We start from the raw sequence: 53379 nt of genomic DNA on the forward strand, positions 1-53379 counted from the left end.
GTGTGTATATACAATATTGAGTACATTTCTGTTTCTGCTAATCTCAGTTTAATATTTCAGTCTTATTCTGTGTTTTTAAACTCTGAATAAGGCCAGCTTTCTCCTGTTCAACTGTAATCCCAGTTCTCAGATTTCATGAATTCCATTTAGATTCCAGTTGGCATGCTATGTGGCGATTGGACTTTGGACACTTGCGTGTACAGTATCCCATGATGGAGCACCAGGTAAAGTCAAACGTGAGTCAAGCTACAGTACTACTGTATATATGGAAAGATGCCAAAAGTTACATGCTGACACAAAGGTTTCCAAATTAATTAGTTACAGAAACTTAATAGGAAAAGTAAGTCTCCAAAAACATTTGGTTGGTATTTCAAAGGTTTATTGTCATTACAATGAGTTAGGTTGACACATTCTGTGGCACTTTAACTTCAAAATTATTTAGAACTGGAAGACATAGACTAACATATACCTTAGAATAATATGTTTTACAGTTTACAAAAGGCTGAAAACCCCTTGTTAAATGTTTTTGTGAATTCTTGTTCTGGCAAAATTATGATGAGTCTGTTTTAAGTTCTCACACTTTTTCATGTCAAGGCAGACAGAGGACCTCCATCTGAAAATATATTGTGCCAGGGTGTGTGTGTGTGTGTGTGTGTGTGTGTGTGTCTGTTTTATTGATCGAATACTTTATTAACAGCTGCGAATTCTACAGTGGTACTGTACAATTTGATATTACGATGAAGGATGACAAAAAGCCCAAGGGGCTTCCATTGTGGTCCTATGAATTCAATTAATCAAATCAAGATTTATTTATAAGAAGCTACATCTCACATCACATCATGAAGAGTTGTGAGCTTGTAGATCAGCTATTTTCAACTAACCTCGTGGAGTCGTGGTTAACCTGATTTATTTTTATGCTATGTTAATTTGACTGGAATCCGTCAATGTACGAGCTCCACTTTGATAACCACTGATCTAGACTAATTAGGTTTGGGATGGGATATCATATAGGCTACCCATTCCCAATGCCGGTATATGATATTATTGGTATACCTTATTCCATATTGTGGGATTTGTATTGATGTACAGTAGGCCTATTCATCCCAGAATAAGCCCAGTGGTGGAAAGTAACTAAGTATATTTAGGCTACTTTTTTAGGTATTTATACTTTACTTGAGTATTTCCAATACTTTTACTCCACTACATCTCGGATCCAAATATTATACTTTTACTCAACTACTTGAACACTTTAGTTACTAGTTACTTTGCAGATTTGGATTATTATTGCAAAACATGCATTAGCAGCTTCAACCTTGGCTTATATACATGTTGGCCTTTTGAAAATAGCCGATTTACAAGCAGCATAAAGGTATCTATCTAGCTCGAGCTAGTAGATCTGCTATTTTCAAAAGAGTAAAGGCACATTCTGCACAGTGAGTGGCTGCTTTCTACTTTTGGTGCTTTAAGTACACTTTGACACAGATGTTGTACTTTTACTCAAGTACATTTTGAATGCCAGGCTTTTACTTTTAACAGAGTATTTGTTTCTACATTGCAGTTATTGCAGATTTAGTCAAGAATTAAAGAACCTCTGGGAACTCAGATTGGTCAAGAATGTGAGAACTTTCTCCACTGCGCTGTACAAGATTCCGCGCCCACCAATCAGTGACAGGAAGTTATCACTGAGTAGTTGCATGACGTCAGAGGAAACCAGCCGGCAAAAAAAGAGAAAATAAACATAACCTCGAAGAAGCAGCAGCAGAGCAGACATTATAGTGTCAGTAGGTCATCTGGACACGGCGGGGTGGTGGACACTTTACAACTGTCACCTATATGATTATCTGATCAACAAACGTCAACATTAGAACAACGTAGACCTGCGTTCAGGAAGGACTCCGCAACAAAGACAGCGACACTTAGCTAACCTCCAGACATCCCACTACTTACGTAAGGTTTAAGCGGTTATAACGTTATTTATTGTGTGTATTAAGGCATTGTTTTATTAAAGTCAGGCTGAGGCCAGTGCTAACAAATAAACAAAACCAACCATGCTGCTTCGCAAAGTGACCCAGCAGTCTTCCGCGTTATGCGGCAGCATTCTTCGCTCTCCAGTCGGGTAAGTGAGCTAAATTCTTTGATCAAATGGTCGTTTTCTGAAGTCGATGGATATTATTATTCATGTTTTACTTGAATAAAACGTGCTGCTGTCACTGTGTGTGTGTTGAATGAATGCATCCAGGGCTCATCATGGGCGAGCCGTGGTCGCAGCACGTCCTCGTCCTTATGCAAGCCAAGCTACAGAGGTAAACACCCATATTGTTTTATAGTTGCAAATTTAGCAGTGCATTTGTTGTTGAGGAAAGCACGTTGCTGCTATGTTTGTATCATTGTTGCTATATTTGTATAATGTTAATGGCCTCGTATCGTATTGTCGTTGTTTTGAAAAAAAAAAAAAAAGTGTATAGTGTGTGTATAGTTGAAGGTGTCCTTATATATCCACCCTCCACTCCTCCCCCCCCATCCTAGTGGAAAGTGGGGTAAAGTTCATTGCTCGTCACATGGTTTACCACTTTCATAAAAGACAGCTGCAATTAAGAAGGTGGTTGTTTTGCTAATTATTATACATATTAGGCATTATTGTTTGATTGTATAGTGGAAAAAAGACTATACCTAGATTGGTCTGGTTTTATTTAACCCAAATATACCAAGCAGTTGCAGCCATACACTGCCCATTTGTCAGATATGATGTTGTCCATAATATTCTAATAAATAGGTCTACCTTATTCAGTTATGTGTAGGACATATTATCTAACTAAAGAGGGATTCAATCCTTTTTCTCTCTATTAAATAAAAACAAATTGTGTATTAATTTCCCATAAAAGAAAGATTAGCATAAGATAGGGGTGCCACATTTCATCTAACTAATCGATTTAATTGATTATAAAAAATAATCCATAATATCGATAATTAAATAAAATGGTAGATCAAAAATGGTAGAAATATAAAACAACACTTATGTGGTTAATTCATTCTTTGCTATATAAAGAAACTGATTATATATTAGAAAAACAATTATTCGATTAATCAAAAAATGTAATTGAAAGAAATATTGCTAAGAAAGTAATCGATAGTCATCAGTGTCATCCTCAATTCCTCATAGCAATGGGAAGCAAATTTTCTAGACGTCTCATTATTAAAGTACAGTAACTGTGTTGCCCCCAATACTCGTCTGGCAGGCTATGTCCTTGGTTTTACCTTTAACCCATTTGAGATGACTCTTCTTCTTCTGTTGTATTTTGGCTCAGAAGGAGGTTTGAGAACTTGGCTGGCACTGTATGAAAAACATTGTTAAAGATAGTAGCCCCTAGCCACCGAGAACAGTCTGCGTCAGTGTGTCTGTTTGTATCCAACATGGCAAGTGAGGAAGAATTATACTATATTGTTGTTTTGGTTGTATCTAACCGTTATTTTACCATCACTTATTGTACTTCTATAATACATTATGATATGACATGATATTCGGTATAGGGGCCAAGATGTCTCCTCTAGATAGCTATTGTTTTGGTGATAGCCTTTCTGTTATGGTTCAGCTTGTCCTTGTAGCTTAGCTGCTAGTAATGGCAAATGGTGCATTTACATAGTGTCTTTATCCAAAACGCATACAATGATTGTGCATTACATTCACCTATTCGCACATGCATGCATAGTTTGCAAACACAGATGGTGAAGGAAACCATGCAAGGCACCAACTAGGGTTTAATATTTTTGTCCCGTTAAATATATATATATTTAAAAAAGGAAAAAAACTGTGAAAAACTGTCTCCAATGCTTCTCGGCCTGGCGGAGACAAAAAGTGCGCACTAGAAAGATGATCACCGCGTCCTCGGGCGGGGCTCGCTCGCCTCGCTGTCATCAGAACTTCAGTTCAGGACTCGCTGTTGGACCTTTATATCTATATATCAGACATTAGGCTAGAGATCAAATTCACATCATCCACCGACCACACAGCATGGTCTCTGTCTGTGGCTGCGCAATTCACAAAGCAGCAATGGATTGTTCTTATTCGTTTTCCTTCCTCATAGGCTACAGTATCTCTGTGAAAAGATGTTTTCTGTACCCACTTGTATAAAACAAATAGGATTACGACTTATAGCAGAGCGAAGATGATCTTCGTGTTGCAGTGAGCAACATTGAGTCCAGAAAAGCGTTGTCAGATGTATTAATTCTGGTTAAAATATATTGTGTGGAAATGCAAACCAACAGAGTAGACGGGTCCCGCTGCCAGTTCCCGGGCGGGATATTACGTGCACTCTGCGCGGGAAGCCCGGATCCCGGGATCCCGGTATTAAACCCTAGCACCAACCTGTTCATCGGGAGCAATTCAGCGCTGCTCCTAAGGTAGATAACTATGGTCTTTGGTCTGAGCCCTGCCATGTGCTGCCCTGTGCCACCAACATTACTTGTATTGTGCCGGGGGATTGTGATGGCGGTTGTGGCTCAGGAGGTAGAGCAGCTCGTCCAGTGATCCGTTTGTCGGCGGTTCGAATCCCGGCTCCTCCTGTCTGCATGTCGAAGTGTCCTTGGGCATGATACTGAACCCCACATTGCCTCCAATGAGTCAGTCGGTGTTAGTATGCCACCATTGGTATGTGCATGTGGGAAGTGGGGACGCTGGTGTCGACTGTTCGCCGCTTCACCTCCCAATGTATGAATGAATGGACCATTGTAAAGCGATTTGAGTGCTTGGAAAAGCGCTGTACTTATCCCCATGATATTATGTACATTAAAGCATAACCATCATCAGCACCTAGAATGTTGTCTCGATCTCTTGTTGCCTCATCAGTTACTGATTGTTCCAGAATTCCACAACATAAGGAAATATTATCGTCATCCTGTCACATTTGTTTTGACACATAGACCCCAACAGCCACGAAACCTCGATTCCCCATCCAAATTTAAAACTGACCTAAAAACATGGCTGTCAATTGGACCTTTTTTATTATTATTTTATTATTTCAGCTTGTCAGACCTACACAAAGGGATCTTTAAGATGTAGGTGCAGGTGACAGCAGGTCCCACACTCAGGCCCTCATTTATCAAGCATGCGCAGGTCATAAAACAGGCGTACGCCAAGATCACTGCCACTTTCTGGACTTATCAATCTATCGTTGCTTTGCCTTCTTACGTCTGGGCTGACAAGTGCTTTAACAGTCATTCAGATAAGATTGCAGATCTGGCTCAGACCTAGGCTATACAATCGCTTATGCAAGAGCATTTCCAGGAGTCGGGACCGGCTCTGCTGTTATCCTTTCATGGACAGTGAGGTCTCCAAACCTTTATGAAGTAGCTATGTTGTCTGACTTGGGCCACGGGAGAAATTGTCTTATATTATTGTAACAATAATATTCTGTAACAATTCTTCATATTTTTTGTGCACTGGTACAGTAGCGTGCTGCTGTTTTGGAGATATTACTGACTCCTGACCCTTAAAGTATTCGATCAATCAATCCCCTCATCTCTCTCTTTCTCTCTGGTTCTCTCTCACTCTCTCAGGCAGTATTGGAGAAGCCAGTAGCCGTGGGCAGTGATGCTGCCACTACTACTAAGGTGGAGAAGAAGGCAGCCATCATCACAGTATGTTATTTTGTGCACATTATCTCCCTGTTTGTACTCAAGCTGTTGTTGACACATTTGTCAACAGCTTGTCAACAGACATCTGTCTTTGGTCAGCCAGTGGACTGTCATATTTTAAAATGGCATTTGAATGATAGTGACTGTCTAATGCCATCATTTGTGCTAAACCTGACATTGCTGTTGTCAACAGGAATCCAAATCATTTGCTGTCAACATGTTCAAGGGCCAGATCACCACAGCTCAAGTGTTCCCCTACCCCTCAGGTAAACCAAAATACTTTAAATAAGCATATTTTAACGTGATCAATTATCTTTTATCAATATTGTCATTTCACTGAGCAGTGCAATGGCTTAGGGACACCAGGTTGAAAGTTGTTAATGACTATGTTTTTTGTTTTCCTCCCACAGTTATGAATGAAGAACAGGACCAATTCCTTAGAGAGTTGGTGGGGCCTGTCAACAAGTTTTTTGAGGCAAGTGAACAGAAATCTTGAGCCTTCCTTCCATTCTTATATAATGTCCTGGTTCCCTTTTCCTTTCATCATGGTTTATTGTTTGTTGGTGTGCATCGCCTAGTATGTATTTCGTCACTGTCGGGCAGAAACCTCTTATCTCCAAGTTTCAAATGTGTATGTTTTTTGGTAAAGCAATGCCCTGCTTCATACAAGACCGTCGCACAAAACTAGTGAAAACAGCAGATCTACAAGCACACGTGCATCGCAAGGCGTTGTGTGCTTGTAGATCGGCTGTTTTCACTAGTTTAGTACGTTTTTAGATGATACATACAAAATGAACGGTTTTGGACATACAAGGTTTCCACCCGAACAACAACGATTTATTATTTTAGCGTTCATTTCTTTGGTGTAAAGCACTTTGAAACGGTCGTCATTACGCTACTTCTTCCCTTCCCCTCCATCTTTCTGTCCTGTCACCTTATGCAGGAGGTGAACGATGCGGCGAAGAACGATGCCTTGGAGAAGGTGGAGGACCACACCATGGAGGGACTGAAGGAGATGGGGGCCTTTGGCCTGCAGGTGCCTGCTGACCTGGGGGGACTTGGCCTCACCAACACCCAGGTAAAGAATAACCAGAGATTAAAATCATCGATATTCAAAAAGATTTGTAAGATTGTATTGAAGGGATAGCCCGTTGAGATGCAGCATCTCATTTTCAAGAGGGACCCATACAAACATGACATACAAAAGAACATGAACAGCAGACATACATACATACAAGACAGGGATACAGATACATTCTTACACAGATAGCTTGCTCACCCTCACCCGCCACATCATCAGCTGATGAGCAATTTTGTCTGGCCCCACCTGGTTGTGATTGGATATCGCTGCCCCCTAAATTGTGAGGCACCAATCGGGACCCAGTATTCAAATGTAGGGTGGCTTTCACTAGAGGCATATTTTTAAATCAGCCTCTTCGAAATGCAGGTTCCAAACAGAGATTCCAGACTAATATCTACGCAGTGGTATTAGTCTGGCCATGCCAGGCTATATTTTTACAGCATGGCCCCAAAGAGGTCAGTCGTATAGAACAATGTTTGTCTGCATTCCCACCAAAATCTGACCCATTATAGAGTTTTTGTCCAAATATGACATAAATCTTCCCAAATATAGATTTTCACATGGTTCCACACTTGCCTCCAACTACTGACCACATAATTATTAGACTCTGCATGCTATGCTTGGTTTTGGTTATGGAGGATGAATCTTTATCGATTCATCGATACCTTGCCCTAGTTACCTTCCTCTAACACCACACCACATCACGTCCTCTTTTCCTGTCTTGGAACTGTCACACTGTTACATGTTCACTCAGCTAAGAATTAAGCTTTGCTTGTGGAGTGGTGAACCCAGAGCCTTGTATTAGAGAGTTCTGCCAATGCAGGGTCAGAAATGGCGCCGGTCACATGGTTCATGTAACTCGAAATGCCACTATTTCCCCATGGACTCCGATGCATTCTGTAAACTTCCGGTTCAGCGCTATAAATTGTCACTATTCGCCAATAGATGTGTATGTAGAAGACTTGGCCCCATGAATTGAACGGAGGTGGCACAACTCTCCAATAGACGGCTCTGGTTAACACAGATTTGCATAATATTTCATACAAGTATTTATTTATTGTTCTTTGTTGTTCACAGTATGCCAGGTTGGTCGAGATTGTAGGCATGTATGACCTGGGTGTTGGCATCACCCTGGGTGCCCACCAGTCCATTGGCTTCAAGGGAATCCTGCTTTTTGGTAACCCTGCGCAGAAGGAGAAATACCTGCCCAGGCTGGCCACAGGTTAGACTGAAATTTTACCGGAGAGTTGCACCTTTTTATACATACAGTCCCAGCATCATCTATTACAATTAGGCTCCAGTCAACCAACAACAGGGTACATGGTAGAGTAAGTAGTGTCAAGAAAACAATTAGCCAGTAGCTATGCCCCTCCCCTAAAAGCTTTTGTCCAATGCTAGCTTAGCAACCGGCAGCTTGCCAAGGCTGTTGCCAAGGCAAACCTTGGCAAGCAGGAAGTTATTCTAAGCTAACATTGGACAAAAGCTTTTTGGGAGGGGCATAGCTACTGGCTAATTAAGTGCTTCAAAGTAACTTGGATAGCAGGTAGACATGAAACATAAATTAAATAATATGTTACCTAAAACATTGATAGGAAATGGAAAGATCATGCAGGAGACAAAACCTTCCAGAGAAGAGAGAAACTCAGTTTTGTCTATGTTGAGGTTTAGGTGGTGGGAAGAAATAATTAATTAGATTCATTCATGTACTGTATTTATGCATTGGCATTGGAAATATGGGCAAGTAAACATACTGTTCTAGTATGTGTTTCTCCTAACAAACGGATGTATGTTTCCTATTTGTCCAGGAGAGGACATAGCAGCTTTCTGTCTGACCGAGCCTGCCAGTGGCTCGGACGCTGCCTCTATCAAGACCACAGCGGTCGAGTCCCCCTGTGGAAAGTACTTCACTCTTAACGGAGGCAAGATCTGGATCAGGTGAGACCGGCCAGTGGTCAGATGCTAACGGTTAATGTTGTCTCAATTTGATTTAAAGGTGTCCATTTTGGAATTACTGTATGTTTGAGGTTGTGTTTAGCACAAGTTGGAAGTGTGAGGTTTAGATGTTTTTCCATGACCACTACCTAACCTGAGACATGTGTTCCTCTCACCACAAGGGGGAAATGTTGTACAATTAATTCAGTATGTAATGCTACTGTAGTATGACACATGTTTTTTTGTTTTGTTTTTATCCTTTACAATGATAATTGTGTAAACTGTTGAGTTTTAGTTCATTTAGTTTGCTTTGTTAGTTTGGGTGTTAACTGTTTCATAGACCACAATGGAAACACGTTTTGGCTTTTTTTTGTGGCCCATTGATGGCAATAAAACGGGCAGCGTTTGGCGGCCTAGGCAACCGCCTACCTCCTGAGATCTGATCTAGCCTAAATTAAATAAAATAAAAGGGGGGGGGGGGGGGACTGGCATTTTGGCTGGCACTTCGCTGGCATTTCGCCTATATTGACTCTCATTACTGCAATAAAATACTCCATCTATCTATGGCAGCAATGGAGGCCTGGCAGAGATCTTCACAGTGTTTGCCAAGACCCCGATGAAGGATCCTAAGACGGGAGAGATGAAAGACAAGATCACTGCCTTCGTCGTGGAGAGGAGCTTTGGAGGAGTCACTCAGTGAGTTGAGAGATGCTGCTGTACCTGCTTGTTATAACTGTGCAAAGGCAATAGGGTTAAAGCAATTCCAGATACAGTACATTGTAGATCAAAGGCTTAGTGATCCAAAAGGCTTCAATCCTTCCTTCCTTCTCTCTCTTATCCTACCCCATCCCTTTTTCACCACATCACTCCTTTCTCCACTCCACTAATTTATTTTTCCCGAATGAATCCTTACATCCAACGATCGTATGCTTAACCTCTTCCCACCACAGTGGCCCACCCGAGAAGAAAATGGGAATCAAAGCGTCCAACACAGCTGAGGTCTACTTCGAGAATGTGCGCGTGCCGGCTGACTGTGTCCTGGGCGAAGTAGGCGGAGGTTTCAAGGTGGCCATGAACATCTTGAACAACGGGCGCTTCGGCATGGCTGCCGCCCTCTCCGGCACCATGAAGGCAGCCCTCACCCAGGCTGTGAGTACATTTTATTTCTCCAATAGCACCCCTTTTTTGTACTGTTTGCCAGTGAACTTGTGGAAAGGCTATTATTTTATTTAAAATGTCCACCTCGATGTGGGGACGCCAGGTTGAAAGTTGTTAAAGACTGATGGGGAAGTGCGGCGAGCATGTGAAAGTGACAGGTGCTAAAAGCTTACAGATGCTTTCTCAGACAAGCACAGAAACTCTAGGACTCCCTACTGTAGGAATATCCTGATGTGTGCATCAGGACCTGTGTGCACAATAGCAACCAGCAGTCTGTCATTTGAAGTAATAAAGGGCAGCAGTGACTGTCCAAACGCTCATGAAGTCAATGGCAGTCAAAAAACGACATCCAAGCAGATTTAACTGACGTAGTTAAAATTCTTTGTTGTAGCAGGGAAAAGTCTTCATCAGGGTTGTCTGTCTTATTAGTGGCTTTCATATCCTTTGTGTCTGACACTTGTTTCTGATGCAATACCCTCCACCGATTGCAGTTTTTTGTCTGTTTCTGACTTTCTGTGCATCAGATAAGATAGCGCATAGTGGTGGGAAATTCCCATCTTGCATTTTACTTTCTTTGTTTATGCACTGTACTGCAAACTTCTGTTGAGGTTTTCACACGGCTGAAAATCAAATGCCAAATGTGTGTTTGTAGTGATTATTTTCATCTTACCCTGAACACCAGAACACACAATATTTCCAATTTCACACACAATACCTCTCAGATTGCCATTAGTCTTAATGTAATCGTGCCATCCTTAGGTCAAACTTTCCACTTGCACACAAATTATCTAAAAATCTAATGGGCACATTTGATTTGATTTGATAATAAAATAAGTAAACAAAACAAAAGAAACAATAAAAATTGCGATCATTGATCCTCCCCTACTCAAAAAGGATTAGGATGAAGTAAAGACTTTACTCTACCCCCTTAATATATAATATTCATAATCCATATGAACAATTACAATTTCATTCATTGCCATGAAACCTGCTGAATGCATTATTTGTGACCTTTTACAGTAGTGCGGTGCCACCTTTTGGCCAACATTCTCAACATTGGTTGATTATTGTCCACTACTCAGTCATGTTGATGGTTTTGTAAAGCCTAGTTCACACTACAGGAGAATCTGGAAGATTTGGGGTCGGACATTTATGAATTACCCCAAGCATCTTTTTAAGCATTATGTACTAACAATGTTTCTTATAGGTGCATTATATTATGAGACAGCATATAGGCAGATACCAATATGGCTAATATCGCTGATATTATACCGACATTGGACACAACTTCTCTATGGAGAGGTTATGAAAAAGTAATTGAAAACCCTTGAGGAAAAAGTATACTGTTTTGTTGTTGTAACAGCAGTCATAATGCAAGCTCCAAACCCTTAAAGAGCTTTGTGTTATTATTACCCCTCAGGCCAGGAACACATTTCTGTGTTGTTGTTGCTATATACAGTATATAGCAATATAATTGTTAGAAAAGAAGCGGCCTCACGTCTAAATGGGTTAAATGTATGAGAGGAGACATGGAGCTATATTTTTGTCCATGCCTTCCTTATCCCTAATCTTCTTTGCCCTTTTCTTTTTAAATTACATTTATTTTAAATACTTCGAATATGAAAATAGGGCCCACGATTTCTGACACTATCCCCCAACAGGTGGACCATGCAGCCAACAGGATCCAGTTTGGGAGTAAGATCCACACCTATGGAGCCATCCAGGAGAAGATGGCCCGCATGGCCATGCTGCAGTACGTCACTCAGGTCAGTAAAGTCATCACTGAATGTCTTATCCTCTACTACTAATACTTAGCCTCTGGTGCATTCTCAACATGACCGTTTTGCAACTAATTCTGACCCTAAAGTATTATGAAATACAGGTTTAGAGTATTTGGGTACTCTCCTTTATGTTTAGCCTCTTTTAGGGGGGCAAAAAGCAAAACAAATGTAGACTGATTTTGAGGACTGCAGTGGAAATAAGCCGTTAGGCTTTCGACTTTTGTTTTCATCCTCAGCGATGCATTGACTGTATGTCGGAAAGTGCTCTGTGTTAAATCAATCAATCAATCGATCAATCGATTAAGTTCAAGCAAAGTCTGACTCAGAAGTCTAATTATACACTTAGACCCTCCTTATTGGCATATCATGTTATCGATGTATTCATTTCCATAACTTGGGACATGCCTATACTTTGCCACAGCACTGCTCTAAGTCGTTCACTTATATTGATGATTTAGTCTGTCCAGGTCTCAAATGTCCATGTAGATGATCGACCTCTCTCTTTGTGCAGTCAATGGCCTACATGATCAGTGGCAACATGGACAGCGGGGCGAGCGATTTCCAGATAGAGGCGGCCATCAGCAAGATCTTTGCCTCCGTGAGTTTTACGTTTCCTCTGTGTGCTTCATCAATGTCACTGGCTGCAGATCAGGGTGCTGTGTGAGGCCAGGCTGCATGACAGGAAGGGGTACTTGCTGCATGTGTTTCTGGTTATTTATGGAGATCCTCATTCTATAGAAGCCAACTGGAAAACTTAAGAAGTGGCTGAGCAAAAGAATAATAATCTGTGTGTTTGTGTTTGTATGTGTGTGTTGCAGGAGGCTGCGTGGACAGTGACTGACGAGTGTATCCAGATTATGGGTGGCATGGGCTTCATGAAGGTGAGTGATCAATCAGCCCACGTCACGGAGACCTGCTCATGGGGTCATCTGGGTACTTACTGGCTGGTTACACTGCTATTCACAACTGATGCTGCCAGGATAGGCACACTTACGCCACAGATTAGTGAGTCAGGGTGACTCTTCTCAGTAGAAAATACATCATTTTTGTCAAGCCACATGACACACAAGACTTTTTGCCAAATCTGTTGAATGAGCAGTTCTTGGGTGGGGCTTACCAGAAGTGACATGAGACTGATGATGGATAAGAATCTCAAAGCAGAGGATGAGCCTGTTTGTTTGTTGTTGTCTATTTAGAGCCATCTTCCTACAGTATATGTTGAACCACCATAGCTCTATCATACATCCTTTACATTATTTATAGGACGAAATTAGTGGTCGGGCTTGTTTATTTTATAGACACTGACTCATCATACTATACATCTTAATGTGGTTATTTTGTCTAGCCCAAAATGTTTTTGTTTGTTTTGTGCATTGCATCCTCGACAGTTTGTGGAGAAGACATTTATTTATCAATTTACATTTTAATCGCACAATTATGCTTAGCCAACATTGAAATACTATTCAGGTGAGCTTGGTAATATTTTAATGATGGACAATTAATGCCATTGACAAGAAATCCATGTTTATTTTCCATATATGGCCAAAGCTGTGAATAGACAAAAGATATGTATTGACAATGGCATGCCTGGCATTAGTGGCATGGTCCTTTTAAAGTTATTACTGATCTCGACTCAACTTCTACTCATTACATACTAAAGTAGTTGTACATCAGTGATGAAAAGACAGGGACAGGGATAGCTATAGCCATTGTCTGCCCCACAATAAGCCCTTTTGCAAATCCCGCCCCATTCTGCCCTGTTACTATGATAGGACATTTGACCCTGGGCAGATTGTTTTTATAGTGGCAGTGAATGGGATTTTTTTTCCCTTCATAGCCTCATTACAGCTATATAAAGTACCAAAGGAAAAACATCTAGGTGATATTAATAAAAAGGGAAGACAAAGGTACAGTAGTTACATTGCAAAACAGGGGGTTTACCCGAAAATATATGTTTTAATTTGTTTAATCCCAGTGGGACAGAATCCTCTTTGCAGATTCTTTTATAGTGGTAGTGGATGGGATTTTTTTTCCCTTCATAGCCTCATTACAGCTATATAAAGTACCACAAAAAACACATCTACGTGATATTAATAAAAAGGGAAGAAAAAGGTACAGTAATTACATAGCAAAACAGTAGTTTTCCCCCCGAAAATAAATGTTTTAATTAGTTTAATCCTCTGGATCAGAAAGAGAATAGACCGCGCATTGCATCCTGGGTAGGAAGAGGACAGAACTATAATCCTAACCTCACATAATAGGCTGGCTTTTCGTAATTCTGCCCATTTAAAATATATGTACCCAATCGTGACTCTTAGACCATTGATATGGTCCATGTGAACTAGTTTGTTGAAGCTTATTCATTATGATGAGCGAGATCACGGCCGAGATCGCGGCCGTACCGGGCGATCGCCGTGTCGCGCACTGCGGACAGTTTTGAAAGCCACATTTAACATTCTCCACTGCACAAACTCCACCCCCGATAGCAAAAAGTGAATGTTTTTTTCTGGTTGGCCAGTCAGGGAGTCTCAGGGACCAATCAGAAGGCTGACAAACGGTCTATTATCCTGGTGATTAGGGTCTCCGCACCAAAATAGCATAGGCGTGTTTACTGTTTATTTGCGGTTGTCTTCACCAGACATACTGTAGGCACCCTAAAATGTATTTTAATGTTTCTAGATGTTTTTGAAAACCTGTTGTTGCCTTCCAAAATACCCTCGGACCCTAAGACCCTGCAGCATTCCTTTATGAGTGGACGTATAGACAAAGGCTGTAATGACAACAGAGTCACCGAGCTACGATTCGTGTATAGCTTCAGCAGCTATACACACTTAACGCTGCATATGATGAACATAAACACATGTTCATGTCACCACCAAAAACGTGACAGAATAATAGAAACGGAAATGTTGAACATGGAAACACTGAAGTTCACAAAGTTCACAAGAACAGATTTGGTGCAAGCTAGGTGCACCATGTGTGGGTGAGTTGAGGGTGCACGGAAACAGAAAGGGCTAAAAATAGTACACCAAGCAATTTAGGTCACTCTGGTAGAGAGGCATCCCTCCTGTGTTATAGTCCTGATACAATGGAACGTGTACCTTGTGATATTTGATCATGCAGAAAGGGAACAGTGGTGGAAACCTTGCTCTACGTTAGTCACTTGCAATGCAGACAGTAATTTCTTCTAGCCTTCAGGCATTAACCAAGCAAATGTTTGTGTCAAATGTTGACTGGAGAAAACAAAGCATTTGGCACAATTCACTCATATTGGCAAGGATGGGTCATTTTAATTTATTTTAATTTGTAACTACTGTTTGGTCCTGATGCAAAGCAGAAGGCAAATCTACGGTGCCTAGTGACTATATGTTTTCACCTCCGCTATTACACCACTGTCAAGCAGATTTGCATCTGATGTTGCAGACCGAAAATATGAGTCTATGTTTGGTGATCTTTGAAGATTAGCAGCAGCAGCAGCCCTGCCTGTGTGTACATAGCTGTTAGCGGGAGTTCTATTTTACGCTTTCTCATGAGCACAAGTTCAAAGCACTCTTTGTCTCATATACTGTAGTGTAGGATACAGTGCAAAGCATTGTATTTTAGTCATTCAGTAGTCAAGGGGGAAGTACAGTAAAGGGGAAAGAAAGAACCGAAGGATGTCTTCTCCTTGAACATGAACATCCTTTTCCTCCTGGATTGACACCTACATTAATCACCGTTTTCCTTGAATGCAGTTCATGATTATTTTGCTCAAATCAACATGAAATACCAAGTTTAGAATACTGATCAAACTAGCAGTGTACTTGGGTTAGTTAATTGGTGGTTAATTATTCCATCTCTTAATAACACAAAGTCAAAGCTTTTGGTCTAGCTTTTTCAATAAAGTGTAACATCTGTAAAAGGTGTCATCATGGCTGTGTCTCTTGTCTACAGGACTCTGGAATCGAGAGGGTGATGAGAGACCTGAGGATTTTCCGTATCTTTGAGGGAACCAATGACATCCTGAGGCTCTTTGTGGCTCTCAACGGATTCCAGGTAAACTGAACATTGAGTGCGTTGCACTTTAACTCATACCCTGCCAAAAAATCGACTTCTATAATAAAATCGACTTTTTAACTCATTGAGTGCCTATCCCGAACTAGTTCGGCTTTATTATCGCATCCCAGAGTGCCAATCCCGAACTAGTTCGGCTTTTTAATTAAAAAAAAAAAACATTTTGAAAAACATTTTTTTTTTTCAAAAACATTTTTTTTTGTCCTCTGTTTACAGACGACGATATTTGCCGATATTTGCTGATATTTACCATCCACTCCAATGCAATCCAGGATCTTTAGAGCTCATTTTCTCTGTTTTTTCTCCCATGCATGAGGTGTGCAAGGTTTAATCATGGCTAAGTTGACGAAAATCTAAATCTAAAATGCTTGGTAGCCAATAGCTAACTTCATCCTCTTCCTGTACATGCACAAAGGAAAGTGTTCTGGCAAGTCATGGCTCCAGGGCTTGGGCATGCATTACCAGCATATCTCTGTTATTCTCTGGCCACTGGGCGCCCTCTAGTGGTGATAGGCTGGCATTAAATGAGTTAACTATGGCCTTCCCTGCCAATAAACTTTTTTTTTTTTTCATTTTTTTTTCAAAAAACATTTTTGGACCTCCAACAATGTACTAGGCATGATCGCGATCGCGAAATTGCATGTTTAACCCCCATACCAACCCCATCTTTCAAACATGGCAGCCATGTTTGTTTACATTAAAGAAAACATAAGGGCTGCTATGAATGCCTGAACGGATTTCCAAGCGGATTTTTTTGTTTGAAAGCTGTGAAAAGCGTGTACATGCATAGTGCATCATCTGTGCACGAATTCGTACACCAGCGTGCACACTATTTTTTTTTTACCCTTTGGTGGCGAAACGGCAATATAAGAGGTCCCACTTTACATACGGCACCGAAGAAGTTAAGCCTTACATGGACATGTTTTACATTTAAAATGGTTCCTTATTCTACACTTTCATGGATATTTGTTTTGCAGCCAGTGCCAGAACATCGTACATCACACCTCACATACAAAGCATAACGGTAGAAGAGTCATAACAACAGTCTTAAGTGAATTTCTGTGAACTAAAGCACACACTACTGTTGAGTGTCAGAGAATTAGCACACCATATAATGTTCTGTTTTGTATACTGAGCATTTAAAACCTCACTGATCCATGCATTTTACACACACACACACACACACACACACACACACACACACACACACACACACACACACACACACACACACACACACGTTTGACCATGTGATGGTGACAGTAAATACTGTATGTGTGTTTATGTCCAGAATGCAGGAAATCAACTGAAGATCTTACAAAAGGCCTTGAAGAACCCTCTGGGAAATGTTGGGTTGCTGGCAGGAGAGATCAGCATGAGAGCCAAGAGGTTGTTCCTTCACATTTCAGACGGAAAAAAAACATGGCTTCCATCAACCACGATCTGATCTAATACACTCTGGTCTCTTTTAATTTGTCATTATAGGAAGGCAGGTTTGAGCACGGGGATCACACTGCAGGGGACAGTGCACCCAGATCTGGCAGAAAGTGGTCAACTGGTATGCGTTTGTCTGTGTGTATCTGTTGATGTGCGGGTAGGGATGGGACGTTTAATGGTTAACCGTGTTTTAGTCTCGCGTAGCCAGACAACTATTCCACCATCTCCGAATGCTATATGGAGTCTGGAACGGCAGCTCCTGAACGGCGAGTATCGGAAGTAGCCAGTGCTGCACTGAACTGTAGTCCCATTGGAAACATAACAGAAACACAATAGCTCAGACAAAGTCATTCGAGCGGCCTATTCTTGTTATGGGTGTATAGTTTAAGAAAACGTTTGAAAACATCATGGAGGTAACACCAATAACACCAGAGAAAGACGTAATAACACCCCCAGAAATATTGAAAGGAGACATAACGCTTCCAGTAGGACATGTTATTGTTACTGCACCAAGGGAGCGGTTGCGTCACATCCGCTTTATCTCGCACTCATCGTTTCTATTTCCATTTGCCAGACTGTATGCCAGGAGCATTTGCCCAAATCGCGGAGGCAACAGTCTGGCCACGCGAGACTAACCGTGTTTCAACCCATTAAGACCGGGAAGGCATCTGTGTCACTTAAGATTTGAACAACTTTAACCATTATTCTTTTTATATACTTTTGCTATTCAAAAATAGATATACAAGCTCATGCTGTGCTATGAGCTTGTAGATCTACTATTTTTGAAAGATTGTGAACATTTGTGCAAATCTTTGAATATATATTCTCATGTTTAACTCATATTAAATCATATTATATTTGCTTCCCTGGAACAACATATTGGGTCGGCGGCCAAATACATATAATTCTAGGGGTCCTTGACATTAAAAAGTTTGAGAACCACTAATATAGAAATATAGAAAAGTCTGTTAGGATTTAAAACACATTTGTAGAATCGGGTCCTCTGGTTAAAGACCACTGTTCCAGAGCCGCGATATTACCCTTTAACATTATCCTATCCAACATGAGTATGTATCATATATACAATGGTGCTGGCCACCACAAAAACGCTTAACATCCTAACAAACGGCACGTAAAGGGGGTAACGATAGCTTTGTATTCTATAAACCTTGTAGGTTTTGTTTTCGTTTTTAATACCTCTCTGTCTTTGATCTGAAACAGTAGCTCATTAAGAGACATCTAGGTCTAGGAAACCACACGGCGCGGCAGTGGAAAACATTTCCAGGAAGTCTGATGATGACTGTTTAACTTCATTTGGAAGCTGTTCACCTTGTCCTGAGACAGCTTAATTCACTGTAATGAAGCGGCAAGAGCTTCATTCGCTGTACTGCTGACATCAGTTCAGTTGTTACATAGAGTATGATATAACTGTTGTCCATGCTCGTTAAGTGCACTGCAAGGTAAACTTTGTGTAGATATGACACTGGCCTTGTTGGTCTGACCTCGCAACACTCCTATGTGTACATGTTCACAAAAGAAATACCCAAAAGCCCATCCCATACAGCATTGTTTGCGTTTCTAAGTACTGTACACAAATGGTGGCGTTTATGTGTGTTAAGTGATGACTGAATAATGTCCTTTCCATCATCTCTTACAATTTCCCTGCTCTTTGCAGACGGTCGATGCCATTGAACAATTCGGAGGTGTCGTTGAAGAGCTGCTGGTCAAACATGGCAAGAAGATCATTGGTGAGCCTGTGTGTGTTTGTTGGTGGGGAGTTTGCAGTCATTTCACCCAGTTCAGATTATTTTCTTGTTTGTTTTTAGTTTCTCCTCATTACACTGTGCTAGGGTAGCCGATCTAGTCCCATATTTGTTATTTTCCCAGTGTGAAATACCTAATTAAATTGGGATGGGTGCTTTGCTGTGCCATGTTTTGGAATAAGCTTTTTTCATACAGTGCGTTGAACTAAGAGACGAGGAAGTACTGTGTGGGTCTGTAATTATCAGAAACTGAAACTGGTTGAATCAACATTTAAGTTCCTTCCTTTTGTGGTAGGCTGATATCCAAGTGAGAGAATCAGTTGAACTTAAGAAGAATCCAAGGCACTCCATTCAGTAGTGTTAAAAAGCCTTTATTAGGTCTCTTGAAAAAGAGAGCTTGCGCACAATGGGCTTCCCTGAATAAATAAAAGAAAGGAAAAGGTCATGGCTTGGCAAAGTTTAAAAAACGCAGGTGACCAACGCTCAAGGGCCTTCATCAGGGTCCAATGAGCTTTTTTCATAGTTGCCACTCCCCCCCCCCCCCCCCCATGTGCGGTGCGGTGTGAGACGGAGCTGTGGACAGCCTACACCAACTTGAGATTGAGGTCAGCCCCTATCTGGGGAAGTATAGACCACTGGTTCTCAAAGTGGGGCCTGTGGATTCCCAGGGGTGGTTGAGGGGGTCCCCAGCAAAATGAGGGATAGTTCAAACACTTTTTGTGATGAAGAGTTTCACCGGGAGGGAGCAATGCATGCGGAGAAGTATGCAATCCATCCTAGTTAGCCTCCATGCAGGACAGGCACTCTGACCAATCTATTCTCGAGTTGCTAGTGCTAGCTTCTGATCCATGAGAGCCCGGCCAAGCCGGATGCATTGCAGGGGAATCGAACCCCTGTCTTGTCCCCGAAGTGGTGGGCAAGTACTTCACCCCTTTGCCAGACAACTCTTAGGCCATTTTGTGCAATGGAATAGCCCAGTTACAAATTGTAAAAAAAAATAGTGAAGAATGATCAATCCCTGTTCTGTTTTGACCTGTAATGAGCTTGTACTTTAGATGGGCTATGTTCAGCGAATACATTTGGTGCAGAGAGAGTGGAGCAAGTACAGGGCAGAGCAACCCCATCAACTATGTATTAGCATTAACTTGTAGTACAACAGTAAAATTACAAATTAAAATGTACAAATGATTTCATATCTTCCCCAAGCAAGTTATACTTTACTGTATTCTGTTCATTTTCAGCTCATTGCTGTCAGTTGGGCGAAGCTAAGCTACTACAATTGATATAGTCGTAATTTGTTGTTTGTTAACTTGAGTCATCTAGCAGTTTTGCCTGATTTGCTGTTGCAGATGAACAGTTTGTGTTGAAGAGAGTGGCTGACTGCGGCATTGACCTGTATGCCATGGTGGTCGTCCTGTCACGGTAAACAAACCACCTTTTCTCCCTTTCTAAATCTTAAGATAAGCTTTATTGGGAGTAAATACAATGTGTTGCCATATTACATAAACATGTTTGTGAAAAACAAGCTAATGATAAATCCCTTTCACCAACATCATACAAGTTTACTCCCTCCCATCCCCACTCTATACACAGCTTGAACGTACCTGTCACGTAACCACTTTAATCATTATTTTCCATACTTTGGCTGTGAGCTTGTATCTGCTATTTTTGAGAAAAAAAAATTGAAGATTTGTGCAAATCTTTTAATATATATTCTTTTCAAGCGAACATTTTCAACTCAAATCTTTGCTTCAGGGGGTTCCCTGGAACAAAATATGTTGATATTTGAGTGGTAGAAATACCTGCAAAGAAACATATCGTTGTTGTCGGGTGGAAACCTTGTATGTCCAAAACCGTTTGTTTTGTATTTATCATTTTAAAAATGATTTAAACTAGTGAAAACAGACGATCTACAAGCACAGTGTGCTTGTAGATCGGCTGTTTTCACTACTTTTGTGCGACGGCTTTGTATGATGAGACAGGACTTTACTTTGTGAACGTACACATTTGAAACTTGGAGATAGGAGGTTTCCACCCGACAACGACGATATGTTTGTCTTAATGGGTTAATGTCATGTCATCTTCTTTGCTTTGCCACCTTCAGGGCGTCTCGATCTCTGAGTCAAGGCCACCCCTCAGCACAGCACGAGAAGATGCTATGTGACACCTGGTGCATGGAGGTAGGGACATTCTCTCACTTGAATAAGAGAACGGCGAGCACTCGTCAGTTGAATAGTTCACGACGTGTATCGGGTGCACGGTTCTGAGCAGTAACTTTGAAAAGATCACCAGCACTCACTCTGTCATTTTAGGCTGTCTTATTTACTGTGTATCCCCGGGACGTTTTGGTCTCATTCACACTGAGGAAGGCTGTTGGCTGAAATGTCTGTGAGTGAGTGATCGCTGGTGATCTTTACAAAGTTACTTTCTCTCAGAGGGCCTGATGTTTAAAAATAAGAAAAAGTATAATTTAATTGCTTTATTTCATTGTTTTTATTTATAAAAAAAAAAAGAGGAAGGGAAACATTTGTAATTTTCATCAAAACTACTCAACGTGTTGCATTGTCGAAACAATTGCCAACATCTTGAAATGAGTGGAGCACTGTGCCTCGTTTTCCAGACATTTTTGAAACGAGTTAAAATGCATCGAAGCACGGCAAATTCTCTGTGGGGCAAAAGCAACTGATTAAATCAGTAGTTTACGTGCACATTTTTGGCAGCGCAGGCTTGCAAGGGTATGCAGTACCCTTTCCCATGTCATGTGCTCCACAATTAAGCAACCACTTTCACTGATGTGTCAAAAACTAAAATACACCTTTAAAACTGCCTGCAGTGCTACAGACTAATTTGTTATTTATTAGCTTAATTGTGGAATTCTCTGCTGAGAATGTTTTTCCTATTAGTGTGCTTTAGTATAAATTGCTACCTTTTCCAATTAGGACATTCCTTCTTAGCCTACTACTCAAACATACATAGGCAAAGAAATACAATATTTTGTATTTATTTTTCACAAATATTCAATAGGTTTTCCCTCATACAATACATTATTTAGAGAAGACGTACTGAATTTATGTAGATTTAGATGCTTTAGATTGTTTGCTATTAGAAAACATCGATCCAATCTAGGGCTGTCACGATATGACATTTTACATGACGATTAATTGTCACTCAAATAATTGGCGATTAACAATTTAATTGTGTTTTTGTTGTTGATACTTACATCTCTGTTTGGCTTTTAGGCTTTGAAGTTGTACATGGTAGATATGACACATAACCTAAATATACAAAGAAATTACTGACATATTTGACATCTTACTACTTAAAAAATAACTTTGATAGTGGAAATAGCCGATCTACAAGCTCACAACGCGTCGCAATGCGACGCGTTGTGAGCTTGTAGATCTGCTATTAACACAATTTTTGACCTTTTTTAAAATATATGAACATTTTTCAACATGGAAACGATTATGACGATTATGAAAAATAATCACGATTATGTCAAAAAATCACTAATTAGACGATTATGTAATAATTGTGACAGCCCTAATCCAATCCCTAGCCAACCAACTGTACCTAATGTCTCCCCCCGCCCACCCTTCCCAGGCCCATGACAGGATAATGGCGGAGGTCAAGTCCCTGCGCTCCAGTCAGTCCAGACAGATGTTCAAGAACATGAGGGCCATCTCCATGGCTGTGGTGGAGAACGGAGGAGTGGTCGCCCCTCACCCCCTGGGCTACTAAACACTATTCTAAACGCCTTATTTCTCTTGTTATTTTCTCTTTGCCCCACCCTTCTTTCTGTATTAATATCTGGGATGCCAATGTGGAACTGCTATATCCCTCTTTTCCATCCTTACTACACTGTTATTATACACTACACTGTCATTCTCATCTGATGGGTTCAGTGGTACGTTTTTATCTATTAATGAAGCAGCTGGCAGTTGAATGATGGCTGACGTAAGGTGTGAATGTAAACGCCTGAACTTCCATTTTTCTCGTTGAACAGATATCGGTGTTGAACCTCGCTTATTATGATGCCGAACTAGCTTTGTACAAACTGCGACAGCCAGGTGATCAGTTCTCTTTGTAGATATAAGATTATTAGGACAACATCAATGCACAGTGACAGAACGGGACAGCTACCCGAAAGAGCCAAGGACACATTTTTTTAAGCCGTTTAATTTATAAGCAAATGTATTTTAAAGGGATGTACCGTAAATGTCCTCCTTTTTTTAGGTTTATCTATATAACCTAAAGAATTAACACACACGTTTATATTGAATGCAGTGGTGTTTGTGTAAGTACTTTGTGCATTTTAAGCTCTGTGGCATTAATATCAGGAAGTAAGCTGTTGCCTTAGAAACCAATCCAACAGTGCTGTGGAAAGTTCCTTTTGTGTCTTAAATAAAGACAAAACAGGAAGAGAACTCACGCTTGGAAACGGTATAAAAAATGTGCAGGATAACTCATTCTTCTGTAATGACTGTCAATTAAACCTGACCTAAGTGCAAGAATTTCAGCCAAAGTAGCCAGCTACCTTAACTGTAATTGTGATAATTAACACAGTCTGCATACTTCAAGCTTTTCAGGTTATACAACTGAGTGTACTGTACATACCTAATAGTGGCTTTCTTGGCCCTTGTCTATTAACACCTACATTGTCTGAATATCACAAGATTTGCACGTCACACACTTTCCTTTGACCCGTTTCCAAATTGTATTGCAGCACATCTGGTGCCAAGCAATGATTTGCAGATTCTGAACTGATTCTTCCTCATAACCTGTCAGTCATGGCATCATGTCAACCATGTCATTTAACCCGCCTGTATATCAGTGCTCATGTTGATTTCAAAATGAATAAATAATGAAGTTCAGAGCCTGTTGATTTCCTTTTGGTAAAAAATAAAGCCTTGTCATCATGTGGTGCAAATTTACCCTATTGCCCACTTCCTAGTTCTGCTGTTTATCACGTTTAGTGAGGTTTCAGTTCTTTACCGAAAAGCTTTTCCTGGGCAAAGCACAGTTTACTGGAATCTTCTCTGATTGTTGCAGAGATACCGAGACATTTACCCCTTCCTGTCAAAATATACAGCTGAACTTTCTATCAATATGTTTGCTGCTTGTTTCTGTGACAAACGGCTGTGCAAAGCACCAAAATACCCTGTGGTCACAGTTGAGTTTACCTCAGCAGTTTCATCTAACCGTGAGAGCTAGTGCAGTGTTTATAAAATCCAGCCTCTCTTTTTGTCGAAGTGATAACTTATCTTTTTGCTTTAGTTAACGGGTGCCAGGTATAGAGGCGTCTTTACAGGGCTCTAAGAATTAGATTTGCCCCTTGTTTTTGCCAAGTTTCTTTTTATTTATTTAGCATTATGTCTCAATGACTTCTGCATTATTACATCTGAAGGGGAGGTTGTGTAATGACATCTGTTTGTCTGTGGGCAATATTTCTCAATAATGGATGGGTTTCCATGGAATTTGCAGTGCATATTCCTGCTCCCAATATGAAACATATTGATTTTGGGGGGCCCATGACCTTTACTCTAGCACCACCATCACGCCAAACTTCCAATATTCAAAAGAGCAAATCTCTTTATCGCTCATCATGGACACATTTTCCATGTTGATGCTTCCAAGTGGAGGTTTGCACCAGCCATAGCTGACTGTTGAGAGAGGCCGCATGGGAAACAAGGTCCCAGGTTTGATTCCCGGTCCCCGCTATGTGTCGAGGAGTCCATAAGTAAGACACTTAACCACAAACTGCTCCCCCTGATCGCTCATCTGAAGTATCTGAGCAGCCATCAGCATAGTGAAGCTGAACAAAACTCAATTCCCCCCTCAGTATTAACCAGGTCCACCACCCACCATTCTTGAGTGTGTTTGTCTTGCTAGTTGCTTGCTGCTTGCTAGCTACCACCACCACACATCATCTCCTGGACTGGCTACAGGACCTTTAAAGTGCACATTACTGCATTTACATTCAATCTCATAATCCATTAATATAACTATTTTATCTTCCATGAATTGATTATTTTCGAGAACTGCATTTGTAACAACTGCATGGATTTGTGCATTCATGCAATGCTTCTTGCATAAAGAACTGCATTTATAAGACCAGACACAGACACCCATTAGATTGTCATTGTGTCATTTCACATCCACAGTAGGCATAAGTAGCAAAGACAATGTGTTGCCTGTACGTTTATGTCCAGTTCTGGGGCGAGGCTGCATATGTCCGTCATTAAACGGGGCAGAATTCCAGAGAAATTAGATGACTACAGTAATGTACATCCAGAGTGCTTCACTGGGCAGCCATACATGCAAATGTCCATTATGGTGAAATATCCCAGGCCATGAAATCAACCACGCTCATAAAGAACCAAACTGTTACTGTTGGATATGGATAAGTCTTGTACAGAACTTGTTGTGACTGACAGTGGCCTGGTCTCCGCACACAGCTCCTCCACAGGGAGAATGGTCAGGCCCGTCAGTGTTCTCTCACTGGGGGAAAAAAAAAGAGAACAAACAAATTAACTTAAAATAGCAACAACAATAAGTGTTTTTTTTTAGGAAGTCATTTCATGTGGTTGTCTGAATCGATTTTTCCAAAACTTTAAAACAAAATGGAAGTGTATGTTACACCACAAAAACAACTCTTGAGATTTAATTTGGCTATTTTCAAATAGACAACTCTGAAACATGCCTATATACGTTTCTTGGGTCTATGTGCTAATCCAGTCCAGGCTGCTAGATCTCAGTAAAGTGACCACATCCTGTCTGATGTGGTCTTGTCTTAGAATGGAACAAACACTAACATCCTATCCTAACCATTTTCACTAATACACTTAGGTTTGACAAATTTGAAACATGACTACAAGTCTCTGGTGTATCCAGTCCAAATTGTATGAGTCTCGATAGTTTTAAACCCAGACCAGTCTGATGTGGCCTTCAAATGGAAAGAATGTGTGTTTATTTTTTCACAAATAGACAATAAATCTGAAACATGCCCATAATAAATCTATTTCTCTACCCAGACCCTATCTGCGGGTCTTGGAATAGGATGTTTTTAAAATTACCAATAGCTTTCACAAATCTTAAACATGGCCTTAAAACAACATAGTGTCCATATGTCCATTGAACAGGAATTTAGGTTCATTAGAACAAATATCAGAGTTCAATTTGAAAGGCTGAAAGCCAGGAAAATATATTGTGTAGTCTACATTGTATGGTGAAATGCAGATTTTCACAACTTTGATGCCTTTTTACAAATGTCTTAATAGGATGTCATGTCACAACTTTACAAATTCCATATTGTTATAACACAGCCATAGTTTGTTTTAAAAGGATTGAATATGAACAGATGTCAAAAACTATTGCAGAACTGGTATGGCTGCTGGAACACACCAAATTATGTTAATCTTTTTTGTTTGATTCGGAAGATTGCATGTGCAATGTCTGTGCGTTACACTGCTGGGTAAGTAGGCCAATATAAACAGCCTGAGAGCAGGAACAAAGCATTGCGATTATTTAGACTTGACAATTCACTAATTGAAGCTTGAAGCTTAATACGGTATACTGTATATAGACTACTGTACAATACATACTGTGCACCTGTTTTAGATAAATTACTTGAAAAACACTACTTAAGGGTTTGTTACAATTCTCTATGGCTGGCCAATAGTTCAAACACACCCAAAGGATATAAGGAAAGAAAGTTGATTTCCAGGGAAGGCACTTTAGCGCAGTCTATTACTTTAAGAGGTGATAAATACAACAACGCTACCAGTCAGCAAGGTCTATCAAAACTTAATCTATTCTTGGGATGTATAGGAATAAAACAAAATCACAACTAGAATTTGCCATCCCAGGTGGTACTGTAGCTTACCAATGTGTGAAATTTGGGGTCTTACCCCAAGGACAACATGACCAGGGTTCCCACACATCTTTAACAATTAATTTCCAAACCTTTCCAGAATATTTAACCCGATTTCCAGGACTATAATATAGTCCTGGAATTATTGTTCTATTATAACAATAATTCAGCTCAATAACGAGTCGCTTACTCCTATGCGCAATGCCTAAAGACAGGTAGTGAATGCCAGTGGTTCTCAACCTTTTCAGGCCGTGACCCCTGAAATAATCATATTTTAACTGGGGACCCCCCCACCCTGACGAGCACTAAGAGTAGAGGAATTTTGTATAGCACGGTTTTATTGTGAAAATAGCCGATCTACATGTTGTGAGCATGTAGAGCATGTAGATCTGCTATTTTAAAATAGCCGATCTACATGTTGTGAGCATGTAGATCTGCTATTTTCATGTAGATCTGCTATTTTCCAGGACCTTCCAATCAATTCCAAAACTTTTTTTCTAATTTCAAAATATTTCCAGGAAGTTCATGACCGTGGGAACCCTGCATGACATACCGTGGTATTGGGAGAGTGAGCCGCGTGTGGGGCGCGTGCACCGTCCACCCCAGCACGGCCTTCAGGTGTCTGGCACAGCGAGGGAAGCGCTGCAGAAGCTGCTCCACCAGCTCGTCCTTGCGTAGGCCGTAGATGACCGGAGCGATGCACTGCGCCAGGCTGAAGAAGGCGAAGCTGACCACCGCCGACAGGTCCTTTGTTCCCTGCTGCAGGTGTCCTTTCGTCTGGAGCACCGTCAGCACGTAGTTCACAAAGTTAGGCAGGATGTAAACGGCCAGCTGGGCGCCGTGCAAGACGATGGTGTTCCATCCGACCCTGTTGCGCCGGTTCAGCACCCCCAACCTGCAGTGGTGGGAAAAAAGTACTCAAATTAGGGCTGTCACGATTATGACATTTTACATGACGATTCATTGTCACTCAAATAATTGCGATTTAATAGCGATTTAATTGTGTTTTTGCCGTTGACAATTACATTTCTGTTTGGCTTGTAGGCTTTGAAGTTGCACATGGTAGATATGACACATGACCTAACTATACAAAGGAATTATGACATATTTGACAACTTAACACTTAAAAAAGAACATTAATAGTGGAAATAGCCGATCTACAAGCTCACACCGCATCGCGATGCGATGCGTTGTGAGCTTCGCGATGCGATGCGATGCGATGCGTTGTGAGCTTGTAGATCTGCTATTTCACTATTTTTAAATATGGAAACGATTATGGCGATTATGAAAAATAATCACGATTATGTCAAATAATCACGATTAGACGATTATGTAATTATTGAGACAGCCCTAACTCAAATGCTTTACTTAAATAAAAGTATCAATGCTGTGATGTAGGAAATACTCTGTTACAAGTATAGGCTTAAAGTCTGGAATTCTAAATGTACTTGAGTAAAAGTACAAAAGTATTGGCATCAAAATGTACTTAAAGCTCTTGTGACATGCTGTTTTTACCCAACATAAAAGTCTTTGTCCTGGTCCATAAAACGTGTATTAAAACGTTAAAACTGAAAACTCCACTCCAGTGAGCCAAAGCAGGTTTCTTTTCTCTCTGTGTTCTGAGGCCTTTTGTCTTGCAAAGACAATATGCCTAGATTCCTGTAGGTGTCGTAGTTCAGGCACTTTACTGTTAGCTTCGGAAACCCAGGCTTTTTACTTTCCTGTTAATCATCGCCTCTTTTGGAACGCAACAACCAAAGTGGTAAATGGTAAATGGTGCATTGGAACGATACAAACACAGTGGAAAGAAACAGCAAAGGTGATACACCCTCCCCTACAACCACACCTTCCCCTGGACGAAGATGTGTACGTCCAGAGGCCAACGAACTCACTTTTCTGAGCCTAATTATTCAAAAAAATAGAAAAGCCTTAAAAAATGTCATAAGTCCAAAAGTAAAAGTACTCATTATCCCATTTCAAGTTTTTCAAATATACTTAGTTACTGAGCTAACCTGCGTCCCTCCACTAATATCCGCACATAGCTGTACAGTATGACGAGCGTGCACGTCGAGATGAGCAGGATCTTGTGGACGGCGCCTTTCTTCAGCTGCTCCCGTCCGCACTGGCCCTCTGGGCCGCTGGCCGGGCTGCTTTGCTTGGAGAGGAGCAGGGTCAGGGGGATGACCAGGGCCAGGGCCCACGTCAGCAGTCCTATGAGCCACGGCCACCGGCGACCGCAGCAGAGCGCGCTGTACCTCAGAGGGTGGCACACGGCCCCGTACCGATCCAAGGCCATGGCCGTGAGCGTCAGGAGGATGTTCGAGGCGCTGGTGATCATGACGGTCACGATGACCTGGCGGAAGGGATGGGACGATAATCGTTATAATCGTTTATCGTGATGAAAACAAAATACAAAAAAACAACACTCACGAAAATCGTATTGTGGAGATTTAAAGTTATACCATGTAACTTTTTTTATAAAACAAATCTTAAAATTGTCCTAACTGTTAAATCGCTAAAGTTTTAGAACCCCCACTCCGTTATTTTCAGCTTCTGAAGCCTTCTCTTTATATGTTTTCTACTTAGCCGTGACAGGGGCGGGATTTCCCGGCAAAATTACGTCATCACACTACCGGCCAATCACAGCGAGGGTTATACACTGCCGGCCAATCACAGCGCATCTTGAAGTGGGGTCGCTATGGCGGCCATATTTGTAGTCGCCCGTGTGTCTCTACTCAAAAGGTAATCTCGCCTACCAGGCAGGGTGAAGGAGTCCGTTTCTCCGGAATGCCTGAACGCACAGGAACCAGGGACCCCTCTAAAGATAGCTCTCGGCGAGGTGGAGGCAGACGCGGGGGTGTGAAGGTACGAAAAACGGCCGAAAGACGCGGACGCGACCGCGGTTTGCTATAGGGCTACTGACCACTAGTTGAGCATCTTACACTGTCTTTAAATGTATCGTGAACCTGTCCTCCGTCATGCACTGGGATCAATTCACATTGTATTTGCTGAGCTGCATTAAAAGCCTTTATAGGCCTACTGGTAAAACGGACCTGGAAATAAAGTAGGCTACTTGATACAGTCTTTATTCTCTACCAAATCTCTTTGCCAAAAAACAGCCGTTCTACAAGCTCACAACGCATTGCTTTGCGGCGCGTTGTGAGCTTGTAGAATGTAGATCTACTGTTTTTGGGGCAAATGTTTTACCCCACGATAATGGATGTAGGGGATATTTTGATTTGATCACAATAATATAGTAAATCTCTCTTTTTTTCCTTTGTCACAATAACCGTGACATGAAATTTACTGATCCATCTAAAAAAGATTTAAACTTTCATATATTCTAGATTCATTCTGCATGCAGTGAAATATTCAAAACCTTTTTTTTTGTTTTAATTTAGATTTTTATTTTATTTATTATGGCATACAGCTCATGAAAATCAAAAATCCATATCCAAATGTATGCACTCACTCTCAGTACTTGGTCTGGAATACTTTTGAACAAATGTCTTCATCAAGTGGCATGAAGGTGGTCAGCCTGTGGTACTGCTAGCCCAGGTTTGCTTTGATAGAGGCGTAAAGGGATATTTCACTTTCAAAAGAAGTCATTTTATCGCCTAATCAGGGTTTTGTGAACACCCTGGACAGTTTTTGAGTTGCTTGATTCAGTTTAGATATGATATTAATTTTATGAGACCACGCCCCCTTCCTATACAAACCCATTAACTTCAAAATCCATTTTAACTAGATTCATCAAAAACACCTGTTCTTTAACCTGACACCCTCCTATTATGTGAGCTTGCCATAACTTTTTTCATTTATTTTTAATAATTTTTGGGGAAAATGGAAAATAATTAAGTAGGCTACAATAAAAAGGTGATTAAAAATAAATTAAAAACGTTATAAAAAGGGTAAAAAGCGGGTATCAGGAGTCACCGGAAAAAATAATGGGTTTGTATGGGAAGGAAGGGGGAAGGATTAGAGACAAAATGAACAAACGTTTTTTTGAAAGTGAAATATCACTTTAAGCTCATCTGTGTAGTTGAGTCTAGTCTAGTGCATGCATCTCTCATCTTCCTCTTGACAACACAACACAGATTATATGTGTTAACTCTGAACTTGATAAAACACAGTGGACCAGCAATAGGCCTACAATGGAATGCTGGTTTTGCTTCAGTGCATAAATTCACATAGGCCTAAACTTTCAGAGGTTTGACATTTCTGTAGGCCTATTATACATCCTTGGTCGTGTATAATAGGCCTAGGCCTATTCTTATATTTTGATAGATGGATTTTTGATTTTCATGAGCTGTAGGCCTATGCCATAAAAATCTAAATAAAGAGCAACAACTTTTGAATAGCCTATGTCACTGCATGCACAATGAATCTAGAATATATCCAATTCCCCCCCATTGTAGGTTTTCTATTACAGAAGAAGTTTAACTTTTACACAATATTCATTTTTAAATATTGATCTGTAGCCTATATCGTCCCCTCGCTATACCTGGCAGACGGTGGGCCCCGGTCTGGCGCCCAGGTCTATCTGGTAGTAGAAGCCGCTGCTCGTGCCCAGGTGGACCAGGGCTGACACCAACAAGTGGAAGAGCAGGACGAACCGCGCGTGGCCCCGCAGCCGCTCCTCGCGCACGATGGTCCAGTTTATGATCAGGTTGAAGAACAGCAGGAGCGAGAAAGACACGGTCGACACGTAAAAACGCACGCAGGTGTAGTCTTTCACCTCCGCAGCAGTGCCGTTATTTATCGACATTATTCCAGAGTAGCGCCGGGTCCGGGTGAGATGATGGTAGACCTAAATGTTGAAAGTTCGACATGTCGTCACGTTAGTGTTTGCCGCGCTGTGATCAACCGTTTGCCCCGAATGCCTGTTAAATATCTCTCTCTCTCTCTCTCTCTCTCTCTCTCTCTCTCTCTCTCTCTCTCTCTCTCTCTCTCTCTCTCTCTCTCTCTCTCTCTCTCTCTCTCTCTCTCTCCTCCCCACACCCACTGACCTCACACTCACACACAATTCAATTGGCATGAGAAAACTTAAAAAAACAAAAACAAATAGCAATCTTTTGCACACACACTCCTCCAGAAATATTTATATTTATCTATTTCACAATTAGGTTAGCCTTTTCATCAGGCCTTCTCATTTAATTTCTGCACATCATCTCAATAGGAAGCAGCTGTTTATTGCATAAAAAAAAAAAACACAAATAGGCTAGGAAGGTGCACATGGTTTCCTATTCACTGTAAAGCTACACATGTATGTGAAATTAAATTGCCAAGAAAAACATATAAAGAATAGCATGTCAAACAGAAAATAGCTCTAGGCCTATAGTTATTTGTCGGCCCTGAAAATTAGCTTCCAGTTCTCTCATATCAAAATACTCAAATTATGCCTACTGCAAGTCCATCAGCAGTGGTGTAAAGTAATTTAGTATACATTTACTTAATAGGCCTTCTGCCTATAGCCTTGTGAGCTTGTAGATCTGGTATATTTTATTTTAGCCCTACTTTTACTTTTGGTGCTTTAAGTAGGCCTATATTTTGATGCTGAAGTACATTTTGAATTCCAGAATTTTTACTTGTAACATAGTACTTCTTCATTGCAGTATTGATACTTTTATTTAAGTACAAAATGTGAGTAGGTCTACTTTTTCCACCACTGCCATCAGCAGAGTTTTCTGATGATAACCAAGGAGTTAGAGTCATGGTGTTTCATCGCCATCTGGTGTTAAGGCCGAGGATAACACCTCCAGCTGGACACTGAAAGATAAGGGAAATGGCATTCTTCCCAGCCAGTCGACCTTTAATCCATCCATCCAGTTTCTATGAAATTGAAAGTTCTTCTTCAGTTCACTAGTAGATGAAGTCAAGAGGAAATAGACAGCTGCAGTGTGCTTTTTCCCCGCAATTGTTTTATTGTTTAAAAGCAATAAGAGTCATCACCATAAATGGTAAGTCTAAAAATGTGTTAGTATCTATTCGTGTTAATTTTATGCATGTTTAATTTAGTTCAATGATCAATCCATGATTGTAACATTGTCTGAGATCGAGGTCTATAGGCTACTAGTAACAGCATTTATCTAGTAGCCTATTAAAGCACATTATTCTCTGCAGTCTATGCCAATATGGTTATAGGCTATAGCATAGACTAACAATAAACTAAATGCTTGAAAATTGGACATCCAAGAAAACATTGTCGGAGACAGGTTGAAATGAAAATGATGTTAAACTTGTTAGACTTGTTTGACAAATGAGCCATTGCAACATGTGGCACAAACATGCTCCACCTGTCCACCATGAGCCTATATGAACTGGGAGTGGGAACTAGGCTACATGAACACTATAGAAAGTGGGGCCATTGACCCAGCTAGAATGGAAAGGACACTGCAAACAATATATTGCGTAAGGAAAATAAACCAAACAATGCATTTAAACAATATGTAGCCTATTTTGTTTGATAAAGTGCAAGTGCTGTGAGTGGATGTGTATAGGCTAGTTGTGTAAGGTCATGGGTGAAACAATATAATAAACATATTGGACAATAAATTACAATGTAAGCATTTAGGAGACTCTTATTCAGAGTTGCAAGTTTGAACTAAGTGTGAATGGCATGAAACCTAGTCAGCAAATGGCAGGGTAAAATAAATTGTCACATAAGCCTAGAGTGCAAAAAATTAAAGAAAGAAGTTTCAAAGAAACTAGGATACTACAGTCGATCCAACCTAGCATCTGCATATTTAACATAATGCGAGTTTTACTGTGCCACACTATCACATAGGAGACATTATTTAAATAGAGCAAAACCTTTATATTGATTGGAATTACATTACATTCTACAGCATGTTCTGTAGTATTTTGGTTGTTTGTTTATTAATCGAATAATCTATGTATTTTCCATTATTATAATTAATAAACATGTAGCAGTGTCAGTGACCACACCCACAATCGAGGGATCTGGAGCTTATCACTTAGACCACATTTAAGTATGAGGAACTACATGCTGCATTTCCTAACTGTATCTGCTATAGTTTTAATAATAATTGCCGTGAAAGCTTCTCCTCTAAGATGCAAGCAGTGTCCTTACAGATCAACCTCCTTGAATTGTTCAGAATTTCTCAGGAAATTCACAGATAATAGCCTAGTCTAGATCAGGGGTTTTCAACTGATTGTGAACCAGGGATCACTACCCTCACAAGTAATCAACCTATGGAATCAACCTGAGGACCACTGTTGTTTTGGTAACACTACGCATCCCATGTCACTGTTTCAATGGTCCACAAGACTACGGGTAGTGGTCCATGGGAAAATGTTTTAAAATGTAAATAAAATAGATTGTTAAATGTATTAAAATATGTTTAAATAATATTTAACAAGTGCGTCAAATATAAGAAAATATTTGAATTCATAAATGTGGTGTGGGAGAAAAATCTTGACATTAAACTATGACTGTTAAGGGCTGGATTTAATTTGTTGCACAATAGTCACAGTAGGTACAGTATGTGCAACAAATGAACATGACACCCAGGCATTATTATTATTAGCCTATTGTTCAAGAAATTCTTGAACACAAACAATAGCAGATGCACAAACTTGGGAAACGTATCAACAAGTAATTCAGGATAGGCCTACAGATAATGGGTACAGGAAGCATCGTCTCCTCCAAATATGGCGATTGCAGTGCCAATTATCACAGACACTGAAAACAATGTTGTGATGTTTTGTAATAATGTCCTCAGAAACTGCTACAGTGCGAGGTCGAACCCAGTGTAGGGATACACACACGTGCGCACAAGCATGCACACACACACACACACACACACACACACACACACACACACACACACACACACACACACACACACACACACACACACACACACACATACACTGTCAAGTTATTTTCATACTGTTATGAGTGTATTAAAATTATGGATATCGAAGTATATAGAATTTGAACCAGAAATTATCTGTAGAGGATAAGAGGGAATTAGGCTGTAAAAATGACCCCATGGTGAATGGTATGTGTCCTGTCTCCAGAGGAGAGAGGGCCTGATAACAACGTCATAAAAGGTGTTGAACGCTCTCCCAGACTCAGTGGAGAAAAGAGAAATCACTGAGGAACTGTCTTTCACCTGATCTGCTATCACCAATCCAGTGTAAATGACTGTATCATTGTATTTCCGCTGTAATATGCTTATTTAATCCAGTGTGTTTGTATTCAACTGGTACAAAACCCAGAGAGAGGTGTCTGGTGGCCTATCACAGTGTGTTGTAAACCCCCAGACCATTCATTCATAACCCAGATAACTTAGACAAAGAACAGAACCACAGTCAAAAGACCCAAGTAATCTAACAGCCTTGAAAAACCAGTTTGACCACTATCTCAAGAGGTGGGCTTTGAACCGATTGGACAACAACAAACATGTGATGTCATTTGGTGGAATTAGATAGTCTACCGACAGGAAGTGTAGATTGTAGAATCAGATTTGCACCAGAGACAGAGAAAGGGAGAGGAACAGAAATAAACCGGGAGCCGACCTTTATGGGGTCCAAAAAGAACGAATAACTTGGGTGATTCCTTGGATTGGCTATTGGTAAATATATCTGCCTGTGAAACGTATATTGTAGTAATCCATGCTTATATGTATTTGAAACTAATTGCATTTGTATTGTGCTATTTGTGCTTTTTCCCTATTAATGTACTAGTTTTAATACCTTTAATGTGTTGAGGAAGTTTTAACTGTTAGTTTATGTAATATGACCTGATCTTAGTTGAGACCTCATTGAGTGTTGGTACCTCAACAAGTAATCCTTATTTGTTGATAAACTAAAGATTTGAGTGAATGCCTAGAGTGATTGTAATTGTTTTCTGTAATACAATAAATCAAAAAAGACATACTTTCGTCATTATTATAGACTGTTAGCATTTAAAACTCCAGCGCGAGTATTATCTTAAATCTATCCAGGGTCATCCAGCCCTTTCAATAGGCGAAATCAATGCACACAAATGTGCGTTGGTCTAAAAAATTGAACACACACACACACACACACACACACACGCGCGCGTGCGCGCACACACACACACACACACACACACACACACACACACACACACACACACACACACACACACACACACACACACACACACACACACACACACACACACTCAATTTCTTCACCCTCTCTCTTTGTTTTGTCTTCATCGTTTTAGACGGAAATGGAGGGCAAACAGCCACCACCAGCCTACATCGGCCAGCAGCAACCACCAGCCTACAACCCCCAGCAACCAGCCTACAACCCCCAGCAACAGCCACAAACCTACATCGTCCAACAGCAGCCTCCACCAACCGTCACGGTTACCACCACCCAGCAGATGTCAGCATCATGGAGCTCTGACCTGTGTGACTGCTGCTCCGATATGGGAACCTGTAAGTCAGTTAGAGCAGTGGTTCTCAATTTAAGGGCCGGGGCCGTGAGGATATTGCAAGTGGAATCCCCAAACAGTTGTCAAAACATTAAGATTTTCTAAGACTTTCTTTCTTTCTTTCTTAGACATTAATATAAAGACAAATAATGGAAAAAGTAAAACAAATAATTAAAATAAACATACTTAGCAAGTGTTACTTAAACATGCTCTGGAAAATGTGGTCAAATGGGTTGAGATTTCCTAAAATGTCTTCTTCGGTAGACAAACCCGTCCACATTTTTTAAGAGTTGATCCTCAGTGTTTATATTGCATTATCAGATTTGTTGTTTTGGTTGCAAGCTTGGTCTTTCCGATGTTAATCGGGCCCAGTTGTTTGCTGTGTTATGTAATCTGTTGGTCTTGGATTGCATTAGTGTGTGTGTGTGTGTGTGTGTGTGTGCGTGCGTGCGTGCGTGCGTGTGTTCTCATCATGAGATCAGTGAAAGGTCATCTGCAAAATCAAGGTCCTCTTCCTCTATCTGTTGGGAGTCCACTGTAACCCTATTTTTTGGCCATCCACTGCCCTTTTCATGGCCCAATCAATGGCGACAGACAAAAGCAGGTGGGCATAGTAGTAGACAGCCTTGTTGTAGCCTACTCCTGTTTTGACAAAGGGGGATCAGAGAGAACATTTGAGCTGTTCCTATCCTGTTTTTATTTTCTCTCCTGCTCTTCTTCAACCCAGATTTAAAAACTGTAAACTGTAAACTGTAAAGAAAGTAAATGGGCTCCACAGGCTTCAGTTCCATCACTTTCTGTTCAAAAAAGTTACATTACTATGCAGTAACCATTCAAAGATATATCAACCAACATAGTGTCAAATCGAAAACATTTGCACTAGTTATTCAAGGAATTTCTGCTCAAGTACACAGGATAAAATAAAATAAAACAAACAGGGGAGAGATACAGTAATATGTAGCAGCAGTACAGAAAACGACACAGATCAGGTATGCATATGATCATCTTTTGAATGAGAATGAATAAGGCTGTCTGGAGCTGAATTTGGGATTGTATGCCCACGGCTGGACTAGATGACACTGGAATTAATCGTTCAGTTATCTCATCGAACATGAGCATTTGTAGCTGACCACCTTGCTCTCATTCTCCCCTCCCTCCAGGTTGTTTTGGCTACTGGTGTTTCCCCTGCATGCAGTGCCAGACAGCCGCAGACTACGGCTGGTGCTGCTGCATGCCAGTACTGGATGGTCTGTCCTGCATGGCTGTGTCCTGCATCCTCCGTGGCAACATCAGAAAGCGATACAGCATCCAAGTAAGAACCTCTACCTCAGGGGTGTCCAAACCTTTTTCAAAGGGGTCCACATTAGAAAATATTAAAACACCCAAGGGCCGACTATATCTCCTGACATAATGTGCTTTCGGTCAGACCATAACAAAGTCACATATACATACAATTTTATTTAACCATCATCATCAATATTTAACTCAGTCGGTGCCATATTTAAAGTGGGACCTCTTATATTGCCGGTTCGCCAACAAAGGGTTAAAAAAATAGTGTGCACGCTGGTGCACACATTCGTGCACAGATCATGCACTATGCATGTGCGTGCTTTTCACAGCTTTCAAACCAAAAAATCCGCTTGGAAATCCGTTCAGGCATTCAGGAGAAGGCAGCCCTTATGTTTTCTTCAAATGTAAACAAACATGGCTGCCATGTTTGAAAAATGGGGTTGGTATGGGGGTTAAACATGCAATTTCGCCTAGTACACGGTTGGAGGTCCAAATTGTTTTTTTTTCAAAAAAAAAGAAAATCAATTTATTTTTTTATTTTTTTATTATTTAAAAAAAAAAGACGTTCAGAAGACGTCTGGCAGGGAGGTCCATAGTTAAAAAGACGTTTTTATTATAGAAACGTCTTTTTTGGCAGGGTATGAAATAAGGTGTGCGCTCTAAACAATACACTAATAACTCAGCCTTGTTTCACATTACCAAATGGTAAAACAATACAATAAAATAGCCTTTGTTTGACCCCTTTAGAATCAGAATGAAACAACAAGGAATCCTGACAAATTATACTCTGGGAAAACATTCTTGTTTGACGGTGCTGGCAAGCCGTTTATAATACAATTTAGGAATGAAGGCGGGGGCCGTATAAAATTTGTCATCGGACCGCATTTGGTCCCCGGGCCGCACTTTGGACACCCCTGCTCTACCTCATGGATTGTGAGAAATTCTAGCCGCGAAATGCATTATACGCGTGTTGTTGTTATTGTTGTTGTTGATGTTGGGGTATTTGTCCCTGTACTTTTGCAAATGATGTGAAATGTGTCCACTGCCTTTACCCAGGCTGTGGATTTAACACTGCCCTCTAGTGAGGAGTCTTTGGAATAAGGTGATCTATTCTAGGCAATTCTGGAAGTGGAAATATCAATTTCAGCCTATCAGGTGTTCCTGTTCCTGTTCCAATCTTGTCTGCTCATTTCTTGTTGTCATTGCTTCCAATTTCACATGCGTATCATGTATGCTCTATTATCTTTCTCTCCTGAATGGATCAAATTGGCATCAGAACCCTAAAATGCATTTTCTGTTTATTAAAGAGCTGAAATGACAGGGAGACCTCTGTTACAAGATCACTCTATACTATAGCAATGATTACTATCACGATATAGATCTACTGTATCTAACACTTATAATAACAACATGTATTACTTACCCTACCTTTAAGACTACAGTAATATGACTCAATATGTTCACTGATGTGGTGGTTCGTGTTCATTTATTAACTCTGCTCTTTGGGAGAGAGTTTTGATCTCAGAATTTGAGTCATGCTTTATTTGTTCTGGAGCACCATGAGATCAGAACACAGCACAAAATTCATGTTGCGGCTATATTAATGTGTAACATTGCTGGAACAAGTGATTTATATCTGGACATGAGTGTCCTGAAACTCCTGACTGAAACCCACTCCAACTATAAGCTACTGGTTCAAAGCTGGCCTTTGAGGAAATATCCCTTTATGTTATGTATATCTCTTTGTTCTATAGTTAAACAAATAATAGTGGTTCCTCACGGCAGTTGGTCTCAGTTCCAGAAACGCAACGAGGCAAATGTCAATGTGGTTTGGAAATTCCATTTGTACACTGTCAGAGTAAATGGGAGACCTTGAAATGTGAAAGTTTTCAGAAACTCTGCACTACTTGACACTAGTTTGGTTCTCTCCCTCCCTCCCTCCCTTCCTTCCTTCCTTCCTTCCTTCCTTCCTTCCTTCCTTCCTTCCTTCCTTCCTTCCTTCCTTCCTTCCTTCCTTCCTTCCTTCCTTCCTTCTTACCTTCCTCACCCAGGGTTCATTCTGTGATGACTGCTTGAAGCTCTTCTTCTGTTACCCATGTGCCTGGTGCCAGATGTCTCGGGAAATGAAGACCAGAAAGCATGCTGGACAAACAAACCACACTGTGGTCACCACGCAAGTTTATTAGAGGCTAAGATCTGTCCTCTATTGGCCCCTGGCCCATACTGGTCAATGTAAATGTTAGGGGTAAGGGGTTACTGGAGAAATGTAGTTCTCTGACGCAAAAGGTCGTGGCCATTCCTCGAACAGAAATGTTATTTCCTTGACCCTCCTCAAATGACAAAACAAGTATTTACTCTCCCCACCAAATAAAATCAATGTAACATTTAAATGGATATTTTTCCCCCCAATGTTTGCTTTCTGCATTGATTAGAAAAATCATAATAATAATATAATAGGTTGAAAGATGAGGTCAATATTTCATTGTTTATGTTAGTTACAACTAATTTGATATTAAAACATAGATTGATTGATTGAATACTAATTAGAATTTAGCATAGGAAATTTTTTAGGAAAAAGGATTTAAACCCAAGAAAGCACAATGGCTTGTTTACATGGGGGTGAGGGGGTTCTTTTCCTACTCAATTCACGAGACATTAAATGACAGACAAATATACACAGAACTAAGCAAAAAATATATTTACAGTAAATATTTTAGACACGTAATAAAACATTTTACATTTGGCTCTAAGAATTATACAGTGTTGATTGAAACTTTTCTACTGTACAGTAATTTCTTTGCTACAATATATTTTATAAATAAAATCGGCATTACCCTGACTGAGGACTTCTTCTGTTATGTCACAATATTCAAAGTGTATTCAATGTGTGTGTAAAGATGTGAAAATATTTAATGTTGTAGAAAAACAAATCACCAATAATAATTTTACACTGCAAGGGGAATTATTTTCTTCCTAATAAAGTATATTGTATATAATAATAGTCACATAGGCTGTTTCTATATATGTGGTTTATTAATCCATATTATATGTAATATTTGTCATTCCAATATATTATTTAGGCTTATATTATATCAGATCTATTTCACAATTCCCAGGTGTCGTGCACGTTCGCTCGTCGTTCATTTCCCAACATCACATCTGGCATTGCTTTTTATCGAGAGAGATAACTGAAAGCGTTGACTTCAACTGTGTAACGGAGTCATGGCCAGGTGGCACTTCCCTGGGTGGAGACAGAGACCTGCCTTGTGAATGTCTTCAAACACCCCAGTCAGCTGCCCGATGTGCCCTGTGGATGTTGAGGTACCTCTCCATCAGTCCTTCAAAGCTGGGGCATTGCAAAGGCCAAAGAGCGTGACCGTATACTGCCAAAGCCCTTGTCCAATGGAGAAGGGTAATTTTGAGCCCTCAATATACTCAAGGGTCAAGAGTTTAGGCATTTACAGTTTAGGCATTTAGCAGACGCTTTTAATCCAAAGCGACTTACAATAAGCAGATAAAAACATCACAATAATAAACAAGATAATATGTCAGTATATCAACAGCAATATAACAAATGCAAATGGATATCTATCTAGAAAAAAAAACCACAATATAATCAAAGTTCTAAAAACCTAAAAAACAAATGCTAACTAGCTTCATGTATGGTCATTGATTTTTCTGTAGTGCTAAGGGTTTAGGTGGAGTCTGAAAAGGTGAGTCTTCAGTCCACGGCGAAAGCTAGCGAGTGAGTCCGTTGTTCTAAGTGCGACAGGGAGTTTATTCCACAACTTGGGAGCCAGGAGGGCGAACTGTCTCGGACGAGTGGATTTTTGCCCTGGAGTTTTTAGCGAGGGTTCTGTCAGCATCCCTGTGTTGGCTGATCTAAGTGAACGGGTGGGGTTGTAGGGGTTGATCAGGTTTTGGAGGTATGGAGGAGCCATACCTTTGGCTGCTTTGAAGGTCAGCATCAGTGTTTTGTATTCAGTGCGGGCCGCAACCGGGAGCCAGTGGAGGCTGCAGAGAAGGGGAGAAACATGTGAGAACTTAGGCTGGTTGAAGACCAGTCGTGCTGCGGCATTTTGGATCAGTTGGAGAGGTTTAAGTGCACATGCCGGGAGACCAGTGAGGAGAGAGTTACAATAGTCAAGTTTTGATATGACAGATATCTGAATGAGGAGCTGGGCTGCCTCCTGGGTGAGGAAGGGTCTGATTTTACGGATGTTATAGAGTGTGAACCTACAGGACCGGGTGACTGATGCAATGTGTGCCTTGAATGATAGCTGGCTGTCCAGGACCACACCAAGGTTTCTAGCAGTAGGAACTGAAGTCACCAATGCATTATCTATGGAAATAGTGAGATCTTGCATGGGGCAAGACTTAGCTGGGAAGAAGAGTAGCTCCGTCTTGTCCGGGTTCAGCTTGAGGTGGTGGGCTGACATCCACTGTGAGATGTCGGCCAGACATGCAGCAATGCGCTCTTCCACCTGGGTGGCAGAAGGGGGGAAGGACAAAAAAGGGGGGAAAGGACAAGACATTTAACAAAATTCACAAAGCAGCACTCCTTGTCCTTGTCATATTTCTTTCCCCCTGTTATCTCTGATGATCATCAACAGGATCCGATTTGAGTAGTTCAGCGCTTCTAATGCAGTACATGGTGTTTCATCATCATCTGGTGTATAGGCAGAGGAGAGAGAGAGAGAGAGAGAGAGAGAGAAAGAGAGAGAGTCATAGCCTATGATCCATCCCCTCGTTGTAAGATATAGCAACTCTTTTTCAGTTCACTTGGTCTCGGTTATAGAAGCCATAGAGGATGGACTGATTTAGGGACCTATTTTCCACAATTGTTTTAGTTTATTGCGCAGAAACAATTAAAGTCACCATAAAAGGTAAGACAAAGAATGTATTGTATATAAATAGAAATATCTTGAACATTGAATACTTTATTAGACAGAAATGTAAACAGCATGAGGTATAGTCAGACATTTGGGCTAAAAGGATTGTGTTAAGCCAATGTAACCCTGGGCGACCCTTTTCCACCTGGAAATGAATTCCGTCTTAGCATTTATATTATATATTGTGATGTCAAGTGAAGCATAACCAATCCTGTCTGATTGGACATTATATTGTCCAGTCAAAAAAGGGACCGAAAACTTCCACTGAACTCAATGGACCTTTGGGATTACAGAAAAGTTTACAAAAAAAACATCCAATGAACTTAATGGACTTTTGGGATAGGAGAAAAGTTAAATGAAAACAGGTTTACTTTAGGTGACATAAAAGTTCACAGAAAAAAGCATGGCGAATGTCCTTTGGGAGAGAGTTCCACAGGGTGGGGGCTCCCACACTGAAGGCTCTGTACCCCAAGCCTCTTTGCACTGGGGACAGAGAGGAGGACCAAGTCCATGGACCGCAGGTTCAGGGACAGTAGGTTTATTATGGAGGAGACCTGAGAGGTACTGTGGAGCCAGGGCATTTGACATTTGTAGATGAGAAGGAGGATGCAGGATGTAAGAGATGCAGAACTTAACAGGAAGCCAGTGCAGTTGTTTACGGGTGGCGGTTAGCCCCGCCCCAGCTATTAATTTTCAATGCAAGTTGCTCAGTGGCGTTTTGAAGCACCCGGAAGAAGCAAATCCAGGTGCATTGTGGGGGAAATTGGCAAACAAAAGTTTGCCATTTTTACCTACGTCGAGACGTAATTACGTCACAAACGTCACTCGACGTCCATTGAACCCTATTGTAGACCCCAGCGGCGCGCTCTTATGCTCGTGCATATAGTTACCCCCCACCTGCTGTTCCAGCTTTGGCCAGTAGGGTTTTCGGCTTCAATATTTACAAGCCGTTCTGGGGTGATGTGATGCCAAGGCTTGGTGCTGTTGAGAACTGGCAGTTGAATAGTGGATTGTGGGGATAGAGATTGCGTGTGTTTTCTAGCACTAGGGGTTTGGGGTCCTTTACATGAACTGGGGCTAGAACCTGCAGGATGCCGCATGGCCCTCATCCATAAGTGTACATAAATGGATAAATGACCATACCCCGTCCGTCCGTCCGTCCGTCCGTCCGTCCGTCCGTCCGTCCGTCCGTCTTTCCGTCTTTGCGCCTGTCCGTGCGTGCATGTGTGTCCGTCCGCCTGTGAACAGTAAATCTCAAGCACTGTTGGCCTGATGTGGATCGATATGAATCTGTGCACACAGTGCCACCCACTCCCTGGATGCCAGAGGAGAACCGCTGGCTCCCAAAGTTTCAGAAGTGGTCCGTTTTGAACTAAATGCCTCAAATCATGAACGCAGCGTCCGATTGCCGTGAAACTGATTGCACGCACATTCCCACTAGGCAGAGCAAGACATTTCACATTTGTCTATCATAGCACCACCAGTAGGCCGTTTTTTGAGAATCAAATCAGAGTCAAAGTTCGGTGTGACTGCACCCTTAGGCATCCTTACAAATTCTACTGAGAATTTCTAATTTATCATGAAAAGTTCATGACTATGTGTGGTCTATAAATACCGTAATACGTTTTTGGAAGGAAGCCCTGCCCTGTAGATCACTGCGTTTCTTTCTCTGCAACGTTCTAAAACCATTTCCTCAAATTCCTCGAATCGCTAATCATTGGTCTGATCTAATGACAAGCAAAGACAGCAAACGCTGAGAAATAATTCATTATGACTGCTTGTGAATCCTGCACAACATGCAGGAGCGATACTCACTTGGCCAAATACGTCTTGCTGGTAGGAAGAGAAGAGAAATAATAGTGGAATTCCAATAAGCTGCAGTGAAAACATTCGTAAAAATATAAACCTGGCTATTCTTTGATTAAAATTAGTATGACCCTCCCCTAGACTCAGATGAAAAACATTTTCTTCTCCCAGGGACGGCTTAAAACTCAAGAAACCCCCTGGGCCCCTTGCCCACATAGGGTGGGCATGCAATGTCACTAGTCTACTCAAGTTGAGAGGAATGTATAGGGTATAAGAAATCACTTTTCTCATACATTCATTTCATCATACAGGATTTACATCCTATAACCTACAGCAGGGATGATCAGAAACATTTTTATGACAGAACCCCATTTTATGAGGGAACGTTTTGGTGACCCCACACAGGGTAGTTTCAAAGTTGAAATACAGCATATTTAAAATAATAAAGCATAGGCCTACCGTACATAGGTAGGCTTGAATACTTATATTCATTTGAAAATGCATTTACAATGCAGTGATTCTGCCAGATTTTGTGTCTTATCAATTTGGTTGAAAAGCTGTGTAAAAGTGTTTCTCCACACATTTGTAAATGGAAGCTGAAGTGGGTAAATTACTCAGTAATAAACGATTAAATGATTTAAATAGCTGAAGTCACTTTGGGAGTAAACTGTTATCTACATTCCTGTGCCTAGCTGCATGATTGCACCAGCAACCAGCACCACCAGGCCAGCAGCAGCCAGCCAGCACCACCAGCCCAGAAGCAGCCAACACCACCAGGCCAAGTGTAACACACATCTTTTTCTTTTTTGTCCTGGGGTTTTTAGCAAGGGTTCAGTCATTTTTTTAAAGACTGGATAGAACGTGGACCACAGGACTTAATGCAGAATACATAAGTCATACCATAGAATTCCTTCTCCATCTCTTTGTTTTTTCTAAATCTCCATGTCCTGGTCTTATAGACAGACATGACCACTTTCATCGTTCAGCAGCAGCCCCAAGCCTATATCGTCCAGCAACAGCCACCAACCGACATTGTTCAGCAGCAGCCAACAAGCGCCATGGTTACCACCACCACCTCCACCCAAGAGATCTCAGAATCATGGAGCACTGGCCTTTGTGACTTCTGCTCGGATATGGAAGTCTGTAAGTCATATACAGTAGAAACCATTTTGTTAATGTAGGTCCCTTGATCTGACAAAGTTTCAGGGAAACATCAAGTGGCTCCTTGGCTGTGTATACTGTAGGTGTAGGATATCCCATATAGTAGGGCGGCATAGCTCAAGATATCAGACCAATCGTTCATTTTGGGATAGAAGCGCCAAATATGATATTGGAAACAAAACTGGATATTGGGGCATCGTAAATCTTAAAAATGGCCACCAAATGTTGCTCTAATCTTCCCAACGAACCGTCTAGTGGCTACAGTTTTTGATCTTGGAGGCTGAAATGTTGCCGGAAGGTCAAGTGTCTGAGTGTGAAGGTGTGTGAAGGTGTGTGTGTGTGTGTGTGTGTGTGTGTGTGTGTGTGTGTGTGTGTGTGTGCTGATACTATTTGCCATAACGAGGGCATTCCAATGGGAGTGGCCTAGTGCAAAAAGACAGCTCCTCAACCATCTTATGATGAAGTCACCAAACTTGACAGATGTGTTGTTAGATGTATTGTGAGAAAATCTACAGTATATATAGGACCAATTTGGACCCTGTGACCATGCCAGGTATTTTTCAAAATGGCCACCAGTGGTTGGCAAGCAAGCTTTCCTATCCCATAGGGCGTAGGCCATTAGAACCAAAAATGTCCATAAATCCCAGTAACCCTGAGAACCAAATCAATGACTTCAATAATCATTTTAAGAAAAGTAATTGGTAATTTAATCATTATATTATATTATATATTTATATATAGACATTATTATATCATGTTAGCATTAAATCATCATATCAAGTTCATTTGAAGAAAATATGATGTGCTCCAAGATGATCATCAGACAGCAAGTGTGCAGAAAGCATTCGGGACAGATTTTTTCCCTCCTCTCAGTGTTCTAAGGCAAGGGTCTTCAATAGGGGGCTGGGACCCCTAGGGGGTCCTCAGAGTTACTGCAGGGGGTCCTCAAAATCTTTCTGTGATAGAAACCTGTTTTTCTCCTTTTTATATATATATATATATATATATATATATATATATATATATATATATATATTTATATTACGTATATTTTAAATAGCAGATCTACAAGCTCACAACGCCTCGCAGCGCATGAGTTCTGGGAAAACCCCATCACCTTGAACCACATTGACATTTGCGTCATTGGGTTCCTTCCTGAAACGGAAAACATAACTGGTATTAGAAACCACAGTTTACTAGGCAATGGAACGCCCTACGCTTGGCATAAAAAAAAAATCCAATTCTGTCTCGTCTTTTAGATCACTTCTGAAAACACGTGGCATCTGTTCAGGAAAGCCTAAGGGTCGATTCACACTCTAATAAGGAGCCTAACTAATTTCGGTTCAGAGGGCTCCCCGACCCGAAATTATTTAAGTTCGGGGGGAGTCCATCATGGACGGATTAACCCCCGCGAGGGCCCCTGGCCGATAATTTTTTAGGGGCCCCCCCACCCCCCACCATAACCCCTCGTCCCTCCCGACGCGCACTATCCAGCTTGGATTTTAAGCCATGATGATCATTTGTGGACCAAGAAAGCACCTGTAGACAACAGAGGAGAGGCCCACACATTTGATTTATGATTAAAATATACATTTAATTTTTGTAAATTGTCAAAGACCACGCAGGCCAGTTCCCCCAAGGGCCCCTGAGAGCCAAGGGCCCCTGGCAACGGCCCCACCGGCCCAATGGTTAATACAGCCCTGGAGTCCATTCATACTTTCTTAACGGCTAGTGCCGAAATCGCTTGTACATATTGGAGGTCCATGGCATGACAACGTTTTTGTGGCCGATAAATGAGCGTTGCAGGGCGGATACATATCTGACCTCGCGCTGCACGCTGAATGACTGGAGGTCCAGCGAGTAGCAGCACCAGTGACGGGGTCTCTTCTCTCTCTCTCACTCACTCTCACAATCATAACTAGACTCATGGAGCACATATATCCATATCTGTAAATCGTGAGTCACAGCCACTAGGAACCTGTGTGTGTGCAATCTGGCTAACCATCGTCAAATAAAAGGGAAAAACAGCGCCCTCTCTGTTTTGTTATCTTTGAAGCAAGATAGTCAGTTCTTGAGAGACTATAGTGTGTGTGTGTGGCTATCGAGCCACTCCCTTCAATTGTGCCTACAACGGCGATTCACTCAGCTGTAGGATACTGTTCACGAGCACCCTGAATTTGTCATTGAATGCCCACGGATGGCTAGACCAGCCGGTGCCATGTGAAAAGAAGATTTTCTTTTTAACCGACCACCTTGCTCTCACCTTAATCTCCCCTCCCCTCCTCCAGGTTGTGCCGGCCTCTTCTGTTTCCCCTTAATGCAGTTGCAGACAGCCGCGGACTTGGGCATGTGTTGCTGCATGGCACCATTGGATTGTGTGTGCTGCTGCATGATGTGGTCCTTGGTTGCCCGTTCCCACATCAGAGAGCGATACAGCATCCAAGTAAGACCCTCAGGCTACTGCATCACTCTTGTAAATGATTGAAGACTTTAAAGATTTGTTTTTTTGGGGCTTTTATGCCTTTATTGATAGGACAGTAGACTGACTGGAAATGGGGGGAGAGACGGGGAGTGACACGTGGCAATGGGGAGTGACACGTGGCAAAGGTCGTCCAGATCACTTTTTAAAACACGAGTTGAAGCATAATAAACTAGAAAAAGTAAGGTAAAATAAAACACGTTTTAAAAAAAGCCTATGGGAAGTTAGTTCTGACAATTAATAAAATGCACATTTTAGCAAACATTCTCTCTCTGGCTTTTTCAGAGCGGGAGCTAATTCATTTTGGCAAAAAAAATTAAAATGAAATAATACTAATACGACAAACAAGATTCTCTCGCTTAGGGTATTGATAACTAAACATACCATATCATTGGCAGATGCCAGCTCCAAATCTGTGGACTGTAGGTAATCGCGTAGGGCTTTTGTGACCCTTCAGCATAGTGACATGCACAACAAACTTTCCATATATACAGTTGTCTTTCATATATTCATGTATATTTCATTTATTTATTCCATAAATATTTTCTATCTCAATTGGGTTTGTGGGGAGGGGGGGGGGGGCTAGTCCTTCACCAGGGGAGGCTAAAGCCCCCCTTGCTCCCCCCTGGAGCCGTCCCTGTCTATCTCTCTCTCTCTCTCTCTCTCTCTCTCTCTCTACCCATACACTTCACTTTCTACTTACTACTTTCCTTTCTCACCCAGGGATCAATCAGTGATGACTGCAGGACACTGCTCTGCTGTTACCCATGTGCCTGGTGTCAGATGTCTCGCGAAGTGAAGTTCAGGGAGCAACTGGAGTGGTTTGATGAGGATTTTTGTGTTTTGTGTTTACTTTGTATTTTATTTGGTTAACATTAAAAAACCATTGAAATAAGTGCAGGCAAAATAGGAAACCCATATACAGTATGGCTACAAGGTTCTCATCTAAAATAATGAACAAGTATATAGAAGTATATAGTATATAGTTTGTTTTTTGACAAAATGAATGCAGGTCGAAGTCAATGTGAACAGAGCTGATGTTTACTTTCCCAATGCAGAACATCTATTGCATCTCTCTTGTTACAATATTGTATTATAACTATATAACCATATATAACTATATATAACTATAACTATATATAACTATAACTATAACTATATATATATATATATATATATATATATATATATATATATATATATATATATATCTTACATATAGTAATTGGAGAAGGGCTCCATGGAGTCACAATGGCTTATGCTCCCTATTCCCAGCAAACCACTAATGCTAGAGGTTCCACGCTTGGCATATGTACTGATCAGTACTCTGGCAACGTTATAGGCACATTTGCCACCATGCTATGTACTTACATCGTATACAATTAATATAAAACATCATTTTTTATACAGGCATATATTTTAGCCACCTCTTGCTAGGACCACCTTTTCTGCCACTAGAGGGCAGAAAAGGACGGTGCAGCCAGGGGCCATTCAGGTCAACACAAGCCCAGAACATCACGCACACACACACACACACACACACACGTGTGTAGGTTTGACATGTACTGTAACACACTGTCACAGTCACTATAATATTTAAATGACAAAGAGATAATATGCAAACATGGACAGTCTGACAGCAGAATTGAGGGTAGGTGAAATGGCTCAGACAGGTAGGTGAAAAGACTCTCCTCCAAGGCGAAAATGCCAGGCGAAAGGACCAAATGCGTGTAGGCGAATATGTTATAGGCGAATATGCCTGACACCCTAAAAAAGACTAACTCACTTTCAGACAGCCCAGACCGGGTGGGGAGGTGGGGCCACGGCCGCTTAAGGGACTGGAGGAGGTTGTGTTATTATTTAGGTGGCGTAGAAAATTACTGTTACTATATATATATATTTTACCATTAGTGTCCATGTGTGCCTTTTTGTTAATGATAAATCTTGGATATTATCTCACTACCTTAATCAGAATACGTACCAGCCAGTCTGTCCGCATTTCTGCAAACTCTGCGTCCGACTGTCCGTTGTTCAATTGTGTAAAAAACATAATACAAAAATGCCTCGCTGATCATCTACTTTTCCTGTGGCTGGGCAGGTGGCGCAGGGCTGGCCCTAGGTGGCTGTCTGGGGCCCCACGCAGTCAGGGCCGTGTTTGGTTGTAGGCCATTCCCTTTAACTGGCCAATAGGGATATGTGGGCACTTGGAGAGGTGGCCACCTACACAACTGGGCACTATGGACATAAAGGGGAGCACATACTGAACGCGGGCAGCTGCGCAGCGTCGCATCGCGGTATCGACGCACGTGAAGTGCCGCGCGGTAACCCCAACTGGATGCGGCGCGCTGCCACACAGCACATCCATTTCCCCCGGTGGGGAGAAGCATGGGAGAACATGTTCAACGCTCGGCAACGCTGGACAAATAGAACAGTGGCGTATCGGCACGGCAGACGAGGCGTTCCGCGCCGCCTCCGCTTCCAGCGTGTGTCCCCCTTAAGCCCCCGCAGGGGGCTTTTTTCTAGTATATATATATAGTGCACGGAGATGATCTACTTTCACAACATACTATTATAAAACTCCTGCATGTATGGATTTAACACTTGTTACAGACAGAGCATCTATTATTTGATGACTTTTAATTGAAGATAGGTGCAGGTATAATAAAGATGTGTGGAACATGTAAAAAGAAAACAAGAAAGATATAAAGTAAATTAATTAAAGGGGAAGACCACCCATTTTCAATATTGAACTATGTCATTAATATACCTTAGAGGAGTTTTGTGGAAATAGAAAAAAAGTTCTCCCTCTTCTGTGTTGTCTAGAACTGGAAGATTGATTTTGGGGTTTGTATTGTTAAGTACAACTAGCCTACAGCCCCTTGGTGTGAAGCAGACAGACGCTTGTTGACGCCCATTTGTGATGTAAATCGCATCACAGGACAAAGCCGCCTACAGGCCAACATTTGGGGAAATATTTTAAACATTTGGGGATTATGAGAAGTAGAGACACATTTGAAGGTGATAAAGTTGATGTTGGGCAAGGTACATGCGTTATTGATTTTTGTATTATGTTTTTTAGACAATTGAACAACTGCTGAACGTGGAGTTACAGATGGAAACACACACAAACACACAAACACACGGGGCAATGTGTGATGTCATCAAGTTGTACTTTACAATACAAACGGGGGCGTGGAGATCCGGCCAGGGAGGGGCGACTGCCTGGGTGGTGATCACTCTATGGTGGTGATCCACCCACGGATCCTGGCAACGCCCACGTACACTGATTGTTGATTGTTTGCTGAGAGTATAAAAGCCTCAGTTTGAGTTTGGCTCTGGGAGAGAGCACACCACGTCTCCGTGGAGGAGAAATCGCTCACCTCCTGCTCTCTCCCCGCCGGCTTATTTGCCTTTGTTTAGCTCCTTCGGAAAGAGCTTGTTTCCTTTCAGTTTGTCGTGGGTAATAGCCTATTTTGTTTGTTCTTTGTGTTCTCTTATTTGGGTTTCCTACATTGAGCTTTGCTCATCTGCATGTAAGAGTTAACATGTCTATGCTAAGTGTATTTGTTATTTGAAGAGCTTTTGTGTCTAATATCCAACTATTGTACATATCATGTGAAACATCATCAATAGCTTTTCTGCAAATGGCAGGACCATTATGATTTTATTAGGACTAATTGTAAATAAACATTGTAGTCTTTTGATACATTGATGTCCTGTCCACTTTTTGTTACAGGCTATGCCCTTAGACCGCCATGGTTCGTAACAAACAGAAATATTATTTCCTTGACCCTCCTCAAATGACAAAACAAGTATTTACTCTCCCCCACCAAATAAAATCAATATATCATTTAAATGGATAATTTGCATTGATTAGAAAAATCATAATAATAATATAATAGGTTGAAAGATGAGGTCAAATTTTCATTGTTTGTTAGTTACAACTACCTTGATATTAAAACATAGATAGATAGATTGATTGATTGAATACTAATTAGAATTTAGCATAGGAAAAGCACAGTACAGGACAGGACAGTACTGTTCAAATACTACTAGGATTTAAACCCAAGAAAGCACAATGGCTTGTTTACATGGGGGTGAGGGGGTTCTTTTCCTACTTAATTCATGAGATATTAAATGACAGACAAATATACACAGAACTATGCAAAAATTATATTTACAGTAAATATTTTAGACACATAATAAAACATTTTGCATTTGGCTCTAAGAATTACACAATGTTGATTGAAACTTTTCTACATACAGTAATGTCTTTGCTACAATATATTTTATAAATAAAACATGGCTTGTTCGGCATTACTCTGACTGAGGACTTCTTCTGTTTTGTCACAATATTCAACGTGTATTCAATGTGTGTGTAAAGATGTGAAAATATTTAATGTTGTAGAACAACAAATCACCAATAATAATGAAGTCATGTTTTACACATTGCCATTTTATTGTCTCCGTCACAAAGCATTCACCTGTGGCATTTTACACTGCAAGGGAAATTATTTCCTTCCTAATCTCTTATTTTAAATAAGAAAAGTATTGTATATGCTGTTACTGTACATGTGGTTTATTAATCCATATTATATGTAATATTTGTCATTACCAATATATTATTTAGGCTTATTATGTCAGATCTATTTCACAATTCCCAGCTGTCGTGCACATTCGCTCGTCGTTCATTTCCCAGCATCACATCTGGCATTGCTTTTTATCGTGAGAGAGGTGACTGAAAGCGATGAATTCAACTGTGTAACGGAGTCATGGCACTTCCCTGGGTGGAGACAGAGACCTGCCTTGTGAATGTCTTCGAACACCTCAGTCAGCTGCCCGATGTGCCCTGTGGATGTTGACCATCAATCCTTAAAGCTGGGGCCTTGCAGAGGCCAAAGAGCATGACCGTATACTGCCAAAGCTCTTGACCAATGGAGAAGGCTAATTTTGAGCCATCAATATACTCAAGGGTCAAGACATTTAACAAAAAGCACAAAGCAGACCTTGTCATCCTTGTCATGATTGTTTTTTCCCCCTGTTATCTATGATAACCAACATGATCTGATTTGAGTAGTTCAGTGCTCCTAATGCAATATTTGGTGTTTCAACATCATCTGGTGTGGTGTTTAGGCAGAGGCAATCTGGCTAGCCATAGTCAAAGAAAAGGGAAAAACAGCGCCCTCTCTGTTTCGTTCCTTTTCAGTTTCAGTTTTATTTCTCTGTGCAGCATCAGAGAAGGCAGTGGAGACAGAGGCTACATATGAGAGAGAGAGAGAGAGAGAGAGAGAGAGAGAGAGAGAGAGAGAGAGACACACACACACACACACACACACACGCACACGCACACGCACACGCACACGCACACGCACACACACACACACACACACACACACACACACACACACACACACACACACACACACAGAGACAGAGACAGACAGACAGACAGACAGACAGACAGACAGACAGACAGACAGACAGACAGAGAGAGTCATAGCCTATGATCCATCTCCTGGTAAGATATAGCAACTCTTTTTCATTTCACTGGCAACATCATCAAAATCAACATCATCAACATCATGTTTCAACATCATCTGGTGTGG

General features: G+C 41.1%; 3 protein-coding genes across 3 annotated transcripts; 2 read left to right on the top strand and 1 right to left on the bottom strand.

Moving 5' to 3' along the window:
* Positions 1-1758: 1758 nt before the first annotated feature.
* On the top strand, positions 1759-24211 carry acadvl (acyl-CoA dehydrogenase very long chain). The gene is made up of 20 exons (XM_080742027.1): positions 1759-2116; positions 2240-2303; positions 5554-5634; positions 5825-5897; positions 6042-6106; positions 6575-6709; positions 7790-7934; positions 8518-8647; positions 9215-9340; positions 9595-9793; positions 11464-11568; positions 12095-12181; positions 12402-12464; positions 15517-15618; positions 16928-17025; positions 17122-17194; positions 18749-18821; positions 20186-20258; positions 20941-21016; positions 22440-24211. The coding sequence occupies exons 1-20, from the start codon at positions 2049-2051 to the stop codon at positions 22575-22577; spliced, it is 1974 nt and encodes a 657-aa protein (XP_080598153.1). The 5' UTR covers positions 1759-2048; the 3' UTR covers positions 22578-24211.
* Positions 24212-24374: 163 nt separating this feature from the next.
* Positions 24375-31511, bottom strand: LOC308298605 (uncharacterized protein; the record flags this gene model as incomplete). The annotated part of the gene is made up of 5 exons (XM_080742248.1): positions 31214-31511; positions 28722-29062; positions 27263-27604; positions 25253-25337; positions 24375-24554 (listed from the first exon to the last, which is right to left on the bottom strand). The coding sequence occupies exons 1-5, from the start codon at positions 31475-31477 to the stop codon at positions 24375-24377; spliced, it is 1212 nt and encodes a 403-aa protein (XP_080598374.1). The 5' UTR covers positions 31478-31511.
* A 1026-nt stretch (positions 31512-32537) lies between these two features.
* Positions 32538-40274, top strand: LOC308298462 (cornifelin homolog B-like). The gene is made up of 4 exons (XM_080742066.1): positions 32538-32669; positions 35933-36149; positions 37306-37457; positions 39487-40274. The coding sequence occupies exons 1-4, from the start codon at positions 32667-32669 to the stop codon at positions 39619-39621; spliced, it is 507 nt and encodes a 168-aa protein (XP_080598192.1). The 5' UTR covers positions 32538-32666; the 3' UTR covers positions 39622-40274.
* Positions 40275-53379: the final 13105 nt, after the last annotated feature.

The sequence above is a fragment of the Nannobrachium achirus genome, assembly GCF_963921795.1.
Source record: "Nannobrachium achirus genome assembly, chromosome: 14".
NCBI lineage: Eukaryota > Metazoa > Chordata > Actinopteri > Myctophiformes > Myctophidae > Nannobrachium > Nannobrachium achirus.

Coding starts and splice junctions, on each gene's coding strand:
- acadvl (XM_080742027.1), top strand. CDS start 2,049: ATGCTGCTTCGCAAAGTGACCCAGCAGTCTTCCGCGTTATGCGGCAGC. Junction 5,635..5,824: donor AGAAGGCAGCCATCATCACA/GTATGTTATTTT, acceptor TGTTGTCAACAG/GAATCCAAATCATTTGCTGT. Junction 15,619..16,927: donor TGGCTCTCAACGGATTCCAG/GTAAACTGAACA, acceptor GTTTATGTCCAG/AATGCAGGAAATCAACTGAA.
- LOC308298462 (XM_080742066.1), top strand. Junction 36,150..37,305: donor CTGCTCCGATATGGGAACCT/GTAAGTCAGTTA, acceptor CCCTCCCTCCAG/GTTGTTTTGGCTACTGGTGT. Junction 37,458..39,486: donor GAAAGCGATACAGCATCCAA/GTAAGAACCTCT, acceptor TTCCTCACCCAG/GGTTCATTCTGTGATGACTG.